The 72089-nt window shown below is 39.9% G+C and overlaps 1 protein-coding gene across 1 annotated transcript; it reads left to right on the top strand.

Annotated features, from left to right (window-relative positions):
- The first annotated feature begins 12959 nt into the window (after positions 1–12959).
- Positions 12960–60266, top strand: LOC137004245 (interferon-induced GTP-binding protein Mx-like). Its single transcript, XM_067364430.1, has 14 exons — positions 12960–13023; positions 15995–16116; positions 22943–23099; positions 40932–41066; positions 41455–41609; positions 41855–41993; positions 47954–48152; positions 48247–48325; positions 50286–50408; positions 50504–50636; positions 50740–50898; positions 51043–51119; positions 54685–54945; positions 60042–60266. The coding sequence occupies exons 1-14, from the start codon at positions 12960–12962 to the stop codon at positions 60264–60266; spliced, it is 2028 nt and encodes a 675-aa protein (XP_067220531.1).
- Positions 60267–72089: the final 11823 nt, after the last annotated feature.

The raw sequence follows: 72089 nt of genomic DNA on the forward strand, positions 1-72089 counted from the left end.
CCTCCTGTAATATCCCGCCAGCCCGAGGAACTGTCTTACCTCCTTTTTGGTCTTGGGACGCGGACAGGTTGTAACCGCTGCTGTCTTATCAATTTGGGGACGCACCTGTCCATATCCCAAGTGGAAGCCCAGATACCTTACTTCCACGCGCCCAATTGCACACTTCTTCGGGTTGGCCGTGAGCCCAGCCCCTCTCAGCGACCTCAGGACAGCCCTCAAATGCTGCATATGCCGCTGCCAATCATTACTAAAAATAATAATGTCATCCAGATAGGCAGCTGCATACGCAGCATGGGGCCATAAGATCTTGTCCATGAGTCGTTGAAAGGTAGCCAGTGCCCCGAACAGCCCGAACGGAAGGGTCACAAATTGGTGTAATCCAAACGGCGTTGTGAAAGCGGTCTTTTCTTTGGATAATGGAGACAAGGGGATCTGCCAATACCCTTTCGTTAAGTCCAGTGTTGAATAAAAACGAGCTATACCAAGCCGGTCAAGCAATTCGTCCACACGCGGCATTGGATACGCGTCAAATTTCGACACTGCATTCACCTTGCGATAATCCACACAGAACCGCACTGAGCCGTCTGTTTTGGGAACCAAAACTATCGGGCTCGCCCAGTTACTGCTGGATTCCTCTATGTAACGAGGTTAGTAGATGTGGGAAGAAGGAGGCGGGAACCGGCGAACATTCAACAAAACTTTAATATAAAATAAACAAACAAAACGAAAGTAATGCCGGCAGAACCTCGCGGACGTCTGCCGGCCACACAAACATAATAAAACATAAAATAAAGTCCAGGCCTGGTCCTCTCTCGTCCTTCATTGTAGTCGCTCCTCCTTTTATGCTCCCGGAGCTCCTCCGTGAGAGACTCGAGGAGACACTCACAGGTGACGCTCATTATCACTTGCGTCACCGGCCTCGCGCCGTTCCCTCACGGCTCTCGCCCGCCCTGCTCGTCACACTCTATTACCCCCATTTCAAGCATTGCCTCTAATTCTGCCTGAACCACTTTTTTTTTTGTGTGTTCAGGTAACCTATACGGCCGGCTGCGAATCACCACGCCCGGCTCTGTCTCGATGTGGTGCTGAATGAGGTCAGTACAGCCCGGTAGGGGAGAGAACACGTCAGCAAACTCAGCCTGTAATTTGGAAACATCAGTGAGCTGTGAGGGCGAAAGGTGATCTCCCCCCGGGGCCAGAGCGAGGGATTGTTTTTTTACATTCGCCCCTGGCCCGAGATCATCCTCCCCGCTAATCACCGTCGCCAGCATCACTGACTCCGCCTCACTCCACTTTTTAAGGAGGTTGAGGTGAAAAATTTGAAGTGCCCCTCTCCTATCGGACCGTATTACTTCATAATCGAGATCACCAACTGTGACATCAAATGGTCCTTGCCACTTCGCCAGTAATTTTGAGCTTGACGTGGGGAGTACTACAAGTACTTTCTCTCCCGGTGCAAATTTACGCAGATTAGTTCCCCTGTCATACAACCGGCACTGTCTGTCCTGGGCGCCACAAATTCCTTGTAACAAGGGAATCTTGTAACAAATTCCCCATAGATAGCCGCCCCAAAGAGTGGAGTTTTGTTCTCAAGTCCAGCACATACTGAATTTCATTTTTCGATTGAGATGGTCCGTCCTCCCAAGACTCTCTTAGGAAATCCAACACCCCGCGGGGGTGGCGCCCAAAGAGAAGCTCAAAGGGGGAAAACCCCGTGGAGGATTGCGGGACCTCTCGCACAGCGAACAACAGGGGTTCCAACCATTTATCCCAATTTTTGGCGTCTTCTTGAACGAACTTACGAGTCATGGATTTAAGCATGCGATTAAAACGTTCGACCAACCCGTCTGTTTGTGGGTGAAAGACACTGGTTCGAATCGATTTAATGCCCAACAATTCGTACAGTTCGCGTAGCGTACGTGACATAAACGCCGTGCCTTGATCAGTGAGGATTTCTTTCGGAATCCCCACTCGGGAGATTAAACTGAAGAGGGCGTCCGCAACACTCTTAGCGGAAATGTTGCGGAGAGCCACTGCTTCTGGATATCGTGTTGCATAATCCACAATGACTAATGCAAAACGATGCCCTCTCGCTGATCGCTCTAATGGCCCGATGAGGTCCATGCAAATTCGTTCGAAGGGGACCTGCATTAATTGAATGGGGCGCAAAGGCGCTTTTGGAGTGGCTGGAGGATTTACCAGCTGACATTCACGACAAGTCGCGCACCACCTGTGCACGTTCTCGTGAATGCCCGGCCAAAAGAATCGGGCCATGAGGCGAATTAGTGTCGCTGTTTGTCCTAAGTGTCCAGCCATTGGGTTAGAGTGAGCCGCATGGAAAATCATTTCCCTGCAGCTCTTTGGTACTAATAACTGGGTTGTATCTTCTTTTGACTGAGTGTCTTGGGTCACTCGATACAACCTATCTTTAATAATCGCAAAATAGGGATAAGTCAGTGGTCGTCCAGGCTGGAGAGGCTGACCGTCGTTTGTGCTGACCCTCTCAAACGCATTTTTCAGCGTGTCATCGTGAGACTGCTCCAGGGGGAAATCATCATGGTCCAAGAGAATCAGTCTCCCGATTCCGCTCTGTTCCCCTGAGGCAGTCACCACTGGTCCCCGATCAGTCTCCCCCGCCTGCACTCGCACTTCCTTTCCCCGCGAGCATTTACTCCAAGAGGCACCCGAACATAAAAGTCCCAATAATTTATTAAATGCGGGCCAATTCGTCCCCAAAATTATCGGGTGCCGGAGGTGCGGATTAACTGCCACCTCCACACTATGCTTTTGTCCCCTAAATAGAATCCTGACTGACACCAACGGATAACTCGCGATATCCCCGTGCACACACCGTACCCTAACCATGCGGCCTGTATCCAATGCCCCGGATGAAATCAGGCTTTGATGCACGGAGGTTTGGTTACAACCTGAGTCCACCAAAGCCTGATATGTACCCCCCTTGATACTCACTGGTATCTGGTACTGACCAGCTTGACTGGGGGCAACCTGCAGGTCGTCCGGGACCCAGATCAATGTCCCCACCTCCATCACTGGACACCGGTCTATGAAGTGATCCGGGTCCCCGCAACGGCAATAGGCCGGCCCAGACCTGCCCGCCGCTCCAGTGGTGGAGAACGGGCCGGATGATTGGCGTGGAGAGAGGGGAGAAGCAGACATTTGGAAACATCAGTGAGCTGTGAGGGCGAAGGGTGATTTCCCCCTGGTGCCAGAGCGAGGTATTGTTTTTTTACATTCGCCTCTGGCCCGAGATCCTCCTCCCCGCTAATCACCGTCGCCAGCATCACTGACTCCGCTTCACTCCACTTTTTAAGGAGGTTGAGGTGATAAATTTGACATGCCCCTCTCCTATCGGACCGAATTACTTCATAATCGAGATCACCAACTCGCCGTGTGACCTCAAATGGTCCTTGCCACTTCGCCAGTAATTTTGAGCTTGACGTGGGGAGTAATACGAGTACTTTCTCTTCCGGTGCAAATTTACGCAGATTAGTTCCCCTGTCATACAACCGGCACTGTCTGTCCTGGGCTTGTAACAAATTCTCCATAGATAGCCGCCCCAAAGTGTGGAGTTTTGTTCTCAGGTCCAGCACATACTGAATTTCATTTTTCGATTGAGATGGTCCGTCCTCCCAAGACTCTCTTAGGACATCCAACACTCCGCGGGGGTGGCGCCCAAAGAGAAGCTCAAAGGGGGAAAACCCCGTGGAGGCTTGCGGGACCTCTCGCACAGCAAACAATAGGGGTTCCAACCATTTATCCCAATTTTTGGCGTCTTCTTGAACGAACTTACAAACCATGGATTTAAGCATGCGATTAAAACGTTCGACCAACCCATCTGTTTGTGGGTGAAAGACGCTGGTTCGAATTGATTTAATGCCCAACAATTTGTACAGTTCGCGTAGCGTACGTGACATGAACGCCGTGCCTTGATCAGTGAGGATTTCTTTCGGAATCCCCACTCGGGAGATTAAACTGAAGAGGGCGTCCGCAACACTCTTAGCGGAAATGTTGTGGAGAGCCACTGCTTCTGGATATCGTGTTGCATAATCCACAATGATTAATGCAAAACGATGCCCTCTCGCTGATCACTCTAATTGCCCGATGAGGTCCATGCCAATTCGTTTGAAGGGGACCTGCATTAATGGAAGGGGGCGCAAAGGTGCTTTTGGAGTGGCCGGAGGATTTACCAGCTGACATTCACGACAAGACGCGCACCACCTGCGCACGTTCTCGTGAATGCCCGGCCAAAAGAATCGGGCCATGAGGCGATTTAGTGTCGCTGTTTATCCTAAGTGTCCAGCCATTGGGTTAGAGTGAGCCGCATGGAAAAGCATTTCCCTGCGGCTCTTTGGTACTAATAAACTGGGTTGTATCTTCTTTTGACTGAGTGTCTTGGGTCACTCGATACAACCTATCTTTAATAATCGCAAAATAGGGATAAGTCAGTGGTCGTCCAGGCTGGAGAGGCTGACCATCGATCGCGCTGACCCTCTCAAGCGCATTTTTCAGCGTGTCATCGTGAGACTGCTCCAGGGGGAAATCATCACGGTCCGAGAGAATCAGTCTCCCGTTTCCGCTCTGTTCCCCTGAGGCAGTCACCACTGGTCCCCGATCAGTCTCCCCCGCCTGCACTCGCACTTCCTTTCCCCGCGAGCATTTACTCCAAGAGGCACCCGAACATAAATGTCCCAATAATTTATTAAATGCGGGCCAATTCGTCCCCAAAATTACCGGTTGCCGGAGGTGCGGATTAACTGCCACCTCCACACTATGCTTTTGTCCCCTAAATAGAATCCTGACTGACACCAACGGATAACTCGTGATATCTCCGTGCACACACCGTACCCTAACCATGCGGCCTGTATCCAATGCCCCGGATGAAATCAGGCTTTGATGCACGGATGTTTGGTTACAACCTGAGTCCACCAAAGCCTGATATGTACCCCCCTTGATACTCACTGGTATCTGGTACTGACCAGCTTGACCGGGGCAACCTGCAGGTCGTCCGGGACCCGGATCAATGTCCCCACCTCCATCACTGGACACCGGTCTATGAAGTGATCCGGGTCCCCGCAATGGCAACAGGCCGGCCCAGACCTGCCCGCCGCTCCAGTGGCGGAGAACGGGCCGGATGATTGGCGTGGAGAGAGGGGAGAAGCAGACATTTGGAAACATCAGTGAGCTGTGAGGGCGAAAGGTGATCTCCCCCCGGGGCCAGAGCGAGGGATTGTTTTTTTACATTCGCCTCTGGCCCGAGATCATCACTTTCTCTTCCGGTGCAAATTTACGCAGATTAGTTCTCCTGTCATACAACCGGCACTGTCTGTCCTGGGCTTGTAACAAATTCTCCATAGATAGCTGCCCCAAAGTGTGGAGTTTTGTTCTCAAGTCCAGCACATACTGAATTTCATTTTTCGATTGAGATGGTCCGTCCTCCCAAGACTCTCTTAGGACATCCAACACCCCGCGGGGGTGGCGCCCAAAGAGAAGCTCAAAGGGGGAAAACCCCGTGGAGGCTTGCGGGACCTCTCGCACAGCGAACAACAGGGGTTCCAACCATTTATCCCAATTTTTGGTATCTTCTTGAACGAACTTACGAATCATGGATTTAAGCATGCGATTAAAACGTTCGACCAACGTTCGACCAACCCTCTCAGACTTCTCCCCTCTCTCAATTGGCCCGAGAGAGGGGAGAAGCAGGCGCGGGGTCCAGCCCGGCGGTGGCCAGCCCGGCGTTGGCCAGTCCCGCCCCCCTGGGCGGGGCTCTCAGCGCCACGAACTGCCGATAATCCGTTCTACCCCGCCCCCGGGGCGGAACATGAGGTGGGCTGGGCGGATGGGACCTAGGTAGAGGGACAGGTCTGGAGAGAGAGAGGGGTGGAAGAGAGGGAGAGAGAGAGACAGATGGCAGGGGTTCGCCGAACCCTGGGCACGCCACCAAGTGGTCCTCCGCCAATTGGATGGTTGAATCCAGCGACTTGGGCCGGTGGCACTGGACCCACTCGGCGGTCTTCTTCGGAAGCCGAGTGGTGAACTGTTCCAGCACCACCCGATCGATCATCTGCTCCATGTCACCTCCGTCGGCCATCAGCCATTTGCGGCACGAGTCCCGGAGCTGTTGGGCCAACACGAAGGGCCGGCCTGCCTCCCCCAGCTCCAGAGACCGGAACCGCTGACGGTGCTGCTCGGGGGAGCGGCCGACCCGCTGCAGGATGGCCTTCTTGAGATTGTTGAAGACCAGGAGGTTCTGGATGGGCAGCTGCTGCGCTGCCACCTGCAACTCGCCCGAGAGCAGCGGAACGAGCCGCATTGGGCCACTGGTCCCGGGGCCAACCTGACACCTCAGCAGTCTTTTCAAATAGGTCCAGGAAGGCTTCCGGGTCATCTTGCGGGCCCATCTTCTGCAGTGGCAGCTGGAAGGGGCCAGCAGCTGCCGCGCTGGTCTCCGCAGGAACCTCCCGGTCTATCCAGCTCCGGATCCTCTCGTGGTCCTCCTGCTGGCCCTGGATGATCGCCTCGAAGCGGCGCTCCTGATCTTTTCGGAGATCCAGCAGGGCCCGATGTTGCTCTTGATGAAGGACCGCGAGGGACGCGATGATGTCCGCAAACGGCGTTCCAGCGGCGGGGGTTGCCTGCATGGCGGCGGCTTCCGTCTTCCCTCCCGGGATTCGGCACTAGTGTGGTAAAGGTTCTTGTGTAGTGGGAAGGAAGAGGACAGGGGTCGGCTTTGGCTGCTGACAGTCTTTATTCTCACCAGAGAAAATATCAAACACATAAACAAAAGGACGGTGCAACGCACACTCAATAATTCCACATCCAAGGACGGGCTTCACTCCAACACGAGCACGGCTCACTCAACGTGACTGTCAGCAGTCTCTCTCTCTCCTCCGCTCCTGCTTCTCCTGGCGTTTTATCCTGTCTCCACGCCAATTACTGGAACAAGAAACAGGTGTTCGTGATTTACATTCAACCCGTTCAATCACCGCGCCTCCCCAGACGTTCCCTCCTGTTGCAGACCCCGCTAAACCACGCCCCACTCGCCACAACACTATTCACACTATACTAAAAAATTGACATAAAAAAAAGAGCATAAGTACACAAATTGGGACACGCCTTGTGTCAGCTGTGTTTTTGAGTGTCACTCTCCTACAACATTATGTGATGCTGCACATTTGTACTGAAAGATTTTTTTTTCTTTCTTCAAGGTATTGTTACTTGTTGACCTCTTGAGTTGAAATTGCGGAAGCTCAAAAAGGACCGTGGTCAGGGCCATTTCTTAGCGAGGTATCAATGAGACCTTTTATGACCCATTAAAGGTGGATAACCTTGTTAGAAAGGGTGAGTATGAACAAAAACCCTTAAAGATAATCCATCCTGATCTCAGATGTGAATCCTGATGAAAAAAATAACTATTTTGTCAGGTCGTAATTTCATATAAATTTGTACGATGTGATACAATATTGTAATTGTGTCCAACAGGGTTGAGCAAAATTCAGAATTTAAGATTTGGTTTCTTTTCTATCAACGAATATGAATTAAATTAGCCATGCTCCATAGTACAACTCTGTTGAAGTGGAATTTGAATTGGAATTAACATTTTATTGATAATCAATTCAAATAAATTCAACAATTTTCACTAGTGGACAAAAGTTTGAAACAATTAGGATTTTTTTTAATATTTTTTTATTATTTTTTATGATTTTAAAGGAAGTCACCACAAACTCACCAAGGCTGCATTTGTTTGATCAAACATGCAGTAAAAATAGAAAAAAATGCATGTATATTTAACTGTTTATTTTTATCCCTATGTTTTTATTGTATTGTCCTGATATCGACTGGGTGGATGCATGTATTCTTTGTTTGTTTGTTACCACTGTCTGCAAAACAATTGCCCCTCGGGGATCTAATAAAGTGTTGAAATAATGTGTGTGTGTGTGTGTATATATATATATATATATATGTATATATATTATATTATATATATATATAACTATAGGCAAAGCTAGACAGACCTTCTTCTCAACTATTATAAACAGCAACTTAAACAACACACACATTCTTTTTGCTACTGTTGAGAGACAAACAAACCCCCCAAGTCAGATTCCCAGTGAAATGTTCTAAGAAAGCAAATGCAGTGAGTTTGCTTCCTTCTTCTCTGAGAAAATCAATAATATCAGAAAGGTGATCAGCACATCCTTGAGTTGCGCTGGGGTCAGACAGATCAGACCACCTGAGAAAGTAGTTACTATGTCTGACTTCAAAGAAATTGATGGCAAAATTTTGGAAGAAACAGTACAGCACCTTAAAACATCAACTTGCACCCTTGACAGACACACTTCCTACATATTTTTTTCAAAAGTGTGTTTAACTGTTTAAAAGCAGATCTTCTAAAAGTGGTAAATGCCTGCAGTAGTTGAAAGGTTAGTTACCCAAAAATGTAATTTCTGTCATTAAATACCCGTAAGACCTACGTTCATCTTCATAACTCAAATTAAGATATTTTGATGACTTTTTTTTTTTTTTTCATCTCCCATAGAAAGCAACAAAATTACCATAAATCAAGGTCCAGAAAAGTAGTTAAAACGTAGTTAAAATAGTCAGTGTGACTACAGTGGTTCAACCTTAATGTTAGAACCTGGAAGCGCTGGATGTAAACAGCGTAGCAGAAAGACAAGGGAGAGAAGATATTGTTAAATAAAGTCATTATTTTTGTTTTCTTTTTGCGCACAAAAAGTATTCTTGTCGCTTCATTACATTAAGGTTGAACCACTGTAGTCATGTTGACTATTTCAACGTTTTTACTTCTTTTCTGGACCTTTAATGACAGTAATTATGTTGCTTTCAATGGGAGATAAAAAACCTCTTGGATTTCATCAAAAATGTCTTAATTTGTGTTCTGAAGATGAACGAAGGTCTTATGGGTATGGAATGACATCAGCGTGAGTAATTAATGACAGAAATTTTATTTTTGGGTGAACTAACCCTTTAAGCCCCTCCTGAAAAAGAGCAACCTGGATAACACCATATTGAGCAACTACATACCTATTTCAAATCTTCCTTTTATAGGCAAGATCATTGATTTTTTTTTTTTTTAAATCAGCTGAACAAATTCTTAAGCTTTAATGGATACTTTGACAACTTTCAGTCTGGTTTCTGACCGCATCACAGCACAGAGACAATGCCCATAAAGATAATAAATGATAACTGCTTAAATACTGATACAGGCAAAATATCAGTGATGGTACTACTCGACCTCAGTGCTGCATTTGACACTGTCGATCACAACATACTTCTTGACAGGCTGGAGAACTGGGCCAGGCTTTCTGGGATAGTCCTTAAATGGTTCAGGTCATTCTTAGAAGGAAGAGGTTATTATGTGAGTATAGTTGACCATAAGTCTGTGTGGTTAAGGCTGTCTGATTGGAAGAGTTGAGAGAATTGGGAAGTGAGATGGTGGGTTTACACACTCAGACATGAGTGAAAGGCACCAGGTTGCGCTGTTGATGCAGCCATTTGCATGATAGATAACAGGTATATTTATATTTAATTATGCAGAGGAAAAACAAACACACACCACTCTTTTTCTTTCGAACCAGAACCTCTTTATTTTATACATATCCTTTTATGGAAAACAGGGTCACATACATGAGCAGTGTGAGTGCACACCCATTACATATGTTAACACGCAGGCTGGTGTAGCACCAGAAACAATCAGAGGCAGGTGGTGTGGTGGATACTCAACTCCATTAAGAGGTTGAAAAGACACTGGAAGCCATCAGAGGCAGAAGGTGTGTGGATACTCCACCCCATGAAAGGGTAGGAAAGACACTAGTAAGCCGGGAAGTTAATACTAGTGTATCTCATGCACCAAAGCTCTCTGACTCTTACATTCAGTCGGGGGTGCCCCAAACTTAGTGATTCAGGCAGCCTTTAGTTAAATACGATTGTTATTTTTATTTCCCATGCATGATATTTTTATTTCCTATGTAAATGTTGTGATTATTTTATGATTATTTTAACTCCTTATATGTAAAGCACTTTCTACCACGTGCTCTCTGTTCTCTGTGGTGTCTCCTCCTAGCAGGAACAATTCCAGCCATGTTGCAAAATGCTTTTTTGGAGGACGTTAAATAATGACTCAAATACCAGTAAGTAAAATTAGGAATGAATGATTAGTTTAGGTTTAAGTGGTTATGTAAAGGAACTGGAAGCAAGCAGAGTAGTTTCTAAAGCACACAGTGTCATCTGCTGTTAAAAAACCAAGCTCTGAATCGATTCGAGAGAACAGCAATACATCGGAAAATCTCAGAATTACTCCAGATTCTTTGTATCATGAATTGATAATTGATGTATTGTCCCCGACCTACATTTTATCATATCTATATCCCATATTATGGAAGTATAATAGGTTCAACAATCTCTTCTCCCTAATCAGAGAACATTTGATCTTTTTTAGATCAAAAACCTGATACTGAAATATATTACCAAAAATGAAACCATCATTTTAGTTGTTGTACCCTGCAATGTTGACATAACAACAACAGAAGCACTAAGAATGGCACGAGATGTGGACTCAGAAGGACACAGAACTCTTGGTTTGCCAACTTATTTCCATAAAATATTTCTGTCACTTTATTAATCTTGCTTATCCTAACTTTTTTTTTTTTTTTTTTTTTTTTTTTGGGTTAGCAATTCAAAGTTACAAAACCAGACCTCATTGACAAAGGAGCAGAGAGTGATATTTTGAACATTGTCCAGGGCAAAGTTGTACCTCTCAGCAAGGGCTACATTATTGTGCGACATCGTGGTCAGAGAGATATCAATAACAAAATCCCTCTTGGTGAAGCCATGGAGATGGAAATGGAATTCTTTAGGAACCACCGTTATTTTAGGTAATTAATTATTTAAATTACATTAACTGAAAATTAATTAATAGTTTGTTTAAAAGAACTTTTCTTCTTTCTTGACAGCTCTCTACTGAATGATGAAAAAGCATCTACTCAGTGCCTGGCAAAAACCAAAAAAAACAAAGAACTTGTTGATTATATAAAGGTACGTATTAAATGAAAACAGTGATGCTTTAAACCCTTCAATTGACTTGATTTTTATTTTTTTTAATATCACATTTCTTCAGCATATGCAAAGTGAAGAGCCATTTTGTTACTCAGTGGAGTGTGGAATATATTATAAACAGGACCGGAGCCCAGGGACATAAATACACAGGAGTAGTCAAAAATACAAGTTAAACTCACAGCACATGCAGTGATGGAGAGCGCAGCATTTACTGTCAACTGAGCCACTCTTGAGCTGCTTGCATGAACACAGTGTGCTTCACTCTGAAACCCATGGCAAATTAGATCACAGCATTTGCAGTGTGATAAATGCACAAAGCTATATCTTGATTTTTTTTTCTGTTTGATTGACATATGCTTTGCCCAAGCAATGGCACAAAACACAGCGTTGGTGATTTTTTAGGTTAATTGAAAAACTGCAGTGTTTTTTTTTTTTTTATTTTATTAAAGTGTTTTTTCACACGCACACACACCAAAAAAATGGGGTTGGTGAAGATTAACAAATACTTTTTAAATTTTTTTTTTATTTAATCTGCAAGTTTGTGCAACCAGATCATTCTGTTTTCACTCAAAAAGGTGTCATTTAAGCGGCCCCTAAGTTAATAATTAACGATTTTTACAAAGGAAGTGATTCAATCAAAAACCTACTCAAGCTCGATAACAACTTTTTCCCAGAGCTGCTGTAAAGCCATAACAATCTCTGTCCATTAATTTTCCTATTAGCACTGTGAAGCTGCTTTGAAATAATCTGTATTGTGAAAAGCGCTACAGTTGTAAGAAAAAGTATGTGAAGTATATTGCAGAATCTGTGAAAATGTGAAAAATTTGAACAAAATAAGAGAGATCATACAAAATGCATGTTATTTTTTGTTTAGTACTGTCCTGAGTAAGATATTTTACATAAAAGATGTTTATTTACAGTCCACAAGAAAAAAAGAAAAGAAAAAAAAGCTGAATTTATTAAAATAAACCCCTTTCAAAAGTATGTAAACCATTGATTCTTAATACTGTGTGTGGTTACCTGGATGATCTATGACTGTTGTTTTGTTTTGTGATAGTTGTTCTTGAGTTTCTTGTTTGTCCTGAGAAGTTAAACTGAGCTCTGTTCTTCAGAAAAATCCTCCAGCTCCTGCAGAATCATCATATTTGAACCCTTTCCAGCAGTGACTGTATGATTTTCAGATCCATTTTATCACACTGAGGTCAACTGAGGGACTCAAACTGAAGAATCTGCAGGAGCTGGAGGATTTTTCTGAAGAACAGAGCTCAGTTTAACTGCTCAGAACAAACAAGAGACTCATGAACAACCATCACAAAACAAAAACACAGTAATAGATCATCCAGGTGACCACACACAGTATTAAGAATCAATGGTTCACATACTTTTGAATGGGGTTAATTTAATAAATTCAGCTATTTTTTTTTTTTTCTATTTTTTTTCTTGTGCACTATAGGTAAACATATTTTATGTAAAATATCTTACTCAGAACAGTACTAAATAAAATAATAACATGCATTTTATATGATCTTATTTTGTTAAAATTTTTCACATTTTCACAGATTCTGCAAGTGGTTCACATACTAATTTCTTACAACTGTATATAAATGAAGATGGTTTGACTTGATGGTCCTCTGAGCCCTCCAGGGAGCAATGTGTGAGACCTTCCTTATATTAAGAGTGGGCTGGATACATTTTTGACAATAAGAAAAATCATTTCTGGGATGGGGGTTCACTAAAACCTCTATGGACAGTTTTTGTAAAAGAACAAGGCTTCGTTCAGCCCCGACAAAACTTTGCAAAACGTTTTTTAAACGGAAACGGAGGTGCGTTGAACACCCCGTTCTGATGACGCAAGAGTTGCAACTATGGAAGCTGAGAAGGACATTCTTTGTGTTCTTTTTGAAGAATTTTCAGAGCCTGATGAAGTTGGTATAAATAGGTGTTTAATACTGCAACATACGCTCGATGTTACAGTCACTGCCCTTGCCGTTCAGAATAAAAGAAAACATCCCAATCCAGTGAAAGGATTTGTGGAAACTTCTAATTATTGTGATAAAACACTTGCCTTGCATTTCAGGATGAAAAGACAAACATTTCAGGTGAAGGATAATCCACTTCTTACCTTTTAAGACTGTCTTGATCTATATTATTTTTTATTTGTTTGTATTAATTAGGCTTATTGTTAATGCTGATTACTGTTGCTGTGCTTTGATATTGTAATATTTACCATTATATAATCAGAGGAATATAGAAAAGTTTATTAAAGTGTCACTTCTCAATACAACAGCAAAATAAGTATAGTATTTTTATATTACATTAATACTCATTGTGCGAGCTGTCTCTTTAATACTGCGTGGTTTATATACATCTTGCCGCTGATTGGGCGAACATTTCTGACACGCCCACCAAACAAGAGAAAACGCATCTCAAACCCGTTGCACACCGATGCACATACGTAGCAAAACGTTGCGCACCGGTTTGAGCTTGAATGTGCCCCCAAGTGTGGTGTTACATGTCGTGTTCCTGTGACCTAGTTTCCCGTTCTGTTTATTAGTTAATTTGATCCACCTGTGTCTTGTTAATTATCCAGTCACCTTGTTTAGCTCCCTTTGTTAGTCACCTGTATATATACCCTGTGTTCTCCTTCACTCCTTGTCCGTTCTCGTTGATGTCTACATGTGTGTATATATTCCGTTGGAATCCCCCATGTTAATTAAAGTATTGTTATATCGTCATCTTTGTCTGCCTTGTACTTGCTACTACAGCTACCCGTAACTTGTGGTGAGCATGGAATTTTCCTTTTTTTTTCATGAATAAGATTTAATAAGATAATAATGAGAACTGAGAGTACCCAGGAGTCAATGAGGTTTGCTAGGCAGACCACACATCAGAGACAGGTGACTGAAAATGAAAGAGAAAAAAAAAAAAAGTTAATGGGTGACCTGTGCTGGCAAAATAAGTCACAATGAGCAAATTTTCAAAAATAAGTTAGATTTATTTTCAAATTCTCTATTTAAAAAAGCCTCCAAAATGATGATTTGTTCCAAGATACCACAATTGTTTAACATTAATAAGACAGACAGTCTATATTATGTTGTGTTATAATTATATCATATCAAATTAAGATTCACTGTAATGCACAGATCAAATATAATGTTACACAACAGATGTTTTTCCCAACAGTCAACTAAACATTCATTTAAGACATAAGAGATAATGATTGCATAAATACTCATGTAGGAAATCTCAAGCATAGACCAGGAGACTTTGCGATCTCTTGAAGCAGAAGTTACTCTTTATTGAGAATCACGCTGTGCGTCGCTGTGGTCATCCAAAATCTAACTAAAGCAGTGACTTGGTAGTTCATATACATTCAAGGGGGAGGGATACATAGAGTAGAGGTGTGGACAATCTAAACAAAGGATGCAAATGCAGTAAGGAATCAGATCATTCCCTACATTTCCCAGCCATGATCTAATCGGCATATTTGTGTCATTCAAATGCATAGGTGCTAATCCAATCAGTCTGACAGTATCGCCCATACCTTTACATTATCATAGAGACAAAGACACTGCTGTATCTTAAGCTTGTCCTGCCAAATGGTCAGGATGTAAGATCCGCAGATCTTAAACAGATTCTTAAATTTGTAATCCCACAGTTCCCCCTTTGAGAGTTCTAGTAACTCTCACATAATACAAATTTAAACCTTCTTAAATCCCTTCTATAACATATGTTTGTTAACATAAGTTCCATCTTCCAGTCATGCAACTTGTAACAGTTACAGGCACATACATCTTATTCTGTGTCGTGTCCAACATTTACATAAGAGTTGTTCTTTAACTTGAGTATACTGTTGACACACATATACAACGCAGGGTGGTAACATGTTGTATAAACTACATGATGACACAGAAAACCATGTAGCATAATCGTGGAAGTCCTAAAAGTCCATGGCGCCTGAATATCTGTGGAGTCTGTTCTCGGTAGAGTCCATTTCCATGTTTGTCCCAAGATGATTCTTTGTCGTTGTGCAACTCCAAGTTGCTCAGATGACTCTGTCATCATGAAAGTTGTTCATGGTTATCTGAGGTGATGCTTTACACCAAGTGTTGCTTTAGACGTCATGGCATATACACATACCTGCACACAAGAAAACAAAGAAAAAGCAGACCAGCAGTATTCATGCATAGACTTTAGTACGTTACACCTCTGATGATCCTATAGTTTTTCTGTCTAACTCTGATCATCATAAACTTCTAGTGATCGTATAGTGGTTTTGTTCTTCTTTTTCTTAACCTAGCCTTAATCAATTTGACATCTATAGACCAGTAAGGTGGGGATAAACTGAGAGAGGGGGAAACCTATGAGGAAGTCTTCACCGCAGGGTTTAGCCCCCGATGCCTTATGCACTTCGGTTCTTCCCTGGGCTCCTCACTGGTCTGTGTGTCCTATTCTCTCCCTGTAGTTAATTTGCAAACTTTACTGTGCTACATCTCCATCTTCCATTGAAACATCAGTCATAGCAGACATCATAACCCATTGAGGATGGACAAGTGAATGGAGTGTGCTGTAGCATAACATTTAAGGCTGTGAGTGTACTTAACCTGTCTCCCCAAATGGTGGAAGTGATAGTCAACTTTCTTTTGTTCAGAATGAGTCTTTCAGCTTTCTTGTAAATGACTGGGGAAATTAAGCACTCACAGCCCAAATGGTTAGCATGTCAGCAAGCTGCTGCTCCAAGAGTTTGGAGAAGAGGGGAGGGGCAGTTTCAGTGTAGCAAGTAGACTGAGTAGGAGCTGAGTAAATCTGTTCATTTCTTTTAATGTCTTTTTGTTTTTCCTACACTGTTTCATCCAATGTCCAGGTTTACCACAGTAATGACATCTGCCTTCTCTCTTAGGACATTTACGATTCTGTCGATTCTCTGTGTTGACCTTAAAGGATGCTGCTGCAATCTTTACTCTTGTCTTGACATCTGAGTCTCTTTCCCAAATAGCTAACCTATCCAAGTTGTTTTGCAGGGTTCCATTGGACCATGTGAGGTCTAAGAAAGGCAATGCATTTCTGTATTCTGATGAAAGCCCATCAAACCACATGCGGACCAGTGGTCCATTATCCTCTAACACCTTCTCTGGAGTGTCAACTATTCCACTGTATGCTGCCGCTGACTGACAAAATCTTTCAGTGTACTCCCTTACAGTTTCATCCTTCTGTACACAACTAGTGATCTTTGACCAGTCTACCTTTGGTCCAACAAGGTTCTGTAACACTCTCAGAACTCCTTCTCTCAATTCGCCTTTGCTGAAATGCTGAAACTCAGAACTATTTACAGCACTTTCAAAATCATTGAATTCTGACTCTTTCAGGATTTGTGACATTAGCTGTGTGACTTCAGCTAGGGACATATCATAGAGCTTCATTTTTCTGGACAACTCTGTCCTAAACTCAGAAAAATTTCTATGCACTGATGGCAAATTCTCAGCAATTCTTTCTATGTCTTCAGGACCAATAGCGATACTGACTGCTTGTAACTGCAGTATGGGGGTTACAGATGGAACTGTGTCAACCCCTTTTGCCCTACTCTGAGCCTTTTGTCTCACTCCACACACTTCAACTGCTTTTACATCTTTATCCATGAAATCCAGTATTGCTATTGCCCTCTAGTCTACAGAAAGACTGTAAGTCAGGATAGCTTTCATCTGACTGTTGGTCTTTTGAGTCACATTTGGTTGAGGCTTTGTTAAGGCCCAACTTCTGAGTGAGACGAGACACTCTAGTGTGCAACTGTTTGTTCTGCTCTTCTAACTTAGCAATATGTTGGATTTGTTCTTGTGCAATGGATAGAGTAAATTCTCTGTGGCAGCAGATAATGCCCTTCATATTTTTCTTCCGAATACAAGCACCAAATACCTTTTTGCATTCTTCAATGGACCAAAATGTTTCTGGATGAATCCCAAATTTCTTTGTCAAATCCAATCTGACTGACTCAGTCACTATTGAGTCCATGTGCTTTCCTAACACTGATTTGAACTCACCATCTGTCCATAAAGGAGTAGCTAGTCCACCTTTCTCAGTTGTTGGAATAAGTCTAGCGTTCTTTCTCAACATTGTGTAATGTCTTTCTGGCACAACGATACACTTCAACACTTCCCTGACAGAGCAGAGGTTAACCTAGTTAATACACATCGTAATGTATTCAACCTTCTCTGGTGAGCAGAGTAGAACCAACCTGCTAACACACTGTAACAACTGTAACCTTCCCTGAATTAACAGAGGATGAACCTTCTTCTCTAGCAAAGTAGAGGATGGCTATTCTGTTAACACACCACCTTCCCTGATAAAACAGAGGACAACACAAATTATTAGCACTTTACACTAATTCTTCCCTGCCTGAACAGAGGATACCTAATTATTAGCATGTGATGCTAATCTTCCCTGCCTGAAAAGAGGATAAACTTCATCTCTAAAAGAACATTTTTAGAGGATAACTTAGTTAACCAAACCCTACAGCTGTCTGTTAACTCTTCTCTGATGGCGCAGAGGATAACACATTAGTACTGGTCTTAATGGTTCTTTTGGATAGAGTATCACTCACCAACCCTTGGGTGAACAGGAAAATTCAGCCTGGATCTTCCTTTGGATCAGATCTTTGTTGTGCTTGAAGTTTCAATCTGGATTGAGATGAGAAGCTCTATCCGGGTCACGGCACCAAAACTGTTGGAAATCTCAGAAGCATAGACCAGGAGACTTTGGGATCTCTTGAAGCAGAAGTTACTCTTTATTGAGAATCACGCTGTGCGTCGCTGTGGTCATCCAAAATCTAACTAAAGCAGTGACTTGGTAGTTCATATACATTCAAGGGGGAGGGATACATAGAGTAGAGGTGTGGACAATCTAAACAAAGGATGCAAATGCAGTAAGGAATCAGATCATTTCCTACATTTCCCAGCCATGATCTAATCGGCATATTTGTGTCATTCAAATGCATAGGTGCTAATCCAATCAGTCTGACAGTATCGCCCATACCTTTACATTATCATAGAGACAAAGACACTGCTGTATCTTAAGCTTGTCCTGCCAAATGGTCAGGATATAAGATCCGCAGATCTTAAACAGATTCTTAAATTTGTAATCCCACACTCACCAAGACAGATATTTAGAAATATTGTAATTTTGTATATACTGGGACTGAAGCGTCTTTGTGTGCACGCTTTGGATGCGTCACTCAGCACGAGTAAAGATCCTTTTGTTTACATCAGCATGAGCTTGAAAATTATGTCATTGGTTTGGACTCAGCAAAGAAAAAAAACAAACAAAAAAAAAACACCTCTTGACTACATTCTTTAAGCTGTCTCCCCTAGAATCCTACAAAACTTATTTGTCTGCTTGGAGATGTTTTAAGTCATTTCACTTCACATACACCCTGCCTTTTCATCTAAACAGCATTAAGAACCTCCAGTCCGGCTCCTTTAAGGATTACTTAAGCGGAATTCAATTTTTCCATAAACTTATTTTCCGCTCATCCTATTCCGAAATAGCCAATTCACAAACATCTCCTCTTCTTATCAAAGGCATCCAAAGAACCCAACCCACCCACTAAGGAAACCCATAACTCTAGACATCCTCACCAAATGTATTTCCACTCTCTGCCAAGGCTATAACTCCTCTTGACACAGTATTTATACAGATGGTATTCAACCAGAATGCTTATTCCCACCAAGTTACCCACCACAGCAAAGTCACCATGGCAAAAATAAGCCAGTCGCATTTCAAAGTCGTTTGTGAAATTACCGCCAGGTGGTGCAAAGGGACATTTTGTAAAACAGCTGCTAAATTTGTTAGCTCTAATGGCTTGCGCTGAACCAAAGACTGACACACGCTGATTTATCATTTATCTTAACCAAAGATTACAAATGTTCAGTGTTTACAGTCATAGAAGGTTTATTTGATATTTAAATACACAAAGTAGGCCTACTAGCAAATAGCCTAGATATGACGACAACGCAGCCCTGAAGTGTCAACTAAACTATCCCCTGTGAAGGCCTCCTTCCCTTTCCTTTCCCTATGTATAGATAAAACGTTATAAAAATGATTCCAGTTCACATGGATCCGCAAAAACGACTAATAATTCTGTATTATGTGGGCCAGACAAGTAATTTGCAATGTCACTTTGTAAAAAAGCGTCTGCACATATACACTTTGAAACACGCATACCTATAGACTAAACACGTAAATGAATGGCAAGAACACATTAAAAGTCTTCTGTTTTCACTTAAAAAGGTGTAATTTAAGCAGCCCCTAAGTTAATAATTAACAATTTTTACAACAGAAGTGATTCAATCAAAAACCTACTCAAGCTCGATAATAACATTTTCCTAGAGCTGCTGTAAATCCATAACAATCTCTGTCCATTAATTTTCCTATTATGAAGCTGCTTTGAAATAATCTATACTGTGAAAAGTTAATTTAACGTTATTTAATCAGGAAAAAGACTAATTTTCATTTTTTCATGACTAAAATAAATATATATATATATATATATATATATATATATATATATATATATATATATATATATATATATATATATATATATATATATATATATATATATATAATGACTTGATTTGATTGTGTGAGTGAGGCTGGATCAATTTTTGACAATAAGAAAAATCATGTCTGGGATGGGGGTTAACTAAACCTCCATGAACAGCTTTTGTAAAAGAACAAGTGTGGTGAGCATGGAATTTTCCTTTTTTTCATGAATAAGATTTAATAAAATAATAAGAAGAACTGAGAGTACCCAGGAGTCATGGGGCACTGGATGAGGTTTGCTAGGCAGACCACACACCAGAGACAGGTGACTGAAAATGAAAAACAAAGATAAAAAAAAAAAATTACTAGGTGACCTGTGCTGGCAAAATGAGTCACAATGAGCACATTTTCAAAAATAAGTTAGATTTATTTATTATTTATTAAATAAAGCCTCCAAAATGATGTATGATTTGTTCAATAATACCACAATTGTTTGATTAACATTAATAAGACCGTCTATATTATGTTATATGTGTTATAATTATATCAAATTAAGATTCACTGTAATGCATGGATCTAATATAATGTTACACAACAGATGTTTTTCCCAACAGATGTTTTTTCCCAACTAAACATTCATTTAAGACATAATGTTTGCATAAATACTCGCCAAGACAGATATTTTGAAATACTGTAATTTTGTATATATTGGGATCATGAGTAAAGATCCTTTTGTTTACATCAGCATGAGCTTGAAAATGACATGTCATTGGTTTGGACTCGGCAGAGAAAAATGAAAAAACACCTCTCTCAACTACATTCTTTAAGCTGTCTCCCCTAGAATCCTACAATCTTATTTGTCTGCTTGGAGATGTTTTATGTCAGACTGTAATTTTGTATATATTGGGATCACGTGCTGAGGTGTCTTTGTGTGCACGCTTTTGATGCGTCAATCAGCACGAGTAAAGATCTTTTTGTTTACATCAGAATGAGCTTGAAAATCACATGTCATTTCCTGTTACAAATTAATAGATGTCTGTCATAGTATCACTTCTATTACAAAACAGTCACCAATATGGAATTTTAAGTCTAAGACCTTTCCAACAATGTGCTTTGTCATGATTAGAAAATGTTTTGATTACAAAATAATTCAAATAAATTTTGTGATATGAAAATATGGGGAGGGGCCTGCTAAAAGTTATTTCTCAATGTCCAATTTCAAAATGATGTCCACAGGATAAATACTGAGGGTTTAAGCTTTAAAATGATATATACAGTAATTTAATATGATTAATACAAACTATAAAATCTGTCATAGAATAAAAAGGCAATAAAAAGAATCTGTGCTGGTAATCTGTTTCCCTTTACCCACATGAAAAGCCTATTACAACAACATGTTTTCTGAAAGCGTAACCTGGTGATTATGAATACCTTAGGTAGAAGAGGCTTGGTCCTGGGATGAAATGCGGATAAGTCATCATTTTAAGTTTTCTATTAATGAATGTTTTGCTTCGTGAGATATTCAGTATTGTGTCTTTTACCAGCTGTTTAAATAGTATGTGTAATTTCTCATATTAATGTGTTTCTTTACGTATGCGGAAGCATATTGAAGCAGATTGGTAAAACAAATTATATTTGAGGATACATTAAATTATGTGCAATCGGCAAAGAGGTAAAGGAGATGGGCAGGAACATAGAGAGCTATAAATGATGGATAAAAGTAGCCATGTGATAACATTTGAAAACAAGAACACAGCTGCTGATGTATCTTGGTTAAAATGTTGTCTTAGATTGCATGCTCCTTAAAAGGTGAAGTAGTATGTTTTAACCAATCAGTAAACAATCTTATTTCCTGGTTTGAGTATATAAACAGTGGTTATGGTTTCATCGGACTTCTAAAAGACACTTTCCTGGCTGTGTGTTGAATAAAGCGCTGAAAGAAGGTAAAAATCAGACTTCTGACTTTTATTTAACACTTCCACTACAATATTTCCAGTAGGTAATTCACACATCTCTTTTTTAGTTCCTAACAAACAACAAAAAGTTGTATTGGTGTATATACTGTTAATAAAAGCTGGACATAAAAGATGATAAAAGACATAAAAGACATTAAAATTACAATACATAACACATACATATAATACAAGAAGACTTTCTCTTTTTTATGATTACTATGTGTAGTAGTATTCAGGGGTATTGAAATGAAGGTATACTGCATTGACACTCTTTTTAAATGTATTTCTGCCTGTATCAGTTAACCATTAAAAAAAGGCAAATTCAGTATAATTTAAATTTAGAATTTCTCAATTATATTTCAGACAAACTATGGATTATGACAAAAAATCCAACTATGATTCTCAAGGTGAAGAGAGGTACAGTATTCAAATGCTATTGATGTCTGACAACTAAAATACCATGATTTATGGCTGTTTACTTTTTTCCAACTACTTCCAACACTTTCATGTCCCATGTTTCACTTTATTTTAATAGCCTACTTTAGACATTTTACTAAACTATAAGTAACTTTGCATCTACACGTCAACTAGCAGTCAACAGAGTATTGATAGAATGCAATGCCTGCTTAACAGTTTTTGATGCTCCCCAACAGACATTATACTGACTATAAGTAACTTTGTCAGAACATGTCAACTTAATCTACTAACCCTAATCCATTATTTTACTCTATCCTAGACCTAACAGTCTAATAATAGACTATCGACTAATACTCTAATAACTGGTAATTGACATGTAGGAGCAACATACTTATAATCAACAGAATGTCTAAAGGGGACCATCAAAATAAAGTGTACCCAAAAAGGATAATAATAATAACAATAATAAAATCATAATTATTATGTAATGTTTAGGACTTGTTTTAGTTTGTTTGTCTTGGTTTCCTGTTCCCTTTTTTTCTGTTTTCCCACTCTTCATTAGTTGCTATGGATTTTGATTAGTTATTTACATCTGTTCTGTTTTTCCCTTGATTACTCATTGTGTTTATAAGCCCTTAGTTTTCTTTGTTCAATGTTCGGTCTTGTTTGCATTTATGTTATAGTGGTTGTGTTATTTTCTGATTTCTATTTTTGTTATTTTGTAATTTACTACAGCATGTTTGTTTTGCTGTTTTTCAGCATCTCCTACCAGAGTAAAGTAAATGCAATGAAAGATGCAATGCAGTGAAATATTGTTTTCTACTATTGCAGAACTGATGATCTAAATATTTCTGTTTCTTTCTCTCTTTTTGTATGTTTTATTATAAAGTTTATTTCCAGACCAAGAAACGCATGAAGCATTCCACAATCATTTCATTGAGACTGTACGGCCTTTGATTGAGTTGATTGACTCTCTGCGGTTGATCGGGCTTGATGAGGATATTGGTCTGCCATCCATTGCAGTGGTCGGAGATCAGAGTTCTGGAAAGAGTTCTGTTTTGGAGGCTCTTTCTGGGGTTGCTTTACCTCGAGGAAGTGGTAAGAATCTTAAGTTATTGCTTTATCTTCAGAACCTTTTGACTGAAATGAGACGTTTGTATTGTCATATTGTATTTTTTTTTTGTCCCCTTCCCCCTTTTGAATCTGCTAAAGTTTTTGTGACTTTAGGTGTACTTTAGTTAATAGAGAGTTTGAGGATGTATCCCAGAGTCACAATCAATCCTCACTCAAGAAAATTGAACTTTAAAGTTATTACCATTAAGTATGATGTTTTATCCATGATTTTAGCCTCACTGCAATACGTATAACTTAAAATACAAACCTTATTTTATTATTAAAAATATTACAAGTCTAATATAGAATATAGCTGCAAGCAGCAATTCGGGGCCAAGCCCCAGAAGGGGCAGTAGCGCAATACGGAGCAGGAAGAGCAAAAACAGCAGAAATTGAATGTACATGCTAAACAGCTCGTTCAGAAGGACAGGTGGAAATGAAATGAAAATTAATAGAAGTTCAGAGAATGAACACGGAATGAACTAAAAACACTTGTATCTCATTCAAGAGGAATAAAGATTAGTACAATGCTTATTTGGATAAAAAAGGTATCAAAATGACTCATTACACACAATTGTATAAAGGCACCCCACACGGGATTCGAACCCACAACCTCCGGGTCCAATGTACATTTCTCAACTCATTGCGCCACTGTGCAGGTGAATGTTGGCACACCTGCCGAAGTTCATTAGTTCATGTGAAAATGAACTCAAAATGAAGAACTTTTATAAAACTGCACTGAATGTTATATTTAATAACTACTTTAGATCATTCTGCAGCTCATCATGCTGTAGCGCAATACAGAGCAGGAAAAGGAAAAACAGCAGAAAATGAACAAACATGAAACAGCTGGTTCAGAATTACGGGCGAAAATGAACTCAGAACTTATGTACATAAGCTTAGATGAAAATGAACACAGCATGAAACAAAAAGCATTTATTTCTAATCCAAGAGGCAGTAAAGGAATCAAAACACACTATTTCATAAAACCGCTCCACCTGGGATTCAAACCCACTATCTTGGGGTGCAGAGCTCATCAGGTAACTGGCTTTACACATTGAGCTACTTGAGGATGCACATTCAACAATCTGTGGAAGAGAACTTTTAGTGTAAGAAAGAATTTACAAAAAAGCATTACTTAGCATGCTAACCATATTAGCATGCTAAGCTAACTTAATGCTAATGAAGCTCATGGTTAACTTGATAGCTGAAGAGCCACATTAAAGAGAATGACAACTGGTTAGCATGCTAAGCAATTAGCATGATAAGCTAACTAGCATAAGACAACAAACACAAGCAAGGTCACATTCAGAGATGAATATCTTGGGAATGGTAGCGAATATCAAAAATCCATTCAGTCATTTCTGTGCGGCTCGGTCCAAAGATCACCTGAGCTGATTTTGGACAAAATTGGACAAAAATTGTAGGAGGAGTAGTGAAAAAATGGAATACTGTACTTTTCAAAATGGCCACTACTGTACTGGGTGGAGTCTTAATGTAAGATATTGAATGTGATCAGTATGAAGAGAGGAATCAGTTGTATTGACATTCATTTTTCTGGAACAAAGGGTTCAAAAGTTATAACCTTTACAAAAGTGAATATTTGAACTGGTGGTGGCGCTATAGACTTATATATAGTCCTAGATACTCCAAAGTTGGTCAAATTACTTTTAATTACTATCACTACAAGCATGCCAAATTTGATAATTTTCCTTCTTATGGTTCATTGATTACCATACAGGGGGAAGAAGAAATATAGCTGCGAGCAGCGATGGCGGGCCCAAGCCCGGTGGCTTCAGGGCAACTGTGCACGGCGGGCAATAGGCACTTAAAACGGTTAAACATCAAAGGACTATGTCAAATTCACTCCACATTTACTGCACTACAAGGTGCCGCTATAGAGCCCCTCCTCCCTGCCCATTTTCAAAGGATTACATGTGCCAAGTTTTAACATTATTCTGATGAATTTTGAAGCAAATCAGGTAAAAATAAGAGGGTGATCTCAATGTATGCTGAAAGTGACACATTTTCTGCTTCCAGTTGGTGGCGCTATGACTTTGAATCACAATAGTCAAATCCATGTGATCAGCCTTGTACAACGAAGACTAAGCCAAAGTTTCATCAAAATCAATTAATGTATGCAGAAGTTATAACACTTTGTTTCCCTTTTCTTGCCATAAATTTGTTGCCTCGCCACGGCCAAACCGTTTGAGATATCCAAAATCCGTTTGCAATTAAACAACTTCAATGTGTTAGCAACAAGTTAAAAAAAGCTTGGTGTAAATTGGATAAACCCTGTAGGAGTAGTAGTATAAAATTCATAGCCTGTTTTTTCAAAAAATTAACATTCAAACCAAAATAGCTGACTTCCTGTTGGTCGGAGCTAATGAATGTAAATTAGAAAATTGTCCGGCTTGATGAGAATAATATGTGTACCGAGTTTGGTGACTGTAGGAAAAACTAACCCCCACTTTTGTCAAAAGGTGGCGCTACTGAGCCCCTCCACCACGCCCATTTCTATGGCTTTGTCCATGTCTACTGGTTGACAATATTGATGTGTGTGTCGAGTTTCATGCAATTTGAAGCATGTTAAGAGCCTCAAAAACACTCAAGAATATTATTACAGTTTGACCTGTTGCCATGGCAACAATATTTCAAATATCAAAAATCCTGTCATAGGTCTACATCTGCTGTGTATTGACATTACACTGATGAAGTTTGAAGCAAATCAGGTAAAAATAAGAGGGTGATCTCAAAGCATTTTAAAAGTGATACACTTCTTGCTGCCATTTGGTGGCGCTATAACTTTGACTCACAAGTCACATCCATGTGATCAGACTCCTATAACGAACACACTCGTGAAGTTTCATAAAGATCAATATATGTATTAAGACGTTATAACACATTTCCTGTTTCCTTTTTCTCGCCATAAATTCGTTGCCTCACCACGGCCAAACCGTTCGAGATATCAAAAATCCCCTGGCAATTTTTAATCATCAGTGTCTTGACTTCATGCTGACCGAGTTTGGTGGCGATCGGATTAATCGTCTAGGAGGAGTATATCAAATTCCAGAGCATGCGTTTTTCAAACAACCCTTAATAGCTGACTTCCTGTTGGCGTGGTGATTAACTTAGAGCGCGAAAGTTGTTCGGCCCGATGAGGTCTATATGTGTACCGAGTTTCATACTAATACGTGCAAGCATGTTTAATATATGGACCAAATTTTCAGACTTTTTTCAAGGGGGCGCTGTCGAGCCCCCCTGCCACGCCCGGGTACCAGCCTCTCCGGCGTCCTAATGGCCGCGGATTCCAATGTGTGTGCCAATTTTCAAGAGTTTTTGAGCATGTTAAGGCCCCCAAAAAGCCCCGGAAGACGGAAAAAAAAAAAAGATAATAATAATAATAATAATAAATATAGCTGCGAGCAGCGATGGCGGGCCCAAGCCCGGTGGCACCGCCACCCCGGTGGCTTCAGGGCAACTGTGCACAGCGGGCAATAGGCACTTAAAATGGTTAAACATCAAAGGACTATGTCAAATTCACTCCACATTTACTGCACTACAAGGTGCCGCTATAGAGCCCCTCCTCCCTGCCCATTTTCAAAGGATTACATGTGCCAAGTTTTAACATTATTCTGATGAATTTTGAAGCAAATCAGGTAAAAATAAGAGGGTGATCTCAATGTATGCTGAAAGTGACACATTTTCTGCTTCCAGTTGGTGGCGCTATGACTTTGAATCACAATAGTCAAATCCATGTGATCAGCCTTGTACAACGAAGACTAAGCCAAAGTTTCATCAAAATCAATTAATGTATGCAGAAGTTATAACACTTTGTTTCCCTTTTCTTGCCATAAATTTGTTGCCTCGCCATGGCCAAACCGTTTGAGATATCCAAAATCCGTTTGCAATTAAACAACTTCAATGTGTTAGCAACAAGTTAAAAAAAGCTTGGTGTAAATTGGATAAACCCTGTAGGAGTAGTAGTATAAAATTCATAGCCTGTTTTTTCAAAAAATTAACATTCAAACAAAAATAGCCGACTTCCTGTTGGTCGGAGCTAATGAATGTAAATTAGAAAATTGTCCAGCTTGATGAGTACAATATGTGTACCGAGTTTGGTGACTGTAGGAAAAACTAACCCCCACTTTTGACAAAAGGTGGCGCTACTGAGCCCCTTCACCACGCCCATTTCTATGGCTTTGTCCATGTCTACTGGTTGACAATATTGATGTGTGTGTCGAGTTTCATGCAATTTGAAGCATGTTAAGAGCCTCAAAAACACTCAAGAATATTATTACAGTTTGACCTGTTGCCATGGCAACAATATTTCAAATATCAAAAATCCTGTCATAGGTCTACATCTGCTGTGTATTGACATTACACTGATGAAGTTTGAAGCAAATCAGGTAAAAATAAGAGGGTGATCTCAAAGCATTTCAAAAAGTGATACACTTCCTGCTGCCAGTTGGTGGTGCTATAACTTTGACTCACAATAGTCACATCCATGTGATCAGACTACTACAACCAACACACTCGTGAAGTTTCATAAAGATCAATATATGTATGCAGACGTTATAACACATTTCCTGTTTCCTTTTTCTCGCCATAAATTTGTTGCCTCGCCACGGCCAAACCGTTTGAGGTATCCAAAATCCGTTTGCAATTAAACAACTTCAATGTGTTAGCAACAAGTTAAAAAAAGCTTGGTGTAAATTGGATAAACCCTGTAGGAGTAGTAGTATAAAATTCATAGCCTGTTTTTTCAAAAAATTAACATTCAAACAAAAATAGCCGACTTCCTGTTGGTCAGAGCTAATGAATGTAAATTAGAAAATTGTCCGGCTTGATGAGAACAATATGTGTACCGAGTTTGGTGACTGTAGGAAAAACTAACCCCCACTTTTGTCAAAAGGTGGCGCTACTGAGCCCCTCCACCACGCCCATTTCTATGGCTTTGTCCATGTCTACTGGTTGACAATATTGATGTGTGTGTTGAGTTTCATGCAATTTGAAGCATGTTAAGAGCCTCAAAAACACTCAAGAATATTATTACAGTTTGACCTGTTGCCATGGCAACAATATTTCAAATATCAAAAATCCTGTCATAGGTCTACATCTGCTGTGTATTGCCATTACATTGATGAAGTTTGAAGCAAATCAGGTAAAAATAAGAGGGTGATCTCAAAGCATTTCAAAAAGTGATACACTTCCTGCTGCCAGTTGGTGTCGCTATAACTTTGACTCACAATAGTTACATCCATGTGATCAGACTCCTATAACGAACACACTCGTGAAGTTTCATAAAGATCAATATATGTATTAAGACGTTATAACACATTTCCTGTTTCCTTTTTCTCGCCATAAATTCGTTGCCTCGCCACGGCCAAACCGTTCGAGATATCAAAAATCCCCTGGCAATTTTTAATCATCAGTGTCTTGACTTCATGCTGACCGACTTTGGTGGCGATCGGATTAATCGTCTAGGAGGAGTATATCAAATTCCAGAGCATGCGTTTTTCAAACAACCCTTAATAGCTGACTTCCTGTTGGCGTGGCGATTAACTTAGAGCGCGAAAGTTGTTCGGCCCGATGAGGTCTATATGTGTACTGAGTTTCATACTAATACGTGCAAGCATGTTTAATATATGGACCAAATTTTCAGACTTTTTTCAAGGGGGCGCTGTCGAGCCCCCCTGCCACGCCCGGGTACCAGCCTCTCCGGCGTCCTAATGGCCGCGGATTCCAATGTGTGTGCCAATTTTCAAGAGTTTTTGAGCATGTTAATGGCCCCCAAAAGCCCCGGAAGACGGAAAAAAAAAATAAAAAAAATAAAAAAAAATAAAATAATAATAATAATCCTTAGAAGAACAAGAGGGCCCTGCGCGCTTAATTCGCTTGGGCCCTAAATATAGCTGCGAGCAGCGATGGCGGGCCCAAGCCCGGTGGCACCGCCACCCCGGTGGCTTCAGGGCAACTGTGCACAGCGGGCAATAGGCACTTAAAACGGTTAAACATCAAAGGACTATGTCAAATTCACTCCACATTTACTGCACTACAAGGTGCCGTTATAGAGCCCCTCCTCCCTGCCCATTTTCAAAGGATTACATGTGCCAAGTTTTAACATTATTCTGATGAATTTTGAAGCAAATCAGGTAAAAATAAGAGGGTGATCTCAATGTATGCTGAAAGTGACACATTTTATGCTTCCAGTTGGTGGCGCTATGACTTTGAATCACAATAGTCAAATCCATGTGATCAGCCTTGTACAACGAAGACTAAGCCAAAGTTTCATCAAAATCAATTAATGTATGCAGAAGTTATAACACTTTGTTTCCCTTTTCTTGCCATAAATTCGTTGCCTCGCCACGGCCAAACCGTTTGAGATATCCAAAATCCGTTTGCAACTAAACAACTTCAATGTGTTAGCAACAAGTTAAAAAAAGCTTGGTGTAAATTGGATAAACCCTGTAGGAGTAGTAGTATAAAATTCATAGCCTGTTTTTTCAAAAAATTAACATTCAAACCAAAATAGCTGACTTCCTGTTGGTCGGAGCTAATGAATGTAAATTAGAAAAGTGTCCGGCTTGATGAGAATAATATGTGTACCGAGTTTGGTGACTGTAGGAAAAACTAACCCCCACTTTTGTCAAAAGGTGGCGCTACTGAGCCCCTCCACCACGCCCATTTCTATGGCTTTGTCCATGTCTACTGGTTGACAATATTGATGTGTGTGTCGAGTTTCATGCAATTTGAAGCATGTTAAGAGCCTCAAAAACACTCAAGAATATTATTACAGTTTGACCTGTTGCCATGGCAACAATATTTCAAATATCAAAAATCCTGTCATAGGTCTACATCTGCTGTGTATTGACATTACACTGATGAAGTTTGAAGCAAATCAGGTAAAAATAAGAGGGTGATCTCAAAGCATTTTAAAAGTGATACACTTCTTGCTGCCATTTGGTGGCGCTATAACTTTGACTCACAATAGTTACATCCATGTGATCAGACTACTACAACCAACACACTCCTGAAGTTTCATAAACATCAATCAATGTATGCAGAAGTTATAACACATTTCCTGTTTCCCTTTTCTCGCCATAAATTCGTTGCCTCACCACGGCCAAACCGTTTGAGATATCCAAAATCCTTTTGCAATTAAACAACTTCAATGTGTTCGCAACAAGTTAAAAAAAGCTTGGTGTAAATTGGATAAACCCTGTAGGAGTAGTAGTATAAAATTCATAGCCTGTTTTTTCAAAAAATTAACATTCAAACCAAAATAGCTGACTTCCTGTTGGTCGGAGCTAATGAATGTAAATTAGAAAATTGTCCGGCTTGATGAGAATAATATGTGTACCGAGTTTGGTGACTGTAGGAAAAACTAACCCCCACTTTTGTCAAAAGGTGGCGCTACTGAGCCCCTCCACCACGCCCATTTCTATGGCTTTGTCCATGTCTACTGGTTGACAATATTGATGTGTGTGTCGAGTTTCATGCAATTTGAAGCATGTTAAGAGCCTCAAAAACACTCAAGAATATTATTACAGTTTGACCTGTTGCCATGGCAACAATATTTCAAATATCAAAAATCCTGTCATAGGTCTACATCTGCTGTGTATTGACATTACACTGATGAAGTTTGAAGCAAATCAGGTAAAAATAAGAGGGTGATCTCAAAACATTTCAAAAAGTGATACACTTCCTGCTGCCAGTTGGTGGCGCTATAACTTTGACTCACAATAGTCACATCCATGTGATCAGACTCCTATAACGAACACACTCGTGAAGTTTCATAAAGATCAATATATGTATTAAGACGTTATAACACATTTCCTGTTTCCTTTTTCTCGCCATAAATTCGTTGCCTCGCCACGGCCAAACCGTTCGAGATATCAAAAATCCCCTGGCAATTTTTAATCATCAGTGTCTTGACTTCATGCTGACCGACTTTGGTGGCGATCGGATTAATCGTCTAGGAGGAGTATATCAAATTCCAGAGCATGCGTTTTTCAAACAACCCTTAATAGCTGACTTCCTGTTGGCGTGGCGATTAACTTAGAGCGCGAAAGTTGTTCGGCCCGATGAGGTCTATATGTGTACCGAGTTTCATACTAATACGTGCAAGCATGTTTAATATATGGACCAAATTTTCAGACTTTTTTCAAGGGGGCGCTGTCGAGCCCCCCTGCCACGCCCGGGTACCAGCCTCTCCGGCGTCCTAATGGCCGCGGATTCCAATGTGTGCCAATTTTCAAGAGTTTTTGAGCATGTTAAGGCCCCCCAAAAGCCCCGGAAGACGGAAAAAATAAAAATAAAAAAAAATAATAAATATAGCTGCGAGCAGCGATGGCGGGCCCAAGCCCGGTGGCACCGCCACCCCGGTGGCTTCAGGGCAACTGTGCACAGCGGGCAATAGGCACTTAAAACGGTTAAACATCAAAGGACTATGTCAAATTCACTCCACATTTACTGCACTACAAGGTGCCGTTGAAAAGCCCCTCCTCCCTGCCCATTTTCAAAGGATTACATGTGCCAAGTTTTAACATTATTCTGATGAATTTTGAAGCAAATCAGGTAAAAATAAGAGGGTGATCTCAATGTATGCTGAAAGTGACACATTTTCTGCTTCCAGTTGGTGGCGCTATGACTTTGAATCACAATAGTTAAATCCATGTGATCAGCCTTGTACAACGAAGACTAAGCCAAAGTTTCATCAAAATCAATTAATGTATGCAGAAGTTATAACACTTTGTTTCCCTTTTCTCGCCATAAATTCGTTGCCTCGCCACGGCCAAACCGTTTGAGATATCCAAAATCCGTTTGCAATTAAACAACTTCAATGTGTTAGCAACAAGTTAAAAAAAGCTTGGTGTAAATTGGATAAACCCCGTAGGAGTAGTAGTATAAAATTCATAGCCTGTTTTTTCAAAAAATTAACATTCAAACCAAAATAGCTGACTTCCTGTTGGTCGGAGCTAATGAATGTAAATTAGAAAATTGTCCGGCTTGATGAGAATAATATGTGTACCGAGTTTGGTGACTGTAGGAAAAACTAACCCCCCCACTTTTGTCAAAAGGTGGCGCTACTGAGCCCCTCCACCACGCCCATTTCTATGGCTTTGTCCATGTCTACTGGTTGACAATATTGATGTGTGTGTCGAGTTTCATGCAATTTGAAGCATGTTAAGAGCCTCAAAAACACTCAAGAATATTATTACAGTTTGACCTGTTGCCATGGCAACAATATTTCAAATATCAAAAATCCTGTCATAGGTCTACATCTGCTGTGTATTGACATTACACTGATGAAGTTTGAAGCAAATCAGGTAAAAATAAGAGGGTGATCTCAAAACATTTCAAAAAGTGATACACTTCCTGCTGCCAGTTGGTGGCGCTATAACTTTGACTCACAATAGTCACATCCATGTGATCAGACTCCTATAACGAACACACTCGTGAAGTTTCATAAAGATCAATATATGTATTAAGACGTTATAACACATTTCCTGTTTCCTTTTTCTCGCCATAAATTCGTTGCCTCGCCACGGCCAAACCGTTCGAGATATCAAAAATCCCCTGGCAATTTTTAATCATCAGTGTCTTGACTTCATGCTGACCGAGTTTGGTGGCGATCGGATTAATCGTCTAGGAGGAGTATATCAAATTCCAGAGCATGCGTTTTTCAAACAACCCTTAATAGCTGACTTCCTGTTGGCGTGGCGATTAACTTAGAGCGCGAAAGTTGTTCGGCCCGATGAGGTCTATATGTGTACCGAGTTTCATACTAATACGTGCAAGCATGTTTAATATATGGACCAAATTTTCAGACTTTTTTTCAAGGGGGCGCTGTCGAGCCCCCCTGCCACGCCCGGGTACCAGCCTCTCCGGCGTCCTAATGGCCGCGGATTCCAATGTGTGTGCCAATTTTCAAGAGTTTTTGAGCATGTTAAGGCCCCCAAAAAGCCCCGGAAGACGGAAAAAAAAAAAAATAATAATAATCCTTAGAAGAACAAGAGGGCCCTGCGCGAATTTTCGCTTGGGCCCTAATAATCCTTAGAAGAACAAGAGGGCCCTGCGCGAATTTTCGCTTGGGCCCTAATAATAATCCTTAGAAGAACAAGAGGGCCCTGCGCGAATTTTCGCTTGGGCCCTAATAATAATAATCCTTAGAAGAACAAGAGGGCCCTGCGCGAATTTTCGCTTGGGCCCTAATAATCCTTAGAAGAACAAGAGGGCCCTGCGCGAATTTTCGCTTGGGCCCTAATAATCCTTAGAAGAACAAGAGGGCCCTGCGCGCTTAATTCGCTTGGGCCCTAATAATCCTTAGAAGAACAAGAGGGCCCTGCGCGAATTTTCGCTTGGGCCCTAATAACTACGAATTTGGACATAAAGGAATTGCATGTGATAGCTTCAGATTAGACCAGTTTTAGGCAGAATGCCTAGAACAGACACAAGTTCTGCATCTTTTCCTGCCACAGTACCTCATGCGGTCTAGGCATGTGTCACACTGAGTTTCGAACCCACGATGCAGAGCATTCGGGATCCGTGGCGTAACACATTGAGCTAATCAGCCATGCAAGTTCATCAGTATGCTAAGCAGAGGTTTCAGTGTGAGAAAGAGATCACAAAAAAAAAAAGCTTCATAGCATGTTAACCATATTAGTATGCAAAGTTATTTAATGCCAACTAAGTTTTGGTTAACCTGTTGACTGAAGACCACATTAGAAAGAATAGCAATAGTTTAGCATGCTAAGCAATTACTGTGCTAAGCTAACTAGCATAAGACAACAAACACAAGCAAGGTCACATTCAGAGATGAATATCTCGGAAATGGTAGTGAATATCAAAAATCTGTTCAGTCATTTCTGTGCGGCTCGGTCCAAAGATCATCTGAGCTGATTTTGGACAAAATTGACCAAAATTTGTAGGAGTAGCAGCGAAAAAACTGTTTTTCATTTACTTCAATATGGCAGACAGGTACATTTAAGGAAAATGGCAAATGATACATTGTCGGAATCGGCATAAGCCAGGGAATAAAATGACATGAAGCATACACATTTTGGAAAGTGTTTTCAAAAGTTATAAGCGTTTTTGAAATAATCATTACATCTGTGGAACAGTAGGTGGCGCTGTGCTGAAACTTCTCAGGTACCTTCACGACCTTCTAAAGGTCATACATACCAATTTTTGTGAAGATATGTCAAATTGTTTAAAAGATATCGCAATTTATGACAAAATTCAAAATGGCGGACACGTGATACATCCAATATTGACAGAATCGGTATCGTCGGATTCGGCATGATCCAAGGAATCCATAGACACCAAGATCTAGATTTTCTGACAAACTGTTCAAAAGTTATTGGCCAAAATAGCCATTTTTCATATCTCATGACCTGTAGGTGGCGCTGTTCCCAAGTTTGGCATAGACCCTCAGACCATGGTTCTGATGAAGCGTACCAATTTTTGTTTCGATTGCTCAAAGTTTGGCCGAGATACAGCCTCTATACTAATTTCGGGTCGACCTCGTTAACTTCGTGACATCTTAACGTTTGAACATAGATGAATAAAAAAATTCTGTTCAGTCATTTCTGTGCGGCTCAGTCCAAAGATAATCTGATCAAAGATTGGACAAAATTGGACAAATTTTGAAGGAGGAGAAGCGAAAAAAACAAATACTGTACTTTTCAAAATGGCCGCTACTGTAATGGGTGGAGACTTAATGTAAGAAGTTGAATAGCATCAGCATGAAGAGACGAATCAGATGAACTAAATTTAATTTTTCTATGACAAACAGTTCAAATGTTAAAACCGTTAGAATGTTGAAATTTTGAACTGGTGGTGGCGCTATAGAGTTGGTTCTAGAGACTCCAAATTTGGTCCAATCACTATTCATGAGCATCTCTACAACTGTGCCAAATTTCATCATTTTCTCATGTTCCGTTGATAGGGCTGCCATAGACTCCCATTCGGGAGGAAGAATAATAATAATAAAAGGGAAAACGTACAATTACAATAGGGGCTACAGACCCTTCAGGGCTTGGCCCCTAAATATATGACATTAAAATGTTAAAGGTACAATATGTAACATTTTTGCAGTAAAATATCCAAAATCCACTAGGATAGTGTTATATATTTTGTCCAGCTGATTACTAACAATATCTCTAATGTTTTCAACTGCTTGTAAATCATGAGAAAATTCCCATTCTAAACCGTGACACGGGGCAGTGCAGTCGCCTGTCAATGACGTCAGTTCCCTTTGTTACCGCCTTTACTGACGTAGAAACCACATGACAACAGTGCTGTGGACAAATGCGGAAGTAGTGTCTAGCGTCCAGCAAACCACTAGCTTGCTTCAAGCAGTTCCTTATTTACTTCTTGCACGTTTTATGGTGGATTGTGTTACTTATTTAACATAATTACGGTTTACCATCTGCCGCTGGTTCTGTCGACAAGGACAGCTCCCGTAAACTCATGACCGGAAAAGCGTAAGCGGCGCCTGCGACTGTGTCATAATAAAAGTCCTGCTGCTCGTGAGGCGTGTGTTGATCAATCGCTCCAGCTCCTCGTTCAGCTCCCGCAACACTCGGTCCTGCTCTGCTTCATACTACAGTAACGTTAATAATCGCATCCACGAACATGAGTTCTTTCAGACTCCAATCCCTATTCTTTTGCACCGTCCGTTGAGATGGAGACCACATGTCCCAAGTTTCCGCTCTAAAACTTGGCGTCATCAAACTACGCCTTTGTTTTGAATAGGCTTCTAGCGACCTCTAGTGGAAAAAAATATCACAAATTGTACCTTTAATACAAATTCATAATCATTTTCATTTTATGTTCTCCAGAAATTCCTGTTCAGTTCAATATACTACGCATAACAACATTGGATGCTTGACTTATGAAACAACTAATTTTCTTTTTGTGTTGTTGTTGGCCCATGCTGTAGACGTATAGTATATTGAGCATAGCATTGCAATATCAATATAATGGCAAATATTGTTTAAATAACTACAGATCATTTAAAAATACATTTAAAAATGAATTCCATGCTGTTCTTGATTTGATGCTACTAACGGGTGAGGTTACTAAAAGAGAATTTGAATTTATGAAAAAATCCTGTTACGCCAACATTTTATACCTTACCAAAAATTCATAAAGGTCTTGCGTCCCCTCCTGGTCGTCCAATAGTGGCATGAATTGTCACATTAACATCTTCAATTTCTATGTTTGTGGATTTTTTCATAAGACCACACTGTGAAAAAAATGCCCTCCTTTTTGAAGGACACTACTCATATGTTGTCTTTCATTGACTCAATAAATCCAGTAACTGAATATATTATTGGTTTCTTTTGATGTTTGTAATCGTGCCATGCAGTACCAGGGGGAAACACAACTGGAACCATTCCTTACCATTCTAAGAACTGTTCGGCCCCAAAGGTGAAAAAGCGTCTATTGTTACCTGGTTAGCATCACTTCCTAAATTTTATAGTAAAATTAATGTAGGTTGGTGTAAAGGCAGAATAGGTAGCGACTAGGGTTGTAGGCCGATGGATAGGCCTCCCCGGGTGCAGTTGTCTCCTGGTGGCATTAGCCTTTCATGTTCTGAGTAGGATGCTCTTAGCTGTGGCCCCGCATTTGAGAAGCTAGTCTTTGTTAGGCTCTTGCTAGGCTCTCTCTTAAGCCCGCTGAACTATATTCAAGCACTGGGTTGACTGTGGGAGACCTTTCTATGAAATGGCCCCATTCCTCTAGGGCTGATTTCTGTTATGATAGAGTCTGTGTGGCACTCCCTTGTAAGACAAGGTGTTATGTGAGTACTTATCTTATAGCTGTGTTTTATCTGTGCTGCACCATTGTGGCTCAGGTCGAGCAGTGTTTTTGACCTTAACTTCAGCTGGTCAAAGAGGCAAATAGGTAACGATTTTTGTTGCAGTTTGACTGCATGTGTCCCCTGAAACAGAATGTATTTCATTCTGAAAGTTGAAAGTTGAAATTGAAAATGCTTGCTCTTCTCCTACTGCTCTGCAGAGGTTTTTGACCCATTGGAAGGGTTCTAGCAGACTAATCACAGCGTTTGCAGTCCACGTAGAATTGACACGTTGTTACATTTTTGAAGAGGTGCACGTCAAGCTAGGTCATAGGCTATGCGTGGCACAAATAGTCTACGCCGTAGTTACGGCGTACACTCGACGCAGAAGTATTAATCAGCCTTTAGAGCCTGAGCATTGACATGAGCTAACAGCCATGTTCGTCTGGAAATAGTACTCCAGGGCATGTTGGCGTATGTTTGTTCTCCCCTTGCTTAAAGGTTAAAAAGATGCTTTTAATGAGTACACTGCTTGTCAGTGATGTAATAGGTTCCAGGGTTAGGTGCTGTTTAAACAGTCTATCTCTGCTCCTAGACTGGCTAAAAGGTAGCTGGCCTTAACAGGCCTCCCTTTAGTGTAAGTCCTCACCATGTTGGGCTTAGCTGTCAGCACGTGCGCTGTCAGGTAGCTGGCCTTAGCAGGCTTCCCTGTGAGCAGCCCCCAGTAAATGGGTTTCTGGCAGCCATTATATTTATTGTCCAATATAGCGGGCCTCTCTATCTCCATCAGTGCCGGTGTTGTAACAACAAGACACGTTCCGAGCCTCCCTGTGAGCGAGTCCCTAGCACTTTGGATTTGTGATAGCTAGCAATAGTGTGCTGTCAGGTAGCTTGGTGGGCTTCCCTGTGGGCAAACCCCCAATGTTTTTTGGGGGTTCTTAGCAGCTAGCAATGACTTGCTATTGGATAAGTAGGCTTCTTTGCAAGCAAGTCCCCAACAGTGTGGGTACTTTTTAGCAGCAAGACTTTCCTTTGGCGTGGCCTTAGCAGGCTTTCCTGTGGGCGAATCCCCAGAATTTGGGTACTTGGACAGCTAGCAACGACTTGCTATGAGATAGTTGGCCTTAGCAGGCCTCTCTGAAGGCAAGCCCCAACAGTGTGGGTGCTGTATCTAGCCACTTAGAACTGGCTACCAGGCAGCTGGCCCAGCTTTTCTGGTAGGTGTGCATAGTTCTGCTTCAGATAGCAGGCCATCCTGTGGGCGAGCCCCAGCGTTGCAGGCCCTAGACAGCTAGCTAGCAGGTAGTTTGCCTTAGCAGGCCTCTCTAACAGCCCGCCCCTAGCAAGTGGGTGCATGGCGGCTAGCAATGGTCACTTTAGCCAGTGAAAATTTGCAGTCAAGATGTTCGGCCCTATAGGGCCCCTCTGAAGGTGAAATTCCTTGAGTATACTGTAGACTCGATACCAGGTAGTTGGCCACTGTAGATCTCCCTGACGTGATACGCTTGGTATTTTATTTATATTTTCTAAGAGATTACACGCACATACTATTGATACGCATTCTCATGTGATCAGGTTGGGTGGCCGCAGTGAGACATATCCAGCTGCAGACCTGCAGCACCAGCAGTTTCAGAACCGCAGCCACAGAATGGAAGTGAGGGGCGGGGCTTAACAGTCACATTTGCGCTACCCTTTTAAAAGGGTAGCGAAAATATGTTATGCATAATATATATATATATATATATATATATATATATATATATATATATATATATATATATATATATATATATATATATGCATATTATGTGAACAGAAAAGTGACTTTATTATAAAGTATTGTTGTTAATTTTTTAGACATCGATACGATCAAAATCCATGTAAAAACAACTTATATTTATCTAAAGAAAATTACATGTATGGGTAGCGCAAATATGACTGTTAAGCCCCACCCCTCACTTCCGTTCTGTGGCTGCGGTTCTGAAACTGCTGGTGCTGCGGGTCTGCAGCTGGATACTATTGGCTGCAGTGGCGCCTACAGCTGCACTGTTCGTACCAAGCACTCTCCTCCGAATGACCCGAGAAACATTTTCTGTGCGAATATTTCAGCAGTTATTATGTGTGTACTGTATTTCTGTAAACTAACCAGCGATACCAATCATTCGTGATTTAATCATTCTTTTGTCTCGATTCTTTCTTTTCCGTGAATTGGCCAAACACGCTTGCATAACGATCTGAAACGATTTAGATTCGTTCAGACCGCTCTGTCACTGAATCATCTGAAGTTGTTTCTCGTCAGTAACAATAAATACAGAACAAATAGCGTTGTTTTCAGGTGTTTCACTAGTTTACTTTGAACTACGCAGCACGGCCCAGTGGATAACGGAATGAAAGCTTAATGGAGCTGCGTTTATTCTCGGTCACCATTATAACAGTTTTTTTCAATTGCTAACAAGCGTTTACCAATAATTAAAGTACTTTTTCTAAACTCTTAATTCAGCAACAAAAAATACATCACACAATTAGCCAAATAGTTCATTTTCTGCCCAAAACCATATTTTGTTAAATAAACACAAACTGTACATTTCATGCTAAATGCTAAAAAAAAAAATTCTACATATACATATACTTTTCTATCCAACATGAACATATAGTCAATCAAAGTGCAATAACTGTCAAAATAGTAACAGTTGATGGCATTATGAAAACTGCATTACTTGTCATGTTTCAGTTCTTACTGCAGAAAATATGAAATCCATAGTTTTTCAAATTCAGTTTCTTTTTACTTTTGGTTGAGTGTTGAATGTGTGCATTCTTGGCAACATAAGTGAGTCATTATTTTATTGAATGTACAGTAGAAAAAAAAAGATAGAAGTAACAAAATTGCTCAGGGCAGCTACTGGTCAAAGGAGTCCCCTATGCAGAACTTCAGTTGCCCCCTTAGTTGAAATCTCTTTCTGGGGGTGGGTAGGTGGGTGGGTGGTGCCCTCTATACATATAAACTGTAATTATAGATAAAATAATTCTTACCAATAAGAAACCCTGGCCCTCCTCAACTTTTTGTATTGATAATCCAGCCCTCGAATAAAACTACTTGAATAGCCCTGCTGTAGGGTATAGAATATACAGTATGTACTGCATAAAAATATTTACGCCTATGGAGAGTCCCCGTAAACCACATATACCAACGTAACGTCTATAAGATCAGTTATAGATTCAGTCATATGGTACAGTGAGAACATTTACTGTAGTGACAGCAAACTCTGTTTTACACAAAACCTTATGCCTCTGTCACCTTTTGATAACACACTCAATAGATACTTTTACAAACATTATGGATTTTATGTCAATTATGTAATTTAGGTAATGTAAGTGTATTTTCTAATTGTAGCATCTGTAACCTGTGTATTTCAGCGACAAGGGTGATTTGAAATATGTATCTTGTATTATTTGCTATTGGGTTAACTGACTGTTAAAAGTACTAAATTGAAAGAAGATCATGCTGTTGTGTTTCGGTGATTAAACCAAATGTTCTCAATACATATCGTTAGCCTCATAGCATAATTGCGCCAAAAAAACGACTTAGGCAATTATGCTATGAGGCTAACGATATCACAATGATCTTGTGATTTGAAACAGTGATTACATAGAATGAAAATAAGTACAACTAGACTGAAAGCATGAGAACAAGTTTTGAAAGCTGTGTTAGATGTGTGATCAGTTTGGAGTTTTGTACTAAGAGTTTTGAAAATGTACACCTTATTTGTGAAAATAGTGTCAAAGCGAATTAAAAAAAAATTGTAATGATATGTGCAATAACATCTTTGATCGAAACTACTTAAACTTCATTGGTTCTCATGTATATTTTCAATGTGACATTTGAATCGGGGGGAAAAAAACAAGGAACGTCCCTTACAATAACTACCCAGTCCACAAACTTTGTAAACCACTAATAAATTGTTTTCTATTAAAACTATTATTATTATTTATTTATTTTATTTTTTTAGGTATAGTCACTCGCTGTCCTCTTGAGCTGAAATTGCAGAGGCTCAAAAATGGTCCATGGTCAGGGACCATTTCCTACAGTGGTCACAGAGAGACCTTTAATGACCCATTAAAGGTGGATAACCTTGTTAGAGAAGGTCAGTATGAACAAAACACTCACAGATTTGATGGTCTCATCAAAAGTATGCACTATCCTGTATTTCATGTGTGTCCAAAGATAATTCCAGAACTTTCACACTTTTGATCGCTATAAATTAATGTATTGTATTGGAATTTGAAGAACACTCATTTTATTTCCATACATTTAAATTTAATTTACACATACTGCACCATGTTTGCCACTTCAGTTCAAATTTAATAAATTAATTAGAATTGAAAAGTCTCTCAATTAAGTAATGAATGATGTACAACCCTGCAGTCCAGAGGTGTTTGTATAAGAGTCAAAGCCAATCCCTTTGGAAAAACTATAAAACTATAGCTACTCTTGAATTTATCTGTTGCATACTTTGAATGCCAATTCAACAGCTCAGAACAAGCTTGCTGGAAATTCAGTTGGAATCTGTGATGAACTCATCACTTTGGAAATTTCATCTCCTGATGTGTGTGACCTCACTCTGATCGATCTACCTGGTATAACCCGTGTACCTGTGAGCGGTCAACCTGAGGATATTGGAGATCAGGTGAGCATATGTGGTGTTTTCTCAACATCTGTCTCGAAGCATTGTCAGTGTACAACAGGAGACTCCTCTTTTAGGTCATTAGAAGTCATTATAGGCTTAATTCCTATCGTTACCTGTAAATATTCAAGTGTTAAAAATATTTTAGACATATATATATATATATATATAAATAAATGTGTTTCAGTATTTCATGATGACTTTAAGATTCTCTTCACCCTAACCAGAGAACATTTTGTCTTTTTTAGATCAAAAACTTGATACTGAAATATATTGCTAAAAGTGAAACCATCATTTTAGTTGTTGTGCCCTGCAATGTTGACATAGCAACAACAGAAGCACTAAGAATGGCGCAAAACTCAGACCCGGAAGGACTCAGAACTCTTGGTTTGCAAACATATTTCTGTAACATATTTCTTCAACATACAGCCATGGCTAAAAGTATTGGCAGTGCATAAATTTGGTGTTATGCAAGGTTTGCTGCTTTTTTGCATGTTTCATATTATATGATACATATTGTTTTCTAGTTTTAAAGGCTTTTATTGACAAAACATTCAATACATGCTGAAGAGTCGATATTTATACGGTTGACTTTTCTTTTTCATAACTTCTGCAATTTGCTCTGGCATGCTGAATATCAGTTTCTTATAATATCAAACTTGACTGATGGCGAGCCATTCCTGTCTTAAGCCCCGTTCACACCGCCAGCGACTTTTTCGCTGCATGTCGCTAGTCTCCTACTGTGAAGTCGCTTGTGGGCGTTCCTAGTGCTGTCGCTCTAATATCATTGGTAGACTGCACGTCTGATCATATCTATAGAAAAATGCAATCACAAATGATATATCAAACTAAGAAATTCTAATTTGACAAGGAATTAGGTTTAAAATAATTAAAAGCAATATTCTGCTGTTGTTGTGACTGCAGAGCTCGGTGCATTAAATAATTAACTAGATTAACGATCGGTCTATCAACAAATTAAACTCACTCATACTGTCAAAAATACTAAAATGTCATTCGAATTTGACACATAATCAATTTTCTTGTCCCTAATAATAAACACAATGCAGGGAAAACTGTAATATGAACTGCAGCAGTGCTAAATTGCTCACAGCATCATATAATAACAACACAAAATGTATGAATCAAACTCACAAGACTGCCGACCGTTTCTTTTCCACGCATCATTTAATTATATCCATGTATGTACAGTCAAATCATATAAAACAGTGAAATCGCTCCGGAACTATTCCTGTCTGTCTTGCCTGCACTCGAGACTGTGACGTGAGCTCCAGAGCTTCATTCCTATTGGCTGTCGCTCACGAAATTCGCTCCTGATTTGCATAAAGTTGAAATATCTGAACTTTTGTCGCTTGTCTCTCGTCGGTTGACACGCCTACATTCCGTCGCCAACGGTCACTGTCGCTCTTGTCGCCGGAAGTCGCCAGCGCTCCATTGAAATGAATGGGATCCTGTCGCTTTGTCGCTGCTTGTCGCTGGTGGTGTGAACGGGGCTTTATTAGTAACTGGAGATGATCACAATTTGTTGGCTTCTGTGTGTCCACTTGCCTTTTGAGGATTGACTACAGGTTCCCATTCAGTCAGTCACATTCTACGTTATTCTGAACTTGCCTGGAAGCCCAATCACCTCCAAGTGGTAATTAAATGAGCCAATAGACATTGACTCATGAGATTTGCATGCCAAGCAACTTCTACCTGGACTTCGGAGCCGAGCGGTTGTGAACAGTGATCGCTCATTCCAGTCATTCTTCGACTGAAGTGGATTCTTTCACAAAGAAACATGTACATCACTTGCACCAGATCCGGTTCAGTGGACGGAGCAGTGTCAGCTGGCTTTCACCCTCTGCTCTGTGTGGCAGCCCACTTTTACATTCTCCTGACTTTTTGTCTCCCCTTCTTGTTGCCGTGTCGGACAGGGGGCTGGGAGCAGTCCTGTCCTAGGAGATAGAGGATGAGGAGCAGCCGGTGCTCTACATTAGTCGCAAGCTCTTCAAGAGAGAGGCTAAGTACTGCACCATTGAAAAGAAATGTCTAGCCATGATGTAACGATTGCGGACTCAATGTAAGATCCAAATCCAGCTTTATTAAAAGGTGAGCATGGTCGTACAGGCAGAATCGTAGTCAGGAACAAGCAGAGGGTCAGGGCTGGCAGATATCAATCACAGGTCAGTATACAAAGCAAAGGTCAGGACAGGCGGCACAGGATCGTAGATGGGAAACAGACAGGCAGACAAGATATAAACGCTTGGAAATCTATCACAGGGTGGTGTGTGTATGAGTCTTTTATAGTCCAGGTAATGTGTGGCAGCTGGGTGTGGTGACTAGTGTGGAGTGATTGTGAAGTGAGTGCAGGTGATAAGCAATGGAGGATCATGGGAAATGTAGTCTGGGATGTGACAGGAACAGACGTGATCGTGACACATGAGTTGGGCTGTTGTCACCCTCCAATATTATCTCCTAGGATGGGAGTTCACCCTCTGTTCGGAGGGCTCCCTGGCCTGAGTCGGGTGATGGGGGTATGTGGCAGAGGGGGCGTGGTTTAGCGAGGTGTGTGATGGGAGAGAGATCTGGGAGACATGTGGTCTCCCTGACACTGATGCTCTGGAGAACAGAGTTTTGATTTATGTTATTGTGGAGAGTAATTATTGCAGCGCAGTGAGCGCACCTTTTTGTTTGACCCTTTTGGTGAAAAGGAAAAAAGCAAACAATCCTCAAAGCTGACCCTGTTCTCTTCCTTCCTGATCATTGAACTTGTGATAAGAAAGAACAGTGTAATGAATATGTGTTATCATGAGTATGTGCTACAGTTAATATGTTTATAAGCAACTGAAAAAAGCACAAAACTACTCCAGGACCCCAAATCAGCCTCAGACCCAGAGGCTTAACCACCACTGAATGTCCAGGATCCCTGCCTCGACTCCTCAGCAAAACGTGTGTAACCCGTTGTATCGCTCTAGTATTCGAATGAACTAATAGGGCCCTATAATACACCCGACGCAATGCGACGCAAGGCGCAGTGCAAGTGTGTTTGCTAGTTTGCGTCCGGCGCCGTTCGCGTTTTCCCGTTCAGCGCCACGTCCTTAAATTAGTAAATGCATTTGCGCCAGTTAGTGCGCCCATGGGCGTGCTGGTCTAAAAAAGAGGTGTGTTCAGGCGCATTGCCGGCGCATTGCTATTTTAAGGAGCTGGAAATAGACTGCGCCATAGACCAACTCAAACCTGGTCTAAAGTCTAAAGTCAATGGCGCAATATTTTTTTGTTAGAGCGCGTTGGAAGAAACTGCGCCTCTGGGCGCGTCCACAGAGCGCGTTGACTTTGCTTATTACACACAGGGATGCGCATCACACAAACATGCCAAATATTAAAAACAAAAGGATTACAGTGTAAAAGAATATTATTGTGTAGGCTACATAAATATAAAAATGTAATGATGAATAGTCATTGTGTGTATTAGAATTAGGCTACCTATTTTCAATTCAGCCTATTACTACTTAACGGACACAATCACTGCTAATTCATCCCACGCCTTCTTCACCTCGAGAAGCTTTGGTGGATTCCTGCTTGTCCCGTAGATGATCTGCTCGCGCGCTTTAACTTCACGCACGAGCAGATCGGTTTCTTCGCTTGAAAAGCGTTCAGCTTTTCCGCCGACAAATTCCGCCATGTAAATAGCAATCCGCCATGGTGCGAGCGCATAACGCTCTTAAAGGGAATGGGAGATGACACTCTGATTGGTTTATTGAAGGTTACGCCCATTACTCATTAAAAGAATAGGGACAACCCATTTCAAAAATGCGCCCCGGCGCACAGACCGTTTTTCCGTCGTTAAAATAGCAAAAGTGGATTTGGACACGCCCTGAGTGCACCTGCGCTTTACACTTTGCGTTTAGATCGTTAAAATAGGGCCCATGAGGATGAATGGGCACAGTAGCGTGACTTTATAGTTAACGTCGAAGTTCGTAAGGAGGATTTGAAACAGCAATTTCACTACAACTTGTTAAGGATGAATCAATTGAAAAAAATAATAGTTCAAAGTTTGCAAACAGTCAAACGAAACTAAAAGGGAATACAATCAGGCCTGTTTGGAATGACTAATAAAAGAAAGGTTTCCCAAAACACTGTTCACAGTCTTTTCCTTGTGTTACTATTTGTCTCTTCGATAAAGTCAGATCCTTCCAGGAAGAAAAAAAAATTGAATAAGAAAAATAGGAAAAAGTAAAAAAAAAGTAAAAGTAGTCACGTGACAGAAAAGATTTACTACCTGGGTAGTCTTAAACTCCGTTTCACTCAAGGTATCCAAAGAGTGTGGTGTGTTGTATTCTCTTATCTGTATCCAGGGATTGATGACAGAATAAGAATACTGAATGTGCTGCAAAGAAGGATGCGTTGCGACATCAACTAGGCATTGTTGGCTCGCCGTTCACTCGTCCACGATCAAAGAAGCACACATCAACAGCAAACAAGAGAAGGAGGGGAAAAAAAACAACCTGCATAATGCAGAAAACTTATCACTCATTCACATTAGCTTCATCTGAATTAAGAACAGATATAAAGCACAGGAAATTTAAAATCTTTCTATTTTCTTCCTCCAACTGCATATTAACGTAACTTATCTTACAAAGAAAATACTGTGAGAATATACCCACTTGATCAACATTAAACAGACTAATGTCTGACATTATATATATATATATATATATATATATATATATATATATATATATATATATATATATATATATATATATATTTTATGACAAAATAAAAACAAAATAAAATGACTAAATGGCAAACATGCATGTCATCACATACTCTAAATTCTCTTTCTTAACATTACATTCCCATACAGTTAATTAATTACATCAAACTATCACAAACTGGCTCAATTTGCAACTAATGCACATCAAACAACGTGTGACGCAGTTGATTTTAACAACTCATTTGATTGAACTCCGATTGTTTTTTTTATGACAAACTATCCTTTATCTCTTTTATCAAAATGCATATTTCAATACTTTCTCATCATCAGTTAGTTATCAATCGTATTTCTTACAGTAAACCATTAATTAAACACATATGACTGATTACAGAGCAATAACGGAGGAACACAACACTCACCGGAGTTCCTCGAAATAAAAGTACAAAAAGATGTTTCTTCCCCCCGGATTCGACTGGAAAAGAACTTAAAACAGTTTCTTCACACTTTATATTGCTCTCTTTTAAAATATTTGCACTCTGAAATCAACAATCTTCTATCTCCGCTCTCATTTGTAAAAATGACTCTTTTCTCAATTATTGCGCTTGTCTCTAGTGGAGAATAGCATCACTACAACTACTCTTCAAATTAAGAGTCCATTAACCACCCTAATTATGAGGGGTTACACGTGAATTACAGTAAGTGTAAGCCAGTCATATATACCCGTGTGTGTGGGTAAGAGGGTCTCGGCATGCAAATCTCATTGGCCAATGTCCATTGGCTCATTTAGCTACCAATTGGAGGTGATTAGTCTCCCAGGTGAGACCCCAATACATCATTATTGACATAATGTTCAGGGAACAAGGGTTACATTAGTAACTGAGGTGTTCTCTGTGGCAGTGTTTTGGGGCAGAATTGTGAGCGAGCCAACTCCCATAGATGAAAAGCAACCCCACACATGGATGGTCTCAGGATACTTCACTGTTGGCATGACACAGGACTCATGGTAGCATTCACCTTTTCTTCTCCTGACATTCAATTTTCCAATCCTTGTTCTTCCTGCAAAATTTCAGCATGTCCTTGATGTTTTCTTTGCTGCCCTTCTTGACACCAAGACATTGTCCAAACTTATTGGCCTGACTGTGAGTGCACATGCACTCACACCAACCTGCTGCCAATATTGAGTGAGCTCTGCACTGCTGGTGACACAATTCTGTGGCTGAATCCTCAGTAGTCTCATTCTGGACATGCTGAAACATTCTCCACTGCAGTTAATCAGTGGTAATCTGGTAAATGGTTCTTTCAGGAGCAGTATTCTTTGCATGTGAGGCCATTTTGATGCAAGTGATGATGGCTACACATCTTTCTTTGGAGGTAACCATTGCTAACACACACACACAAAAAAACAAAAACAAAAAAAAAAAACAAAAAAAAACAACAACAAAAAAAAAACCACAGGGATTGCAGGGAGCACTTCTGCTCTTATAATCCAGTGAGACAGATTTTCAAAATGCAAAATTTATGTCCTTGCCAATACTTTTGGATATGGCTGTACTGTATACAATGTAACTTTGATTTTTGCTTATCCTAAACTTTATCTCTCTCTTGTTTGTTATTTAAATACGCGGAGTAGCAATTCTTACAAAACCAGACCTCATTGACAGAGGAGCAGAAATTGATGTTTTGAACATTATCCAGGGCAAAGTCATTCCTCTTAGCAAGGGTTACATTATTGTGCGATGTCGTGGTCAGAGTGATATCAATGACAGAATACCTTTTGACAAAGCTATGGAGGCTGAAATGGAATTTTTCAGGAACCACAATTATTTCAGGTAACATAACATTTATGAACGGTTTGCATATTTCAAGGAAATTCAAATAGTAAATATATATAATAGTATATTTTATATTTCTTTCTCTTCACAGCTCACTACTGAATGACGGTAAAGCCTCTATTCAATGCCTGGCTGACAAGCTGACCAAAGAACTGGCTGATCATATTAAGGCAAGCAATAAATGATAATAGGGAACCCTTCTATTGATTGTGAAATGTGTAGTTTATTGTCTACCAAAAACATCTTAAAGGGGACCTATTATGCCCCATTTTACAAGATGTAAAATAAGTGTGTATGTGAAGCTTTAGCTCAAAATACCCCACAGATAATTTTTTATAGCATGTTAAAATTGCCACTTTAAATGCAAACGAGCTGCTGCGCTCAGGCCGAGTTTCAAGAGCTGATGCTCCGGTGTCAGGAGTCAGTCAGGATGCACTATAATGTCAAAAAACTGTGAATATATGCTTCATGGAGATAGACAGGTATAGTTTAGTTCAATTACGGTTATAACTTATATTGTCTTCTTCCACTATGTTAGTACAAGCCTGTTGCACTGGACCCAGTCTGAATGAAGTTTATTGTACTTCACACAAAAGATGAAGCGTCCGTTTTCACTCTAGAAAATCACTGTAAAAGCTTAATAAAACACAGTGTGCATTAAAATATATAAATAAATAACATAAAACCTTTGCTCAATCAAACATAGCCTGACTACACCACCCTGAATCTCTTTCTTCAGGGAATGTTAGGTTAAATTATAAAACACAGATTCAATGTGTACCAAACCAACCAAAGAAACAGAGACGAGTTTCTCAAATACAAAACAAACAAACCCAAAAAAATAACTAGCGGACACCAGAGGAGTAAAATCCCTGTAAAATTCATCCACAAACAAAATCCTAAAGAAAACAAAATGAACAATGTTACCTCATCATAAATGAACATTGCCACCCCCCAGCTTAAATCATTTGATAAACAGAAAAAATTCTACCAAGGCTTAATTGGGTTGAATGGCACTACAACACCTTTTTTACTTGGGAGCACTAACTACTATGAAAAAGGAATAGCAATATCAATTACCTTATTCGGGCAGAAATCTAAGGTCTCAATGGAGAACAAAGCTTGTAGTCCACGCACAGATGTTCAGGGTGGCCCTTCAAGGCCACTTTCTGAGTGTACTTCTGTTTCACATATAGCTACTATCATGTTGTAGGCCCCTCTTCGGCCTCGATGATTATGTGCCCATTGCATGGTATACCCGTTAGGTGAGCTTTGTACTTCCCTTTTGGGTTATGTATGTAATAGTGCTTAGCTCCCTAAGCTGATCATGGTGGTAGGCCTTAACTCTCTGGGGTCTGTGGATTTTCGGGGCCCTGGAGAAGTTTTGACATGCCCTGACATTTGTGCTTTTTTCAGTTGTTCATAAACATATAAATGACAAAAGTGTCATTACACTGTATTCAGCACAAACTAGGCTACAATAATATGTGAGGAACATGTATGTACATGTTTGTGTTTTTGAAGGAATACATTTATGCGTGGTTATTGAAAAAACAAAAAAACTTAAGTCACTGAAATAAAGCCAATGTGTATATATATATATATATATATATATATATATATATATATATATATATATATATATATATATATAATATTAAATCTGTGTTCAAAAGAATTCTCGGTATTGGAGGTTGTAGACTAGAGTTTTTGCTTCAAAATGATGTAAAAAGTATCCTGCCTTCTCCTTCATATATAAAAATATATTGATTTAGTTTTTGTAAGACACTTTTTGTCAAGAAACACAGTATGCATGGAGGCTGAATCATCATGAATAATGGGTGTTTCACACCTGAGAAGACAAAAGTTTTGCATAATGAGCTGTAATGACTTGCATAATATTGTTAGTAGCATTGTTAGTAGCGTATTGTTAGTAGCATCTCTAAAGTGGACTATCAGAATAAAGTGTTACCCATTTTGAATGTGAAATGAACTGGCATGCCAAGTTAACACTTTGTTAGGAGAACTGTGTGAACAGATTTGAAAAAATGAACTTAGTATTGAGCAATGTGTCCTAATGATTGTAAAAACAAAATGTAATCTCTAAACTATGTTTTCTTATGGGCACAGAAATCGCTTCCAACTTTGACTGTTCAGATTCAGAATAAGCGACTCGATTTGCAAAGGGAGCTTAAAAACTATGAGGAGGGTCCACCTCTGGAAGAAGAGAAGATGGGAAATTATCTCAATGATGTAAGAGCTCTAAGAATAAATGCACAATAAATTTTATCTGTCCATAAATAATGTTATTTCTTCTGTCCATAAATACTGATTTTCTTCTTATATAGATTATGATGAAGTTCAGCGATCAAATATATGAACTGAGTAGAAATGGACATTCAAGGGACAAAAATATTTACGCACTTCTACGTGATGAATTTAAAAAATGGGACAGCAGGCTGAGAAGTACTGAGGAATCATGTGAGTCAAAATGTTAACACCTTAAACTAGTTGTTCCTTTAGTAGGATAATACCCTTGATGATCCCTTAACTTCACCTTTTCTTGTCATTATTACAAATGTAGTCAAAGCAAGTGTGATCGAAATGATAGACAAGTATAATGAGAAACATCGGGGCAGAGAATTGCTTACGCTCAGTGAGTTCTGTGAATATGAATGTTTCATCAAAGACCATGTGTCAACTCTTGAAGAGCCAGCTATGGAAATGCTGAAGCAAGTACGAGGTACAGAGTGCATTTTCTAAATGTATTGACAAATATGGAAATGAGATGATATTTTGGACTATAATAATATAAAGTACTTTTATTCTGTCCAATTCAAAACAATCTGCAGCTTCATTCTTGTCACATTTAAAATTTCATTTTCAGAGATTGTTCAAAATAAGTTCAGGGAAGTATGTTCTTTGTCTTTTGAACAATACCCTACAATGCGATACAATATCTCTGTAAGTAGAAACACTAATACTATTTATTTTTATTATTATAATTAGGGGCCAAGCACCGAAGGTGCGGAGGCACCTATTGTTATTGTTGGCGTTCTTTTTTTTTAATTTATTTTTTATTCTTCTTCTTCTTCTTCTTCTTCCGCTCTTGAAGTCTATGCAAAAACTACTCTTGAAGCTGTATCTCTGCAATGCTTTATCATATTCAGACAAAACTTGGTACGTGTAATCACAATCATGACCTGAGGCATCATACAGTGTTTCGGCGCAGCGCCACCTACTGGAGTGGAGATATGAAAAATTGATTTTTTTGCTTATAACTTCATATGGGTTCATTGAACTTTGGTCTCGTTGGATTCGGGGAATCATGCCGAGTCGAATGATATCCAATTTTCCCATTTCAACCATTTTGGCCGTCGTCCATTTTGAATTTTGTGCTAAAGTGCTGTATTTTATGAACGCATTCAAGTATCGTTACGAAACTCGGTATAGGTCATCAGAATAATGCCCTGAAGGAGCCTGAGAAGTTTCGGACCAGTGCCAGCTTGTGGTCAAAAGTGATTATGAAATTTACAAAAATGCTAATAACTTTTGACTGTATTCACCAATTGTAATGAAACTGGTCTCAGTTGATTCCTTGGGTCATGTTGAGAACATATATATCAAATTTGCTATAGTCGGCTGAACTTCCTGTCCGCCATATTGTTTCACTTTAAAAACCTACTTTTTCGAACTCCTCCTACACCATTGCTCTGATTTTCACCAAAATTGAACTGTATCATCTACAGACCATGCCGACAAAAAGTTATGGATTTCAAGTCGATACGTTAAACCGTTTTCGTATACCGGAGCAATGAATTTGAGGCATGTTGTAAAACACACTCTTGTAGCTGTATCTCTGCACTGCTTTATCGTATTTAGACCAACCTTGGTACCTGTCATCACAAGTATGACCTGAGGCATCATGCAGTGTTTCGGCGCAGCGCCACCTACTGGTGCGGAGATAAGAAAAATGGCTATTTTTGCTTATAACTTCTGATGGGTTTGACCAAAATTCATAAATTTGGTATGGGTCATCAGGACAATGCCCTAAAAGAGCCTGAGAAGGTTCGGACCAGCACCACCTTGTGGTCAAAAGTTATAACAAAATTGACAAAAATGCTAATAACTTTTTTTTCTAATTGCTGACTGCTGCTGTTGGTCTGATGCTGCCAGCCATGTTGGCTGGCTTCTTGTGTCGTTTTTGTGCTTGGCCCCGTAATTGCTGCTTGCAGCTATATTTAGGGGCCAAGCACCGAAGGTGCGGAGGCACCTATTGTTATTGTTGGCGTTCTTTTTTTTTTTTTTTTTTTATTCTTCTTCTTCTTCTTCTTCCGCTCTTGAAGTCTATGGCAACCCATAGAACCGCTTGCGGGAAAGTTATGAAATTTGGCACACAGTTAGAGGACAGTCTGATCTATGACCATAGCCAATTTGGAGTCTCTAACTCAATCCCTCTAGCGCCACCAGCTGTCCAAAGTTGCACTTATGTTTATGTTAATAACTTTTGAACCGTAAGGGCTAGAAACAAAACTCTTTTTTCCTCTGATTCCTTGGGTCAAGACGAATCGATCGCACCCTATGACGTCATTTTCCGTCATGAAAATTTTCCCGCCATTTTGAATTTTCTGAAAAACTTACTTTTTCGAACTCCTCCTAGGCTGTTACTCCGATTTTCATGAAAATTGAATCAGATCATCTTCACACCATGCTGACAAAAATTTATGGAATTCAAGTTGATTCCTCAAACCGTTTTCGAAAAACTCACGAAGGAATTGTACGTAGTGCTTGCGAAAACAGAAGTAAGGCTGTATCTCCGCAACGCTTTATCGTATTCAGACCAAACTTGGTACATGTCATCACAAGCATGACCTGAGGTACCATGCAGTGTTTCGGCGCAGCGCCACCTACTGGTGCGGAGATATGAAAAATGGGTATTCTTGCTTATAACTTCTGATGGGTTTGTCCAAAAATCATAAATTTGGTCTCGTTGGATTCGGGGAATCATGCCGAGTCGAATGATATCCACTTTTCCCATATCGGCCATTTTTAATTTTGTGCTAAAATGCTGTATTTTACGAACGCATTAACGTATCTTTACAAAACTTGGTATGGGTCATCAGCACAATGCCCTGAAGGAGCCTGAGAAGTTTCGGCACAGCGCCACCTTGTGGTCAAAAGTTATAACAAAATTTACAAAAATGCTAATAACTTTTGACTGTATTCACCAATTGTAATGAAACTGGTCTCAGTAGATTCCTTGGGTCATGCTGAGAACATAGATATCACATTTGCTATAGTCAGCTAAACTTCCTGTCCGCCATATTGTTTTTCTTCAAAAACCTACTTTTTCGAACTCCTCCTAGACCGTTGCTCCAATTTTCACCAAAATTGAACCGTGTCATCTTCAGACCATGCCGACAAAAAGTTATGGATTTCAAGTCGATAAGTCAAACCGTTTTCGTATACCGGAGCAAAGAATTTGAGATGTGATGCAAAAATTACCCTTGAAGCTGTATCTCTACAATGCTTTGACATATTTAGACCAAACTTGGTACATGTCATCACAAGCATGACCTGAGGCATTATACAGTGTTTCGGTACAGCGCCACCTACTGGAGTGGAGATATGAAAATTTTTTATTTTGCTCATAACTTCTGATGAGTTTGACCAAAATTCATAAATTTGGTATGGGTCATCAGGACAATGCCCTGAAGGAGCCTGAGAAGTTTCGGACCAGCGCCACCTCGTGGTCAAAAGTTATAACAAAATTTACAAAAATGCTAATAACTTTTGTCTATATTAACCAATTGTAATGAAACTGGTCTCTGTAGATTCCTTGGGTTATGCTGAGAACATAGATATCAAATTTGCCATAGTCAGCTAAACGTCCTGTCCGCCATATTGTTTTTCTTTAAAAACCTACTTTTTCGAACTCCTCCTAGACCGTTGCTCCGATTTTCACCAAAATTGAACCGTGTCATCTTCAGACCATGCCGACAAAAAGTTATGGATTTCAAGTCCATATGTCAAACCGTTTTCGTATACCAGAGCAAAGAATTTGAGGCATGATGCAAAAACGACTCTTGAAGCTGTATCTCTTCAGTGCTTTGACATATTCAGACCAAACTTGGTATGTGTCTTCACAAGCATGACCTGAGGCAGCATACTCTGTTTCGGCGCAGCGCTACCTACTGGAGTGGAGATATTAAAAATGCCATTTTTGCTTATAACTTCTGATGGGTTTGACCAAAATTCATAAATTTGGTATGGGTCATCAGGACAATGCACTGAAGGAGCCTGAGAAGTTTCGGACCAGCGCCACCTTGTAGTCAAAAGATATAACAAAATTGACAAAAATGCTAATAACTTTTTTTCTAATTGCTCACTACTGCTGTTGGTCTGATGCTCCCAGCCATGTTGGCTTGCTTCTTGTGCCATTTTTGTGCTTGGCCCCGTAATTGCTGCTTGCAGCTATATTTATCATTGTTATCATTATTATTATCTTTGATTATGTTATACTCCTCAGAACATGATTAATGAAATTCAGTCAAAACAAGAGGCCGAAGCTGAGAAAAGAATTCAGGAGTTCATTAAAATGGAGCAACTGTTCTTCACCCAGGACAAGGTTTTTCAACAGAAGCTCAATAACTCTGACATCCCTCAGAAGAGTGGAATAGAAACAAGTGACAAGAACCACTGCGATGATGACGCAGTTTTTAATTCGAAAGGCTGTGCACTGTTGGATACAAGAAATCTAGTACCAGACAAACTGGTTCTCTATTATGAGGTGGGTAATGTACCATAAAGTATTTATTTAAAACATACTTTAGTTTTTTTTTTTTTTTTTTTTTGATTAATTCATTTATTTATTTAAAGACCATGAGTTATGAGAAGGCTGTAACAGTTCAAATTATTTAATTATAAATATTGCTCACTGGACAATGCAGTTGTTTGCAATCACAAAATTTATTTAAGTGCATGCATTAAAAACTTGGTTAAACATTTAATTTGTGTGCTGTTCTAACCTGCAGTCCTTTTCTAACCTTTTCTGAGTGCGCACACTAGCCTGTCAAACAGCACATGGTAACTACTATATTACTGGCTATCTTATTGCGCTAATACTGTCTTATACACACAAGGTTAACAAAAACACTATCCCCCAGTTTCACAGACAAGGCCTAAACTAGTCCTAGACTAAAATGCATGTTTGAGCTGTTGTAACTGAAAACAACTTGTACTGACATATCTTAAAATATGTCAGTGTCATTGTTTTGTCTCAAGATGCACACCAGTAATGTGTTTTTCTAGTGAAGGTTTATAAAAGCTAATTAAATGCCTTAATTGAACTACGGCCTAATCCTGGCTTAGGCTAAGCCCTGTCTGTGAAACCGGGCCTTTATGTCTAAAGTGAAAGTAAAATCGGATGTGTGTCTGGATGTGTGCAGGTCTTAATGTGATAGCAACCTAATATTCTGGGCCCTGGAGGTGTTTTGACATGCCTTGACATTTGTGCTTATTTCTGTTACTTGTAACATTTCAGCCTGGTCTCATTGTTAATGCGTAGGTATGAATACGTAACTTTCAAAGACACAAAACGTACATTTTAGTACATTTAGAAAGGTGCTAAAACATACAGTAATGATGTAATTATGGCACTAAAACATAAAAATACTTATGTTTTTTCAGCAAAAAAAAAATATTTACGAATCTTTCATGTCATAAAGATATGTATAATTTCCATTTTATCATTTTGTAGATAAATGTAAGATCCCTAAACCCCACCCCCAACCTAAACATACCCATTTTATACAGAATGTTAAAAGAATAAAACATAATGGAGAGAAATGTGTAGGAAAATGACAATTTTACTTTAAATATAACATTAAAACGATATTTTGAGCGGCTAATCCAGCACCTACCCATAGCCATTTCTTAAAACTACATACGGTTATAAATAAAAGAATAACAGACAAACAAGCGTAATCACAATAATTTATTTATTGTGAAAATGTGGTACCAAAAGTAGTTCAAATGATGATGAGTTGCAGTCGTAATCCTCTCTGGCAGTAATAGTTTTTTATAGGGTACAGAGCAGAATTTAACTTATTAATCTATGAAAATATGACGTATCGGCTTCTCTCCATGAAGGCGCGCACTCATTTCAAATATCAATCCTCTGAAACACGGCATTTTGCTATCTGTAATGAAGCAGGTGAGAACCAATTAGCGTTCGATATCAGTGCCTTAAACCATGTCGTAATGTTTCTCGAGGGCGCAGCTTTCAAATTTGAATCCTAACGAGCGTGGGCTTTGACCGTGATGGCCGCTGCTGAGAATGAAGATGAAGATCGACAGATAAAGGGCCGAATCGGGATCAGTTTCTTACAAACATATGAATTCTAAAGATATGGAGTACAGTAAACAAATAAAATTGATGTGATTTGTGAATTTATGTTGTGCTTTGGTGTATCTTATGGTTGGATTGTCAGCCGCTGCATAGGTGAAAATGCCTTCTGTGTCACACAGCAAACAAACTAAATATTACAAAATGGTTAAACAATTACAGAAATTTTATTCATAAGTTTTCAAATTGTAGTCTTGTTTAACATTATGTAATCCTCCAAATTGAGCAGAAATGTTATTTTCATATTAATTAGATGTGTAAACTGCATTCAATATATTTGACAAACATGTATTGATATGACAATTGAACACAACAGATTTAAAACATTAATTTTAATATATGGGTATTTATATAGGCTACATTTACACTTTACGTTACATGATTTATGGTTTATTGCTGTTAATACGTAAGTATTTTTACATTTTAGTGCTATAAATACGTCAAGGTTGTTCATTTTTGTGTGTATGAAAACATAAGTAAAAGTATGTGTGGTAGAACCACACTTTACGTAAAAATAAACACGTATTCTCATGAGATCACGCTGAACATTTTCATGGCAAAAAGTTGCAGTTTTGCAGTGCCCTCACTTTTTAACGAGGGATGACACTCATAATTTACGTGTTATTTGAGAGTGACGCATAAGGGGGCTGACTGGCCTCATTGTGAATAATTTACAATCAAGAAGCTCCTCTCCCACATGGCTTTCTTCTCTGTGCCCTGTGGCTCGCATCCTGCATTTACCGAGGCATTGTGGCAGTTCTGATCATGGAGTTCACAGGTGGAGTTAGCAGAAGTAGAGTTTAAGCACTTTCTCAAGCTCTGATGTCCAAATGTTGTATTTGGAAGCTCTCTCTCTCTGTGATTTATTCCAGTCTAAATGAGGACATAGTGTTGGCTACAGGGTCTATTGTGTTGAAGCTGGTAAATCAGAGAAGCAACTCTTGCTTTCCTGCATATGACGAGCTGCTTGAGGTTGTATCCCGTGCATGGTCAAATTAAACTTGGATTGGCCAGAAGCAGGAAGCAGCTCACAGTAGGATGAGTGCTTCCTGACAGGCGACCTGGTGCGATCCCCCCCACAAATACATGAGGTGTCAAGATTGTGTAGAAATTCATATCCAGTTTTTTTGTTTGTTTTTTTAACCCTTTGGGGTTTGAGGGGTTTTAGGGGTCCTGGGGAAGTTTTGATATGCCCTGAGATTTGAACTTTTGTCGCAGAAGTTGATATTTTTTGGACGTACGTCAAATGCATATGGCTGTCACTCCGGAAGCTTGTTATTTTACTTTATAAAGTTTTAAATAAGGATATTTGTCTTACACAAAAACATTTATGCATGGTTGTTGACAAAATAACTTAATTTTAAGCCACTAAAAAAAGAAAAATCGATCAGCTCGGATCAAGTCGCTCTTCAAAATGAATCTGAAACCACAGTCGTGCTCTCCTTCTGAGGTAAATTCTTCTAGGATAATTTCTCAACACGTCCCAAAATGATGTAAGGTAAATTAATCTTTTAATATCTTTGTCTTGTGGCATTAAGCCATGTTATACTACGGGGCTGTTGAATGCTTGAATCTGATTGGTTGATCAGCGTGCTAAGGTGTGCTATTATTTTCAGGGAAACGCATGGCTAAAGTAGTTCTTGCAGGTCTTGACCGCATTACAGTTCCATATCACTTTGCCAAATGATTTCAGTTATTTCAAAAGGTCATTACAGCCTATAACAGCAAAACTTAAGTAAGGAATAATTGACTCCGGTGCATTACCACTTCGGGTGTGCATTATTTTCTAAGAATTCAATGGCCCGGAGTCAATTTTTCCTTACTTAAGGTTATGGGGAACACCTAGCATGAATCTTTGCATCTTCATATTCTGGCTAGTGTATAGTATGCATCACCAATAAGGTGTATACTGACCAAGTTTGGTCTTTGTATAATTAGTCCATTAAGCAACGTTAAGTGTTTTTCACGTTAAGTATTTTAGAATGTACCACAACAGAAGAAATCCTGGAGAATGACGAATGAGGGCAACCACAGTACTGCAGCACAGTGATGCACAAGCCTTGATATAAAGAAACAAAGCAACGAAGAGCAAGTTATTTCTCAGATTTAATGTTCTACACATCAGGTTCCAGGGACTGACATTATATATCCTTTGTGGTAAATAATGCTGCTTACATGTAGATGGGAAAAAGAGTAGTCACAGAGACTTTGAATTAAAAGTAAATACAGTTTGCATGGCTTAATCGGCTTTTCCACGTATACACTGGCCCTGATAATAAAAACATACTTACTGCTTACTCCATTTATGCAAAACAGTTTTTGTGAATGAATGACTATCTCTACCTTTTGTTTTGGTATTTGTCAACCATTGTTTGCACCACCTGCTGGTTAGGCTACTAACAGCAGATGGATATTATGCATTGGTACTCTACTGCTAGAGTACCAATGCATAATTCCAGTTCCTGGATGTGCAATGTTATATATTCTGCTGAATTTGAACTACTGAATTTGTGGAAGTGAATTTGTAAAGCAAAATAAAATGGGCCGAAAACTGCCCGTTGAATATTATAGGTGGTATTTTTAAATAGACTGAATATTTGGGAAATTAAGTCATTAAGGTGAATATGGATTATTGAGTTTTTAATAATGAAATTGTGTGTGAAATGTTTTCATTTAAAATATTCACAGCTTAAATGCTACAAACTGTTGAATTACAGCTGCCCAAAATGCTAGCCCTGAAAATACAATGCAGGCACTGTAAATGCAAAAGGGTGGAGACATCAGCATTTGTGTAGACATGCACAGAGTCAATGAGGTTGTGGTGCGTGAAAGCACCCCTTTCCCACCTCAGTGAGATACTGGAGCACAAGTCTGGAGCTGCTGTTCTCTCCAAACTGGTTATCATGAAATTACTTAGTTTTCACACCATCAGTCATTTGCATGTTCAAGCTCTGACAATATCCAGATTTTTGCCTTGTTTTTTTTCCACCAAATCTTTGAAACGGAGTTCTCTGATGCAGGCATCATTTTATGGTCTTGATGACGCACCACACCACGTCCTGTCCCGTTTGCAAATGAATTGGTATTCACACATGCTTCAGACACAGAATGCACCCAAAGCTATCCTATAGTGCACACTACATTCTCCTGTTCACTTGTATGTTTTTAAACCCTTAAAGGAACAGTTTTAAAGTTTAAGTTTTTTAAAGTCAACAAATTTAAAGTTTTATCCTCATTAACTCAAACTAACATTGTGCTTAACTTATATGTCTGTCTTTCTTACATGGAACAAAAATGTTGAAATAGGTTAATAGAAAATGTTGGATGAATTTACTAAGTTGCTACTCACATGGAACTTAAAGTTCCTCACAAGTTCCTCACAAGCATTTCACCACTGTAGAAATCTGAGAAACTCCGAAAGGTGGCTCAAGTGTCTTTATACTCCAGGTGAATGTTATAATTAATGTCTTGTCTCATAGATCGTCTATCAACGCCTTACAGACTATGTGCCTATGTTGATACTCCTCTTCATGCTGAAGGATGCAGCTAAGACATTGCGGAATCAAATGTTAGAACTGAGGAATGGGGCAGATGTGGTCAAACTGCTGAGTGAAGACTCAGAGAGAGGATGCAAAAGAGCTGATCTAAAGCAGCGTCTGGAACGCCTCATACAAGCTCAAGACCTGATCAGCAAAAGACTCTGAAATAGCTTTAAGAAACATAATGGATATGCACTGATTTTTCACAAAATCAGTAAATAATTACATTTACTAATTCAAATTTGATCATTATAAACTGTAACAAAATGTGCATCTATACTTTTGATTCAGATTGCTGTCACTGATTATTATGAATGCCATACCAATGTGTAAGAGCTACATTTAGATTATTGTGCACTAGCCAAATAATTAGCCAATAAGATTGTTTAATTGATTTTATTTGTTTCAAAATATTATGATTTAAATGTATAAAGAAATTATGTTTATTGTTTAATGCTTGGACTGGCCTGTTTGTGTTAATTTGCTTGCTCCTCCTCCTTGACATGTCACTGCAGCGCAAAAGGCTTGCAGCCTTAATAGCTAGTTGGAATTGTGTCAGGAACAGGTTAGAGGGTGGACAGTTTCTTTAATCGCATGCTCTCTTACACTGGTATTTTTCATTCTTTGAAATTCTATTTTGTATTTCTGTTTGGAGATTGTGATCAATAAATTAAGATTTGTTTTGTTGTTACGACTGCATCTCCATACGTGCTTTATGGACATGTGTATACAAAGATACTCCCCCAATAAACTCAGGATGCTAAAAGAAGTTTTTAACGATTAGCCTTTATTCTATAATACTAATATAAATCTCTAAGTTACCTTACCATTTATGGAGAAATATTACAAATGGTTTAACATCACATTATATTAATTTTACTGTAAAATGTGTGTTGTTTTTTTTTGTTTGTTTTTTTTGTTTTTATTAAAAACATGCTCTGTAGCTCACCTGGTACACCACTACACTTGTTTCTTCAAAGTTTCTGCACAGTTTCTTCAGCAAATGTTTTTATTTCATGTATGATTTTGTTAACACTATTGGTTAGGTTTTGTGTTTCTTGCAGGGGAAATAATGAAATATATTGTGGCCATGAATTAAAAATTTGTTCTTACAATTTATTAACCCTCTGGGGTCTGAGGATTTTTTGGGCCCTGGAGAAGTTTTGACATGTCCTGACATTTGTGCTTTTTTCAGTTGTTCATAAACATATTAAAGGGATAGTTCACCCAAAAATGAAAATTTGAGGTTTATCTGCTTACCCCGAGGGCATCCAAGATGTAGGTGACTTTTTTTCTTCAGTCGAACGCAAATTATGATTTTTAACTGCAACCGCTGCCGTATGTCAGTCAAATAATAGCAGTAGAGGGGAACTTCAACTATAACAGTAAATAAAACTTAACCTGCAGCTTGTGATGACACATTAATGTCCTAAGACACGAAACGATCGGTTTGTGCGAGAAACCGAACATTATTTATATAATTTTTACCTCTAATACACCACTATGTCCAACTTCGTTCAGCTTCCTGTTAGTGAGGTCAAAAAACGCGTTCTGGTGACGGAAGCCCATATACTTCAATGAGCGCGAGATCACTTCCGTTGTCAGAGCGCGATCAGACCTCACTAGCCGGAAGCTGAACGAAGTTGGACATAGTGGTGTATTGGAGGTAAAAAAAATATATAAATACTGTTCGGTTTCTCACACAAACTGATCGTTTCGTGTCTTAGGACATCAATGTGCCGTCAAGAGCCGCAGGGTTTAATTTGGATTTGTCTATGGAAGTTTTTTCGACTCTTATTGTTCAAGTTCCCAATCACTGCTATTATTTGACTGACAGACGGCAGCGGTTGTGTCATTGTCATTGTGCCAAGTGTCATTCAGCACAAACTAGGCTACCATAATATGTGAGGAACATGTATGTGCATGTTTGTGTTTTTTAAAGGAATAACGTTTATGCGTGGTTATTGAAAAAAAAAAAAAAAAAACTTAAGTCACTGAAATAAGGCCAAAAAAATATATTAAATCTGTGTTCACAAGACTTCTTGGAGGTTGTAGACCAGAGTTTTTGCTTTGCTTACGCAAAAATAATCCCACCTACTCGTTCATACAAAACAATATATTGATTTAGTTTTTGTAAGACACTTTTTGTCAAGAAACACAGTGCATGGAGGCTGTAACGGTGGAGAGCCCAAATAAAATTCAAATTAGCAGTCTTTATGTAGTTCGGACACCAGACAAGCTCAGTGTTGTCAAATAATCAGTCTCGCCAACTAGGCTTTGTTTTCAGGTAACCTGCTTCTCTCTTTTTCTTTTACCCCTTCTTTTCCCTCTTACAACTTCTCCTTATATACGCATTTCCTTACGCATTTCCTACTTTTGGATAATTCCATTTCCTCCTCCATCCTGCCACACAGCATAAAAAACATCTGTTTTCTCATAATGCCACAAGGTATGAATCGTCGTAAATAATGAGGTAATTCACACCTGAGAAGACTGCATAAAATTGCATAAAGAACTCTAATGACCTGCATAATAATGAGGCCTTTCAGTCAGGTAGGCTGTGAAAAAACCCTCTGTGATCATGTTTCAAGCTCATCATTGTGTATATCAAACATACAGAAAAAACAGCAATACTGTGAAATATTATCACAATTTAAAATAATGGTATTCTATTATATACTTTAAAATAATGTATTTCTCTGATGCAAAGTGTCTGAACAATTATGTTACCTCTGTGGCATTTCATATAGGCTTTTAGCTTAAAAGCATGCACATTTGAAGAAATATTGATGGATTCTCATATGTTTATGTGAATTTTCTATACAAAGGAGTAATATTTATTCAATATTTATTGTCATCACTGTGAGCGCTGGATAGTGTTTTCAATTCATATTTGCAGCCGGAGGGCGCTCTGTGCACATTTAGTCCACAAATTAATCTAAAGAAGAACAGGACATTCCAGGAACTAATGGCATGTCTTCCAGAGGTCGCTAACCATGGCTTTAACATACATATAAACACTTTTGAACACACGATTGAGACGATGAATACATGTATTGCCTCAGAATTTGCATCTGAATAGCACTCGTTCCGTGGGTGTGGCCGAATTAGCGGATAATGAGCTGAATCACGGGAGTCTGACATGTGTCTCTTTTCATAGAGATTACGTAAACAAAGAATTTCTTTAGACATAAGTCTATTTTTTTTTGTGATTAGTATTCACTAAGTTACAGTTCATTTTCTGAGAACTATAAGATTGAACTTTGTTCAGAGGGAGACGACAGATCACGCATCACGCAGTTAGTTTTCTTTATTTTGCCAAAAGCACAACATTTTGTTTTTACTCTGAGTGTACACAAATGAAAGAAGATATTCTATAGTTGCAATTGATGTATTATGTCTCTATGACATAAAATGAGTATTTTAAGTCTGTTTTTCTGCAATGTGAAAAAAATTTCTGCAAAACGCGCTGGCACGTTTCCCAACTACAGAGAGTTAACTTCCTCGGTTATTTCACCTGGAAACATCTTGGTTACGTATGTAACCCCTGGGGTTAAAAATAGGGCTCTCGCCTGAGAGCCCAGTCACCTTTGAGCAGTGTTGGGCATGTTACTTTAAAAAAGTAATTAGTTATAGTTACTAGTTACTTCTCACAAATTGTAACTGAGTTAGTAATTTGAGCCCCTGCCCCTTTGATTGTGAAAGTGAAAGTGCCCTTTGCGGTCGCATGACCCTGCCCCTAAATGAGTCGCATAATGAGCCATTCAGTCAGGAATGTGACTGAGTGAACTAAGAAACAATGCAATGACAAAAGAAATGTATTTATATTTTTGTTTGCAGTTTAATTAGAATATAGTTAACTATATAAATGAGAGTCAAAGACACATTTTAAGTACACAGTTATACCTGTAAATAAATCCTGTACAAAGATATAAGTGAACATTACATACCTGGGATTTGGAGTTATTATGCACTGGAGAAAAGAAAAAAAAGAAGCCTGCTTCCAGTCAGTGATCTCGGTGTCATATGCATGTAGTCCAATGTGGGCAAATATCTGGTCACTATGATTCTCAAATCTGTGAGATAAAAGAAAAAACCCTCTGTGAACATGCTGATAACAGGATCATATCAGCTATTGTATTAATGTTAATATAATGTCCACTCTTAACATAAAACATGGTTTTTGCGATCTCATGCATGCACATATTGCACTTCATGTGAAGAATTTTGTATAGGTCTATAATATTTTATATTACAGTACCGGTCAAAAGATTGGACACATTTACTATTTTTAATGTTTTTGAAAGCCAACTCATGCTCATCAAACCTGCATTTATTTGATAAAAAATACAGAAAGAACAGCAATACTATGAAATATTACAATTTAAAATAATGTTTTTTATTTTTTTATTTTAATATACTTTAAAAGATAATATATTTCTGTGATGCAAAGCTAAATTTTCATTATTCATTGTGAACAAAAGCTTCAGTGATATGGCACTAGACTATTTCAAAGTAAATTGCGTGGCCACATTAGTGGATAATGAGCTGACTCACAAACGTCTGACACCTCTCTCTTTTCAAACAGACTACATAAACAGAGAATATTAGTTTTCGATTTGACTTACATTATTTTATAGCTGTCATTTCAACATTTCTTTAGATATATGTCTCATTTTTGTGTGATAAGCATTCACTGAGTTATAGTTCATTTTCTGAGGACTATCAGAATGGACTTCATTGAGAAAGAGACTGCAGCTCACGCGTCATGTTAGTTTTCTTTATTTTGCAAAAAGCAAGCGTTTCCTGACCCCTGAATGTTAAGGGCAATGGTTTGCCGAAAAATGGCCAAATAAATTTCCCAAGCCAGCATTAGGCTCGGTCTCATCCACTCTTCATGAAATCTATTCTTTAGCGGTATCTAGCATTATTTGGGGTCTGGCGTGGTTGCAGAAACATATTATGATGTTTTGTGATAATGAGGCCATTTCAAACAAAGGTAGATCTTCTTGTCAGACGATTATGTAATTTTTGAGATGTTTAATTTGTAAATCTGTCATTAATAACTTTATAATTAAGGCTGCTCATATTCCCGGCCACTGCGATGTTATAGCTGATGCTCTTTCGAGTTTTCGTTTTCAGGCTTTCAGACGGCTTTGCCTTTCAGTCAACCCGAATCCAATGCCCTGCCCTCCCTTAGCAGAGATCACATCAATGTTTTGCTTCTCTTTTCAGATCCCTTTATTTCCCATATTGATCATGACTGTTTGTTCCTTTCTTCGTCTACAATTACGAAATTCTATTCATAGATTGCTTGCAGGCATTCATTTTATGCAAGGTATTTTAATCCTAATTATCCATGTCTTTTCACTGTACCATCTGTTCGCTTGCTACTCAAAGGCATAGCTAAATCATCCAGTAAACCTTCAGATAAATGCCTGCCAATAACCTTTATTTTGCAGAGATTAATAATTTCTGCCCGCAATGGTCTCTTTTTCTCCTATAACAATATTTTGCTAGAAGTCGTGTTTTTATCAGCTTTTTATGGCTTCATGCGTGCAGGGAAATGAACATCAGAATCTAAACATTTTGATACTGCCCGTGGCCTTTCTTTTTCTGATCTACGCTTCTCATCTAATTTCTTTACTCTTTTTCTTAAGCATTCTAAGAATGACTCTCAAGGATTTGGTGTCACCAGAGCCAATCAGTCCTATACGCACACTACGCATGCTGCGTAGGGCCCCATAAATTATGCAAGGCATAAATTAAGACGATTTTTGATTAAAATGTAAGTATGATGAACCAAAACATTTAAAGAGAAGTAATTTCTTCAAAATTAAGTGTTATATAGCCCACTGAATCATTCTTAGACTTAATACTGACAACAATGGAACCATTGTTGGAACCAAAACTTATTTCTTAGGACAAAAGAGGACAGTGGGAAAAGAGGATTGCCAAATCTTTGTTTTAAGTGTGTAAATATAGCAAAAGTAACATAGAAATTCAAAATCAGTGGACATGTGACAAGGCCCCTAAAACAATCAGGCCTTCATTTTTTTTGCTCGACAAAGAGCACGAGAAATACCAAGCAAGTGTTTCAGAGCCAGCAAATGCTATGAAAAGAGTGACAGAGTAATATGCTGCCTGCAAAAGTGACATGCATGGTTGTTGTTCACACTAGAAATAGGCCTACCTACTGTAGTCAAAACACAATAAAGTCAGCTAGCCTTTTCAAAGGCCCATATTTACTAAAATATAGACCTCTGGGAATCTAAAGGTTTTCTTTTTTACTGGCTAAATGTTTTGTGCCCCAGATTTAAAGCTGCTGTAGGGAGTTTTTAGAAAACGTTGACTTAGCCTGAAAATTTGAACAAGCACAACTCACAGGTCACTCCCCCTTGCTCTATGCTGCTATACAACCCTCCCTCCACAGCTCCTCCCCCAACAGTTATGGCACATTCAGTGGTACAGACGAAACATCAACAATATGATTTACATTGACTATGGCCTGCCCATACTTTGACTACAAACCTGGTCCTCAAAACATTACATATTTTGCAATACATGTAATGTAACTATATGACGTTGCACTATTTCTATAAGTAATAAATAGCAATTATGATAATATAACGGTAACTAACGTTACAGTATGCAAGTAATTATTCTATCGATATGTAATGCTAAATAAGGTTTGCTAGTACATTATTCCAGCAACATGACAAGCCAGTGAATTAGCAGGTTTCAACAGTTGCTTTGCACAGTGCATGACATTTTATCTGTATGTTATGCGTCTAGAGTTTTGACACCGAGTCAATGGGCTCAGACGAGGAATTCGAGGAGTCAACGGGTGGGGAGAAGAGGAAGCATCAGGCAGGGGATGGGCAGGCCTGTTTTGAAATTATCTTAGTTGTGTAGTTCTTAAAAAATGAAACAAATCAAGCAGGGATACTTACTTGTCAAGCAGAAATATGGCTGACTCTGCATCAGTTTTTAATCCTTTCAGGACACGTAGCTCCCTCCACTTCGGAAAAGCCGCTCCGATATTTACCCTTGTTTTATTTCGGGCTTTATCTAATTTCTTTTTGGCTTTTTATCATCGTCATCTGTCTTTTTCCGCTTACCCGTCTTTATTTTATGAGCAGGAGCCACTCGAGGAATTGGCAGTTTGGATTGTTTTTCCGCCCTAAGCAAAGCTGCAGCACACCGGTAAATCTTGAATTTGAATGCCTGTACGCTCTGAGAGGAGCATGATCAGCGCGCATGCGAGCTTGATTGACACTGCTAAGACACTCCTCCTGGCTCTGATTGGTTATTTCTTACCGGGAGCGGTATATTTCTGCAAATGGCAATAGGACCACTGGGAGGAGCTAGAGGAGCTTGATTTTTTCACAGATTATCTGTCTCATATTCTACTGTCAGGACAGGTTTAACAAATATGTAAAAAATATATTTTTACAAAAGTTACCTACTGCAACTTTAATTAGATTGTTTTAAAATATATGAATACGTTTGTCTCTGGTTTTGTTTGGCAGCTGTAGTTTTATGGTTATTAGAAGAGCAGAAATTAAAATCACAAAATTGAAAATTAAAATAAATATGCACAGACTAAATTTTAATTGGTAGGATGAATCTAAACTCAGTAATTGGCCTACAGTATATTGATTTACCCCATTAAAATAATCCATTTACAGTTACTGCTATTAAAAAAACTTATTTGTATGTTTAAAGTTGTACATATTGTCATGAGCCAGGTTTGATTTTCTCCTCATTCTCTCTCTTTTCCCTCTGCCTTCATTGCATATTGGTTTCAGCTGCTTGTCATTACTATTGGAGTTCACGCTGATTGCTCTCACACTTGTCGCACTTCTTCTCTGATTTTCTTGACTATTTCTCCTTGCTGTTCCTCACACTTCTTTGTCGGATGATTGTTAACCTGTTATTGGCATTGTCTCTCTGCTTATAGCAAGACATCTTTAACCTCTGTTCAGTGCTCCCACTATATTCCTCCCGCCTTTAAACAAAACAGTTTGCTCCATTTGTCGGTCAAAGTATAAGTAGAACAATACAGAACAGAATGAAGTATAAACAAACAATATTTATTGATTTGAATATTTTCTATAGAATCTTAAATTAACAAGTGGATATTATTAAAGAAATATTAACATTAACATAAATAAGTAGAGTTTACAGAAACATCTTCTGATGCACAACCTTGGACACATCATCAGTGTTGTTTCCAGGAGTCACTGGGTGTTTCGGGTCTTACAACAGACACCCTCGTCCTGGCGACCCGACCGAGGCTGATCAGACCCTGACCTGTGTCCAAGTGGCATTCTACTGACCCCACGGCTATCCCCTCTTCAACCAGAGCCATCTGGATGCTTTTTCTGCTGCCTCCACATTGTTGCCTATGGCTCTTATTTGGTTAGCACCTCTTATGCCCAGCGGAACGCAGGAACGTACGGAACGTAGGCCTTGCTCAGGGAGTGGCAGGCAAATCCCCTGCTGCCCACCTCTTCTGGCATGCACCTGGTCCTCCATCCATTCCTCTGACAGTCAGTTCTTGATTTTTTTTTTTCTTTTCTTGACTTGGGAGGACATCATAGGCCCCAAGAACTTGATCCTCTGGGGGTTCCACTTCCAGATTACCTTCTAGGTGACGTTCTGCTCCATCGCCTGCTCCCACTTCATCCAGGCGCCTTGCTGCCACATGGCCATAGCTCTGCTGGTTCGCTCTTCCTCGACTGAAGCTCGCACCTCTTCCTGTACCAGCCTCTGTCTCTCCCTTCCACTGGCAAGTCATAAAGGGTCACTCTTAGACTTCCAAGACCAGCTCTGCCTTTCTCCACTGTCCCAAGGATGGCCTTGTGCTGCAGCCAAAACTCCGCTTGCTGGACTGCCGAAGCTGCCCTCCACTTCCTCCCTGTCCTCACCACAATCCCTGCACCAGACACTTTGGCATCTCTGGAGCCAGAATACTGCAGGTGTTCCCGTGCCCTTGCAACGATGAACCCCTCCCTTACTGAGCTAAAGGGGAGCCTGAGCTTGTTTGCATTCCCATATAGCCCGATGTTACTTAGGCTGCGCCGTAGACCCAGCCATCTGCGTAAATAGCTGCTCACCTTTTGCTCAAAACCTTCCACCACAGTCATGGGGACCTCATAGATAAGCAAAGGCCAGAGGATTCTTGGGAGGATTCCATGCTGGTAGACCCAGGCCTTGAATCTTCCAGGGAGCCCAGGCTTGTCCACTGTTCTCAGCCATCCCTCCAAGTCAGCACTGGTTGCCTTAATGGAGTCTCTTGTCATTCAGGCTGCAATTGAAAATCTTTCCAAGGCTCTTCACTGGTTTCTCAGTGACTGATGGGATCTGGTGTTCTCCCAGCCTGAAGCGGAATCTGTCTGTAAACTTCCCCTTTTTAACAACCAAGGACCTGGATTTTGCAGGTTTGAAGCTCATGCGTGCCCATACCATGAGTCTCTCCAACCCCTGCAAGATCCACCTGGCTCCTGCTACCTCCATTGTTGTAACTGTGAGGTCGTCCATGAAGGCTCTTATGGGAGGTTGCCTTACTCCAGACTTACTGAGAGGGCCTCTGCACTCGGTTTCAGCTGCCTTGACCAGCATATTCATTGCCAGTGCAAAGAGGGTCACTGAGATGGTGCAGCCAGTGATTATCCCCACCTCCTGCTGGTGCCAGTCAGATGTTAGCTGGCCAGTGAAGACTCTCAGGCTGAACTTGGTGTAATAGTCCAGAATGAGATCTTTCACCTTCTGCGGTACATAGTACTTCTCCAGTGCGACCTCCACCAGCGTGTGGGGTATTGAGCCATAGGCATTGGTGAGATCCAGCCACAATACAGCCAGGTCCCTTCTGCCTTCTCTTGCTTCCTGTAGTACAGGTAATGTTCTTAAGTGTAGGAAGGAAGGGGACAGGGTCGGCGTTCAACTGCTGACTGAGCTTTATTTCAAGATTCACAAACGTCCAACAAAAACTGTGCAAGGCACAACAGCAAAACAAAATAATCCACAAAGGGCTTAACTCCAGTCACGGCATATACAATCCACAATGGGTTTCACTCCTGGTCACGGCATATACAATCCACAATGGGCTTCACCCCAGTTTGTCGTGCACCAGCGGCTCAGTCAGCAGTTCCCCTCTCACCGACTCCTGCTTCTCGCGGCGTTTTAACCTGTCTCCGCGCCAATTACTGAAATGAGAAACAGGTGTTTGTGATTTACATTTAACCCGCTCACTCACCAAAGATCTCCCGATGCGCTCTCCCGCTGCAGACCTCGCTGAACCACGCCCCCCTCGCCACACTTCCCTAATAAGCTGGGTTACCACGCCGTGTGTTCCAGACAACCAGGAACTCCTGGTATACCTCTCTTTTGCACCAACGTGTCAATGATCTCTCATGGGGTCACTTGAGGTGGTCGTTTATGGCATCTTTGGAGCAGGTAAGGCAGCCAGCCCTCTTTTGGCCAAGCTTGGTTAACTTGAATGGGTTGGCCAAGAATGCTGCCCTCTTAGTAGCTCTCTCCTTCCGCCTCGTTCTGTGGAACTCTGCCCTCCGTAAAGTCAAGAGTTGTTTCCTTAGGATTGCTCTCAGGTCCGCTAGACTGGCTCTCTCGACTTCCCTTGCTGACTTGTATTGCCTCTTAAGCAGCCTGAGTTCTTCCCTGAGGCACTGGATTTTCCTTGCCCTACGGCTTGGAGTACATGCTGATGGAGCAGGCTTGGATGCCTCAGTTCCAAATCGCTCAGCTGCGATGTTCACTATGAGGGTTGTCATCGTTTTCAGTTGGTGGTCTGCGTCCCGCTTGGCTGTTACTTCCAGGACATGACTTACATCTTTTTTCATTGAATTGTTGCCACACCACTCTCTTTGAGGACCACTGGATCTTTGGCTGGATCAAAGGGGCACAGCCACTTGTTATAACAGCGGCTTGCTGGCTTGGGTTATCGGGAGATACTGTCTCATGGGTTGTGGTGGAAGGTGAGCTGCTTGCAGCAGGTATTGGCGACACTAGGGGGCTCTTAGCACTGTGGGTTGCCTCCGGGCCTAGCTCCTCCTGCGTCTTGCCAGAAATCACTTCTGTGCATTGTGTCATCCTTGCCGCTGTCAAGCATCTCATTCTTCCTTGATGGATTTTTAAACCCCTTTCATTCTTGCAGATCCTGCCGCAGCTGCACTCTATTGTCGTCGTCGTTTTTCCTTTGTCCTGTGTCGTTATCCTTGAATCTGTCCTGATGGGGTGCTCATCATCATGAACATAGATAGGTTTTGTCAAAAACACAAAATTCTGGACAAAAAGCTGATAAAAAGGCATTTTTTAAAACAAGTGCATTTTCAAGCAGAATACATTCAGATGTAATTTCCATCATATATAAAAACCTTCCAAAATAAATTACAATTATAAATAAATCTAAAATATATTAAATTTAGGCACTGAAATTTGCTTTTGAGTGGTACACAGAGTAACATTTCCCAGGATGTAAGGGGACTCCACACCTTTTGCAGTAGAATGAGGTCTCCTTCCGCAACGTACACAAACTCTGCATCCTCTGGTTGGGTGTTGCTTTTTGGGAGTGGACAGGATTGGAACAAGTTCATGAACAGCAAAACTGACGTTCAGCCTGGGTCAGTGTGAGTGGTCTGATCAACAATGTTCTGAATCAGTACATTAGAAATGAACAACTCAGTAAAGTCTACAGGTTGTTCTGACTCAAGAGCAGCAGCATTACCGATAGGCCCAGGATTCTAAGTGAAGGGAATGTTTTTTGGCTGCCAGTTAACTTCATGCCACTCAGGATCATCAGGTTCAGTATCTTCAGCTGGATGGTTCACAGTGGCCCTTGTTTGGTCACCAGCAGCACCATGTTGATGTACTTGACGCATCCGGCCTCTGCCTCGCTGTATTCTACCTGTAAATAATTATATGAATAATTAGGGCCAAAGCCCAAGGGGCTGAAGGCCCTTTTGT

Source organism: Chanodichthys erythropterus, chromosome 17 (assembly GCF_024489055.1).
Source record: "Chanodichthys erythropterus isolate Z2021 chromosome 17, ASM2448905v1, whole genome shotgun sequence".
In the NCBI taxonomy this organism is placed as follows: Eukaryota; Metazoa; Chordata; class Actinopteri; order Cypriniformes; family Xenocyprididae; genus Chanodichthys; species Chanodichthys erythropterus.

Excerpts from the sequence above, each read along its gene's own strand:
- LOC137004245 (XM_067364430.1), top strand. The coding sequence starts at position 12,960 with ATGGAAGCTGAGAAGGACATTCTTTGTGTTCTTTTTGAAGAATTTTCA. Across the intron at positions 41,067-41,454 it reads GGATAACCTTGTTAGAGAAG|CTCAGAACAAGCTTGCTGGA; the intron begins GTCAGTATGAAC and ends CCAATTCAACAG. Across the intron at positions 51,120-54,684 it reads CAATGCGATACAATATCTCT|AACATGATTAATGAAATTCA; the intron begins GTAAGTAGAAAC and ends TATACTCCTCAG.